This window comes from Colossoma macropomum, unplaced genomic scaffold (genome assembly GCF_904425465.1).
Source record: "Colossoma macropomum unplaced genomic scaffold, Colossoma_macropomum, whole genome shotgun sequence".
NCBI lineage: Eukaryota > Metazoa > Chordata > Actinopteri > Characiformes > Serrasalmidae > Colossoma > Colossoma macropomum.
In genome coordinates this window covers 512,307-584,395 of record NW_023494810.1, presented here as the reverse complement: position 1 = coordinate 584,395, position 72,089 = coordinate 512,307, and the positions used below count along the sequence as shown (strand labels likewise).

The 72,089-nt window shown below is 39.3% G+C and overlaps 2 protein-coding genes across 2 annotated transcripts; one reads left to right on the top strand and one right to left on the bottom strand.

Annotated features, from left to right (window-relative positions):
• Positions 1–21,467: 21,467 nt before the first annotated feature.
• Positions 21,468–43,158, top strand: lactbl1b (lactamase, beta-like 1b). The gene is made up of 6 exons (XM_036559928.1): positions 21,468–21,588; positions 27,780–27,886; positions 33,667–33,824; positions 38,363–38,610; positions 39,988–40,093; positions 42,180–43,158. Exons 1-6 carry the CDS (start codon positions 21,483–21,485, stop codon positions 43,156–43,158), a joined length of 1,704 nt encoding a protein of 567 aa, XP_036415821.1. The 5' UTR covers positions 21,468–21,482.
• A 15,225-nt stretch (positions 43,159–58,383) lies between these two features.
• nmur3 (neuromedin U receptor 3) lies at positions 58,384–67,876 on the bottom strand. Its single transcript, XM_036559777.1, has 2 exons — positions 67,015–67,876; positions 58,384–58,778 (listed from the first exon to the last, which is right to left on the bottom strand). The coding sequence occupies exons 1-2, from the start codon at positions 67,874–67,876 to the stop codon at positions 58,384–58,386; spliced, it is 1,257 nt and encodes a 418-aa protein (XP_036415670.1).
• Between the last annotated feature and the right edge of the window lie 4,213 nt (positions 67,877–72,089).

Here is a 72,089-nt window from a genome sequence, read left to right as displayed (position 1 = left end):
TCTGGTTTTTAAAGAAATCTGCTGGGAAGTTTTTCCACATCTTTAAAATTCAGTCTTTGAAGCTGGTTGCATTTTCTGGTTTTTACACTCCAAGTAATCAAACACATTCAGTGATACTGAGGTTTGGACTCGGTTTGGTCAGTCCATTGTTTTGAGACCACCAGCAACTTCTCTGTTTGATTTGCTATTCAGACCCATAGCGCTGAGTCGTCTTCTCACAATGGAAGGATGGACAGAAACACCTGTGGATGTTTTCAGATCTGAAGCAGCTTGATTTTCTCCTCTCTCTCAGAGACAGAAGCTTTAAGTGAAACTGATGATGGTCTAACAGGTCTTGCACTGTTAGGAGGCTTATTTTCTCTTTTTCTTTAATCATAATTCGACCAGTTTTGGAAACTCCTGCTTTATTAGTGTATTATCTTATATCTAATCTGTTTAAAAAATATCTGCTGATCAATCAATAACTTAATGGCTATTTTGAATGTTAATGAAATAAATGAAGTCTAGTGTTTGACTTTTGCATGTTACTGTACATTAATGCATTAACTTTTTATTTTAGTCCATCATGAAACTACCACAATGCAAAGATCAGGCATTTCAAGTGGTGTAAAATAAACAACAAATAAAAAAAAATAAAAGTTTTGACATAAGTTGCAATATAGTAATTCAAATTCCTATTTGCTTTGGATTAATGCTGTTAAGAAGACGCACAGTATCAACGTACTGTACCTTGAGAGTGAACACATGGAAGACACACCGTTTTTCATTGAAAAGCAGCTTTTATGATATATAATTCTGTTACCTACCAACCTCTGCTCTTTCCAAAACCATTCCTAGCTGTTTCTACGGCAACACAAATGGAGGCATCCATAATTGCACAACACCTGCACATCTGAAAGCTTTGATGCTAATGCGTAATTTTCATTTTGGAACTGTGGAGCGGTGGGGCTGCGCTCTCTGGACTGATGGAGCTCCATCCAATACCTTTGGGATAAGTTAGAGTGGAGTCCAGCACTAAGTGACCTCACTAATGCTTTAGTGGCTGAATGCAATCACATCCTCACAGCAATGTTCCAACATCCCCCTATTAATACCCTTAATTTCAGAAGAAACGATAGATGACCACTGAGGATTTTCAGTCGGGGGGTTGTGAGAGCCATTCCAGGAGCTTTGGTTTAAATTCTTTAGGTAGTTTCTTTGAACATGGTGGATTTTGTAGAACATTCTAGATCTTTGTCCTGTTGTAAAATCCAGCCTCTTTGATTGTGTCACATTTGTTTCCAGAATTTTCAGAAATGTAGTGAAATCCATGCTTCTATCTACTCGTGCAGTGTTTCCTGTTGCCATTGGCTGCAACACAACCCCAAAGCATAATAAATCCACCCTATGCTTTACGCTTGGCAAGGTGTTCTTTTCATCAAATGCTGTTCCTTTTTTTCCTGTGGTTATTGCGTCGAAAGAGTTACAAATATGCCACAATTATTTATTTATTTATTTTTTTTTTTATTTTTACCCAATTTTCTCCCCAATTTAGTCGTCTCCCATTCCACCCGCTAGTTAGGACTCCCCCAATCACACGATACTATCAACACTAGGGGGGTGAAGGCAGCACAGGCTTCCTCCGAGACCTGTGAAGCACCATCTCATCTTTTCGAGCTGCCGCTCACGCAACATCACTGGACAGCCGAACGCGTTCGGAGGAAAGCGCCAACCGCCAGATCTGTTACGTCAGCTAACAGACGCCTGCGCTGACTAGCATCGCGCCGAGTGATAGGGGAGACGGGGGGCCAACCTACCCACCCAGAGAGAGCGAGGCCAGTTGTGCTCTCTTGGACTCTCTTGGGCTGTAGCATCACCAGGGATCGAACTCGGGATCTCCTAATAATAGGGCCAACGCTTAGACGGTTGCGCCACTCGGGAGCCATATTTCTGTATTTTTTTTAATTAATATGATTATTTAAGTTAATCAAATGTATATAGTAACTGTGTGTAGGGTGCATTAACATTTGCAGTTTAAATAATTTGCTTAACAAGTTGTGAAAACTTCTACTTTTCAACAAAACCTTCACAAATCAACAAAACATTGGTCAGAGGTGCCCAAACTGCATCCAACTGTATATTGACTACATTTAAGATAGTTTCACTTGCCAAGATATCTTTAAGAAATGATATATATCAAAATAGCTCAGGCGTTTGTGTTCATACCTCTCTGTCCTGTTTCTAGACTGCAGTAGTGAATCACACTGACAGACTGTGGTGCCATTAAACCAGCTCACTTTAACAAGCGGCAGCTGTTTGAAGCAACAGTGGTCATGAAATAACAGCGACGTTTTAGCAAAGCAGTTTGCTGATGTGATACAGCAGGAGCACATTTATCTCTTGAGTTCCGGTGAAGCAGCAGGTGCTTCCATGATTATTTATAATGTTACATTTTGGAGAAGAATTCATACATATTGATTTACTGCTGGAGTGGAGCAGAATCACACGACCTCATGGGTGCGAATTAAAGTGCAGATACATGTAAATGAATGGGGTAAAAGTGCATCGTGACGCATCATTCTGAATGAAGCAATTCACCCAGATCCATTTTAAAATGATAGAATTGCTCATAATCAATGATAATGTGGCATCAGAGCACGGCTGTGTTCTGTTTAGTTAGTAATAATAGGACAGCCTGTTCATAAATGTTAATTTAGGTTACCTTAGTTCTGCTGCATTTTTCACTAGGTTTATTTTCTGTGGACTTTTATTCTGAAGGGCAGGGCTAGAAACTGCCAGGGCTGCATGTTGTCGTAGTAAGCTAGAGAGAGAGCTAGAGCAGTAGGAGCCGTGAGCTATAATAATATTGAAGGTACCACTTTAGAATAAGACTAAGCTAACTTTAAACCATTCATAAATGATTTATAAGGGTTATAAAGCATTTATGAATGGTTTAAAATCAGCTTGTTAATGGTTATTAATTAGGCCATAAACACCTTAAAAATCATTAATAAGCAGTTATAACACACAAATAAAAAGGGCCTAATAGTGGACCTGCATTCATTTATATACACTTAAAAATGATGGTTCTTCAAGGGTTCTTTAGTAAAGCAAATGGTTCTATATAGAACCATGAACACTCACAGAACCCTTTGCATGATTAAAGTGTTCTTTGCTCTGTGAAATAGTTCTTCAGATTGATAGAGAATGTGCTGGCTCTACATAGAACCTTTTTGAAAAGGGTTCTACAATGCACCAAAATAGGTTCTTCTATTGTTATGATGTCAGGTTTGTTACAGTAGAAGAACCCTTTTTTTGGTGCTATTGTAACTCTTTTCAAAAAGGTTCTTTTCTCCATCAGTCTGAAGAACCATTTCATGACGCAAAGAACCCTTTAATCATGCAAAGGGTTCGTCAAGTGTTCAAGGTTATGTATAGAACCATTTTCTTTACTGAAGAACCCTTGAAGAACCATCTTTTTTTAAGTGTGCAGTTAAACCGCAGTTCTTGTTGGCTGCTTATCTTTGTCTTCTCTATCAGTCAGCATTAAAACTGTCAGCTTCCTCAGATATAACAGCTCTCGTTTTTCTCTTTTATTAATGTGTTATAACTGTTGACTGATGACTTTTAATGTGTTTATGACCTGATTAATAACCGTTAATAAACTCATTTTAAACCATTAATGAACCACTTATGAGGGTAGTCTCTCATTAGTTAGTAGTTAAAATGTGATTTGTTTATGACATCACACCATTTCATAATTCACATCATTCATAACATTTGTATGCCTATAACATGATTAACAGTTCACAAGTTCACAGTATTTGCATATCTCAATCCAAAGCTTCTGTATCTTTGCTGGCTTTTCACCTCAGTGAAGTCCAGAAACCCTTTGCTGAAATGTAAATGTGATGAGTTGTTTGTCTATTTCAGGGTGCTGGGAGTGACCATGGGGAAGACGGGCAGTAAAACAGTCCTGAGGGAATCCTCTCTGGATGGAGTCCAGTCACAAGTAAGGCTTTAACAACACTGATATCTCCCCAATACAAAACAGCACTACAAAATAAAAGTTTAGGAGTGTAGGAGCACGGGTTACAGCCTAAGGTGGGGCAGTGCTCTGGCCTTTTGCAGACCCTAAGCAGGGTTTTTTGGGGGCCCCTGTTCTTGATAACTGATCTACTGTAAAATTAAAGCCTACCTAATAACAATGACTGCTACAAGCTGTCCAATTTATGTAAATTTATAGCTGGCTAATTGTGTATTACTGATGACTGGATGCTCATTCATTACAATTAAAATTACAGATAACCTTCTCAGCATTCTGGATCCGGGGCTCTGCCTCACGGCTCAGTGTTCCCTGTTTAAACAGCTTTGGACTTACTTTTAAGCTTGGTTCGGTGTAACTTTGGTGGCAGTGGAGACAGTGTTGCTTTTTCCGGTCATAAGTACTTTACTTTTTATATATTTTGTTAGTATAGTTTCTCCTCCTCCTGTTTCACATTAACAAAAAACTCACCTTTACCTTTAGCTTCTTCTCATCATCTTCCCTTTTTTCTGTTTTCCAGCTTCAGATGCAGATTTTGTTGAGATATGATTAACTAGTCGCCCTTCTTTTTCCTCACTTGAGCATCTAGTGGTAAAATAATAATACAGAAGTTGTTGGGGGGTCTCCTGGTGGCTGCGAGGCCCTAAGCAGCTACTTATGTTGCTTATTAGGTAGAGACAGCGCTGCACTTAGGGCCTGTCTGGTCATGCCATGTTATCCAGGAAAATTCAAGTTAACTTTAATCTCATACAATCATGCAGAGTTTCAAAGCTGTGCCCAAGTTAGTTTTTGAGCCATTCATTTTTCCCATCAAGCTCTAAATTACATCCTAAACATTGACTTTTGCTGCTTTTAGAATGGCTGAACTGAGCTGAAACATTACTTGGGTGTAAATACAACACTAAGGATAAAATTTCTCTGTGGTGTCTACTAGTTTCTAAAGTTTATGTTAAAATATAATACTTTTTAATAACAACAACATAATTCAACAATAGCTTATTTGCAGGTTCATCAAAAATTAACTAATGTGTGCTGTTCTACTTTGTGGTTTAAAACAAATCTCATTAGTTTCTATTTAAGCTGGCAAACGTGTCTGGTTGAAACAACATGCAATTGTATTAAATCATGAGCAGAAATGTTCAGGTTGTTCCTACAATAAAGAAAAAAATATTTTTCCTCAATATTTTTAGAACTATTTAGCTAAAAAACAAACAAAATCTGGTTAGGCTGTGCTCTTCTCCAATCATTTCTTGCTGAATTTTTCCACTCGAAGGAGAATGTTAAACTCTTTTTGACACCTAGACTACAAAAAGCAAAGATTAGCATGTGATGACAAAAAATTATGGCAGGTGGGCATATTTAAATTTCTTATTCTCAACTACAAAACTTACACCTAGTAGTTACTGGGGCTGCACAATATATCATTTGTTAATCTGTATGGCGATATTGACCTCACTGCTGTCACAGAAGGCTGTAAAACGCAGACGAGCCTCTAACCAATCACAATGATCCTTACTCTGTGCTGAGAGCATCCTGACCAATCACAGTTCCAGATTTGTGTTTCTGTGAGTGTGAAGACGTTCATGAGATTAATCAAAAGTTCGTTTATTTTGATCAGGATAACGCGGGCCTCATTAACCACATTCATTTAATAATTCACCAATATTTAAAATACAATACAAAACAACACAATATAAAATGTATGGCACGGCATGTCGCAAATGCAATATGTAGCAGTATAATTTTAACAACAACAACACCATTTATTTGTATATCGCTTTTTACAACCAGTGTCGTCTCAAAGCAGCTTTACAGAAAAGCAGTTTATGGAAGGATCATAAGAATGAAAAAGAAAATAAAACAGAAAATAGAAGACAATAAAAAATGAGTCCATGTATAGACGTTAGGAACTGAATCTGGGTCCAAGCCCCCCATGAGCGAGTCAGAGGCGACAGTGGCGAGGAAAAACTCCCAAGTAGTAAGAGTAAGAAACCTCGAGAGGAGCCCAGACTCAAGGGAGGAACCCATCCTGCTCTGGTCGAGCCCAGATGAAGAGAGAATGACAGAGTAATGAGATTTTATGACAAGATACAACAAAGAAGCTTAGAGCTTAGAACATCTTTAATAAATTCTGATTCGGATTAATCCAGGAGGACGTAATGTAAAGTACTGGTCTTCTGGCCTTACTCGAACCCTGCTACATGGCACTGACATAACCATGACATAAGCGTTTAAAGGAAGATGTAATGTGCTGTCATGAGTTGTCATTACAGATAATGTCCAGTAATATAACAGGGTCGTGTTACCATTATCGTTAACTGTAATGACATATGTCATTGTTTTGATGCCATGATGGCTAACAAGAGTAGATTTAACAAAATATATCTGTGATGTTATGTGACATAATATTTTCATGACAGCAAACATCATGACACCTGTCATGACAATTACTGGTGATGGAAACATCAACAAAATATGTCATTACAATTCATGAAAGCATGTGACATCTTCCGTAACAGAGTTCAAGTGTTACTGTATTTTGTCTTTATCACGTAGCCATATAAGTTACTGAATAATAGAGTGGTTTATACAGTAAGTCTATAGTTTATAGAGGCTAATAAAGTGACAGTCAAGGACAGTTTAATAGAGCTCTTGTAAATATAGACGTACAGTGTGTTTGAGCTCTCCAGTGGAAGCTCCTCTGCGTTTAGAGGGGTTGTGTTTATTTTAAGATCCACCATCATGAAGGCCTTTCCCTCAAGCAATCCACTGTGCTGACTATAGATCTATATGCTTGGTCATATCGGTCAGCATATGTAGTGTGAGTATATTGAATATATTAGTTTTGTTACGACCCACTGATGATGCGGCGTGTTTGTACCAGCTGGGTTTGAGCCCAGCACAGCGGGTTATGCAAGGGGGGGGATCAAGTCTCTGCTTGATCTCATCCTCGGATATCATTAGTCTTACGTGTACCAAAACGTATTAGCATGCAATGCATGATCGCACGCCAACAGAGACAAATTCAACCACGTCATCTGAGACCGAATAATCCACACAAGATAAAGAGTTTAAAGAGCCGCAAACATAAAAGAGGGAGGATTTCATAACCTCCAGTGAATGAAAGAGGGGAGAATTGCTGTTAATAATACTGACCATGTGATGTTTTTACAATGGACACCCCCTCCTGCATACTCTTTTTCTGACAGGGAGCCTAATAGGCTTTCCATTATTGATTAATGTTGTCTTTAATAGCCAATGGCCTAGTTATAGTTAACAGATGTTTTTAATAGATATGTCTTATTTTTAAGTCTTATACTTTAGCAGTGCAGACTGTGTAGATATGTTTATGAATATGACCACAAATTAGAAAATATGTCCAAAGAAAAGCAAGTATCTGGGTCATTCTACAGAAATTTTTGTGTCCCTAGCGTTTACAGATATATTACACTTAAAAAACATGTTAGGGTTACAATTTATTTAGATTTTAAAATAAAACAATGTTATTTTAACACCTTCTTGGTCCATCAATTTTAGCAATATTGGTTTATAAATCAATTATCTAGAATTCCAAGCACCACAGAAGAGCTCGTCCCCACAGTCGTGTGTAAAGGCTGAGGCCATATTTTGAAGAAAAAACACATTTTTCTGCAATTTTAACTGCAATAATCTATACATGACTATGGAATATATGAATTAAATGACATAAAGAAAACAAATGGCAAATATATATTATAAAATATATAATGAAAGTTGTCCCCAGGAGTCGTGTCACCGGTGTTACTGTGTAACAAAAAATCTCTTATTTTGAAATAAAAGTCACACTGATGACATCACTCAACTTCCTTTCACCTGTTTTCTGAGGATCTATGAATAAAAGCACATGGTGAGTCCACTGAGTCTTTCAGTTATCAGAGATTTTCTCATTTAGCTCATGATTTCATATGAAGCTTTTAGCTGAAGTCACTGGTGTGACCGACTTTATTCTGAGGTAACTGTGAAAGAATAGAACACAAATGGATTAAATTCCATATTTTAGTGGATATTCCATGATTGACAACATGTGGTTTGATGTTCTGTAGCAGTTATTCTGTAAAATGCATTGTTCATTAAAATGTCTCTGGTGTTCCTTTATTATGTGGAACACCAATGAGGATCAGTAACACCAGTGACACATATAGATAGATATAAGTGGACGTTTCTGCAGAATGACCCATCTCTAAAATGGCAGCTTTATGGGAGAAGGAATGTAGGCTAATGTAGACTTCATTCCAAGCACTTTTGAAGCATTTCTATTGGTCCATTCATCACAAAATTTTCACAAATGTAAAAGACTGTGCTCAAATAATGTGTAAAAAAAAATTGGAAACAATTTTCTGGACAGATGATATGCAGTCCAACTACATAGTTTTGCCCGACTTTTTTAGACTTCATCACTGAACAAATCATTGAACTATGCTACACTGTTTTTCTGAACCTCTTTATCAGCCATGTGCACAGACCCTAACCCCAGAGGGGGCCTGAGCCTGCGCCCTTTCACCTTAAAACTGCACACACGCACTCCGGCATGTACAATAAGTGTTTCTGATCTGTCTGTCACCATGATTCAAGATCTGCTTCATGAGGTGAGGTTCAGTCTTGCCCCTGGAATGGAGCTTATGGGTCAGTTTGGGTTCTGCTACAGCTTCTTAGCTCTCAGGCGCCCCCTCTGGTGCAGTTCCAGCTGCCTATGAAGATTTTGCCCCCTAATTTTTGAACATAAGAGAAGATGGCAATCCTCTTAGAAGTTATAGGCCTATATATAACCATATTAGACCTTGATGGTAATAAAGCTCCATGTTTTATGCTGGTTAGCATAGTGCTATGAACAACCAAACTTGCTTAGTCAATCTTTTCCATTATTGTAAAAACATGGGATTTGCCCTGTGGTGGAGCTCTTGAACGGCTCACTGGCTTCAGTAACGTATACGTTTAATTTACATTCATGATGCCTTTTTTGGCTTTTGAGCCCCTGCCCTCCAAAATCTCTGTGCACGGGCCTGTTCTCCATTGGGACTGACCACAATGCTGTGATATAGCTCCAATACCAAGTGGGTAATCAGGAGAGTCGGGGGGATCCCTGGTGGGCCGGTAGTGTTTTTGGGTTTTGAGTTACTCTGAGCTAATGTGAAATATTACTCCTATATGCACAAAAATTCCTCAGACAACGGAATTGCTTTATGGTTTTATGCCTGTACTTTAGAGTGTGAACAAAATAAAAAGCTGAAGTGAAATTAGTTTATTAGCGCAAGTAACTGGTGTAGGTAAAAGTAGAACCCACCAGTTTATTCCCACAAGTTCAGGTTTCTTGACAGATTGATTACACACTTGGGCACAAAAGCATTCAGATATATTTATATTTTCATTTATTCCCATGTTTCTATCCTGTTAGGATGTTGTCAGTATTTGATAAATAAAGATTGTTTACACTTTGTAGGAAGTCCATAAGCTACACAATGCATCACAGCATAGGAATAAGGTGGATTGGTAGTTTGCTTTGAGATCCCACCTCTTTAAAAATACCACCAATCATCACAAGCCAAGCTTCCAAGAGCATTGAGGTTGTTTTCACCCGCAAAAATCCCTCTCTGATAGCCCCATCCCAGTTAATCCCAGAGTCCAACACAAACTGATTTTTGCTCCACTACATCAGTTTGTATTTGCCCTTAAATCCTTGTAAACATAGTTTCAAATGTTTAAAATTGTGTTTTAATGGTAAAGATATACTATGGAATTAGTGTTTACCACTCTTATATTCAAGAAATATGCATAAATTAACCCTTTAAATTATTTTTCTATAATCTAAGAATAGCTCAGCCAGTTTGCTTTGAAGTCCCTTTAGTTAAGGAATAATAAGCCTTAATAAGTAATAAGACTGGGATTTTAAGAGGTTAATACAGTTCACTATTAGATACATGCTTAAAAACTCACTGCTGCCTGAGCGGAGCTGAGTGTGTCAGATCACATAATGACTGACAGTGCGGTCTCACCGGGAACGACCTGGTTGGCGCCAACGGCAGTGCTGGGCAGCGATGCCAGAGATGACATACACACTGCCAATGACGCTAGAGATGACACAGTCCCTCTCCGGAAAAACAGACCTCTTCACTCTTCTCCACTGGCCTCTGAAAGCTGAGTAAAAGTGCTAAATGGGGAACAAGACGGTCATTTTAGAGATCTAATGGCACTTTGCTGCTAATGTTCAAGAACTCAAGCTTTCATCTCGTGACAGGCAGCTCACGGACTTATTGTGTCCTATATTTGAGTTTTCAGCGCTGCCAACATTTACGCTTCTGTAAGAGTGAGATTTCGGCAGGCTGGGCTGGTTCAGGGGTGAGTGGGGTGGGTGGGGTTTGGAGAGGTTCATGAGGAGGACAGTGGATGAGAGGTTCGGGTTTTGGTCCAGAATGCTTGATTTCTTTAAAAACACAGCCATTTTTAAATGTCTGTATACACAGGCACTGAAATTTCAGCTCAGATATTACAAGTTGGTTTCTTTTGACATGCTCAAATCTGATCTGCGCTACATCAATTTAATGCAAAAACAATAATTTTATTATATTTTAATATGGCCCTGTGATGGACCGGCGACCTGTACGGGGTGTTTCCTGCCTTCTGCCCAATGACTGCTGGGATAGGCTCTAGCTCGCCCCGCGACCCAGAAGGATAAGCAGCTTAGAAAATGTGTGTGTGTGTGTGTGTGTGTGTGTGTGTTTTAATATGTACAATATAATTTAACATTTAATACGAATACAAAAAATAGATTTGTGCTTCACTTACCCATAAAATAATAGTCTGTCACATTAAGTGACTTGATGAAGAGTGTCAACGTTTAAGCCTTCAGAGGCTGGTAAAGTCTGCTTTTGTTCAGCGCAGATAATTTATTATTAGGGTCATTCTACTTTTCTACGTCCACTTTTCTGTCTCTCCATAGGAGTCACTGGTGTTACTGATCCTCATTGGTGTTCCACATAATAAAGGAACACCAGAGACATTTTAATGAACAATGCATTTTACAGAATGGCTGCTACAGAGCATCAAACCACATGTTGTCAATCATGGAAAATCCACTAAAATATGGAATTTAATCCATTTGTATTCTAATTTTTCACAGTTACCTCAGAATAAAGTCGGTCACACCAGTGACTTCAGCTAAAAGCTTCATATGAAATCATGAGCTGAATGAGAAAATCTCTGATAACTGAAAGACACAGTGGACTCACCATGTGCTTTTCTTCATAGATCCTCAGAAAACAGGTGAAAGGAAGTCGAGTGATGTCATCAGTGTGACTTTTATTTCAAAATAAGAGATTGTTTTGTTACGCAGTAACACCAGTGACACGACTCCTGGGGACAACTTTCATTATATATTTTATAATATTTATTTGGCATTTGTTTTCTTTATGTCATTTAATTCATATATTCCATAGTCATGTATAGATTATTGCAGTTAAAATTGCAGAAAATGTGCCTCAGCCTTCACACATGACTGTGAGAACGAGCTCTTCTGTGGTGCTTGGAATTCTAGATAATTGATTTATAAACTAATATTGCTAAATTGATGGATCAAGAAGGTGTCATTGTTAAAATAACTTATTGTTTTATTTGAAAATTTAAAAAAAGTTTTATTTAAAAGTTTTTTTTAAGAGTAATATATCTGCAAATGCTAGGGACACAAAAATGGACATTTCTGTAGAATGACCCATTAGCTCTCTGCTGAACTGGTCAACTTATTCTAATAAGGGCAAAATACAGGCCTGGATTTCGAAGAGTATAAAATATAAACCAGTTGGAAAGAGTTAGTTAACAGTTATCAGTGGTGCAGCCACTCCTGACCCCAGTGTTGGGTGCAACTCTGTCAAATTCATCAGACTTTATAGGCCTGGATTTCAGGGTGCTTGTAGGTGGAAATCATGCTTTAAGTACTGCTTATCGTTTACCTTGTAAGTTAGACAGAACTGTGTTAATTTTGCTACATAAACTGTGTAAAAGCTGCTCTTGTTATTGATCATGTTTGGTTTACTGACCAACTTTGTTGTTTCCCTTTTTCATTTTGTTCCATTTGTTCCAGGTGTTTAGTGAAAGTTTTCCCTGTGCACTGCGTTCAGTTCACGCACCACATGAGTTAGTTGGTTCCCTGTTGCGATGGAAACCAGTCCCACCCACACTGATCTACAACACACTCGGGCCGGCAATGGCTACTAGCTAGCATGATCTCTTTCTCTTGTATTCAAGTACCAGTCCAGAGTGTTTTTAATCAGTGAAATCTAAGCAGTGGCAGGAAACTTTATGACTGTTCAGAATCATCTGCAGGTCTTTTGGTGAAAATACATGGGAAATGTGGGGTGTGGTGTGAGAGGGTGAGATTAGACTGAACTGAGTGAGTTTTATGGCCAACGCAAGACAGTTGGCAGCCCTGCATTGTCTCTGTAATCTATAGCTAGTATAACTAACTGCTGGTCCTGAAACAGAGGTTGCATAAGCTTCTGTTATGGGTCAGCACTGTCATATTTGTGGACATTGTAGAGAAATATAGAGCATCATGGGGTAACACTGATGAGGGGGTAGCTAATGTAACCAAGCTAACCTATCATTTTATCCCTAAAGTTAACGTGGACCGCTAGCTATTGCGTGCTTGTAAATGAAGTTAATCACTTACAATAGGATGCTGAAACAGGTGGCTAATGCAAGCAGGAAGCAGTGTCTATCTACGCTACAAACACTGGTGTCATAAACTTTAACAACAAGCACTAAGAACACATTTAGAAAAGCTTGACCCCTTAAGATCACAGACATATTACATACTAAGGCTTGTTATTCCAAACCTACAGGGACTTCAATGCAAACTGGTTGAGCTATTCTTAGGTTAAAGAATTGTGTAATAAAACTTCGGGCCTGCCGGTGGGCCCTGGAAAGGGAAGGGGTTAAATAACTGACTCTGAATTTTGGCTGGGACTGGGAACAGCAGGACAGCACAGGAGTGAGAGGAACACAAGTAGCTGATGTTGACATATTGCTAACTCTGATTGGTGCTTTTTTAGTCTCAAATTAAGTGAAACTCAAATATTAAAAAAAAAAAAAAGAAAAAAAAATCTCCCAACAGAAAAGTGTCAGGCTTGGACAGAATTCGGACGCTTGCAGACCACACTTAAGTAAAATGCGTTTATTAACAAAAGGAGGATCCAAAATTAAGGTCAGCCAGTCCAAGGTCAACAGCCAAAACATAAAACGGTAACCAAGAGGGAGGTCCAAAAAAACAATGTCCAAAATCCAGAAATGAGGTCAAACCAGAAAATACAACCATACTGAAAGGGCAGAGCAAAAAGGCAAGATCAAAAGACAAACAAGGCAATGGTCAAACACGGTGAGGCAAACAGCCAAATGGAAGGCTTGGTTAGGCTCTGAGAACAAAGACAACACTTTGCAAAGAAGCTAAGCTAAAGCCTGGGGTTCTGGGTAATGGAGTCCGGAGGCAGAGACAGCAGGAACAGACCACTGTAGTCGTGTGGTCATTTTGTAGTCGGCGCCGAGCTCTTATGCCCATATTAGGAACTCCGGGTCTAAGCTCCATTTCTCTATGGCCAGAATGAATAGGGATTTCGAAAAATCACCTCTAGCGCCCCCTGTGTTAAATAAAACTGCACAGAACCCGATACGTTCTGTCCTGTGTACATTCTTCTCTCGAATATCACTGGATCCTTTAACGAGGTTGTTAAAGTGTTGAAACATGAATATTGCTACATGTGAGCTAAAGCTACTGCGCTCTGAATTCACGTCATTAGACTGGCACTCCCTTATTTAGGTTATCACCCCCTGGTAAACTGATTTCGGCTCTCAGAATATCCTCATTATTATTTTAATGCTGGGAACATTTTTCTCAGGACATTCGCCAGCTTTTTGTTCAACTTTTTCCATTCCACCTTAAGTGGTGCCGCAGTCACGTTCTGAACTGCTGCACCATTTAAGGTGGAACGGGAAAATTTGAACAAGCAGCCGGAGAAAAAGAAGCTGAGTTCAGCTTCATGGAGGGTTGAAAGGCCTGATATGAGGAGGTTTCTCTATTTCCGCTTAACAGCTGAGAGACATTAACTTAACTTTCTCAGAACCGACAGGTCAGTATTTTGTTTCGTTTGCTAATGTTTGTGATAGCTAGTCACAGCTGCTGCACCATTTAAGGTGGAATGGCAACATTCAAACAAGAATCTGCGAAAAAAGAAGCCAAATTCAGCCTCATAGTTTTAATGCTGGTAGTATTTTTGATAAGGAGTTTTAGCCTCAAAATATCCCACCCAGAGGTTTTATTTACGGGTTTACCTGTAATTTTGCGCTACAGTAGAACATTTCAATAAGGTAGCACAGCTGATCAGAGCAGCGCCACAGCCCGCCTTAGTTTAGTGTAGCTTAGTGACATCAGATTGATGCGCAGTAGCTTTAGCTCGCATGCAGCAATATTAGTATTGTAGCTCTTTAACGACCTCGTAATTGAGAGGATCCAGAGGATCCATTTGGGAGAAAAATGTTCACAGGACCAAACGTATCGGGTTCTGAACATTATCTACCACAGGGGGCGATAGAGGCGATTTTTCAAAAACTCTATTCATTCTGGCCTTAGAGATAAGGAGCTCAGACCCGGAGTTCCTAATATGGGCATAACGAGGACCACAGAATGATGCACGACTACAGTGGTCTATGGAGGGAAGAGACCATAGATAGTTACGGGAAATTCATGAATGAGTAAATGAGTAGAAAGGGGCTGAAGCTTGGCAGTAGAGTCCTATGGGACGACTTTTCACTGGCTTCCATGAACACAATCACACATACTGTACTGTCCATAGAAGCAGCTCGCACCAAAGAAACAAACAGAGCCAGGCTGCAGTGATACAGAGTCCATATTTCACACTTTGTAATGAATAATGGACTGAAAAGTTATGAGCAATACACACACGATGTTGGTCATTTGAGTGTTGTGTTATGATGAAATTTTATGGGGAACTCGTGTAGTTCTAAAGCTGAAACTGCCACTGTTGTATTCAAAGTTTTTGATAGCACTTTTTATGCTTGTAGGTATATTTCGGTTTTTCCATGCCCAAATCAAAAGGCAAATTATTCAGTAACTTCATGAAATAACTAATTTTTCTTTTTTGTAAAAGTTCCCCTCAAATTAGCAGAAAATGTGTTTTATGATACACATATTGCTATATGCTTACAATTTACTGCTGAAAGCCAAAAATCTTAGTTCAAATCTGAGTTCAGCTTCTTTTATTATAAGGGTTTAAAATGACATCACCCATCTATTTGACTGGAAAGAAGACAGTTACAGCTCTCATACGACCCCCACCTTTAGAATGTAGCTTATGAAATATGAAAGTTATGAAGAATATGATGAAGTGCATTTTGGAACCACCGGTGGTTCCACAGAGTTAAAGAGGTTAAATGTAGCACTAGTGGAAACCTCAGGAAAATGAAATATGCTGATTCATATCGTGTTGTGAAACGTCTTCAAGTATAATGGTGTATTTCTTCTCATATCGCTGAACGCTGGGTTACTACTGTAAACATCGAGGCTAAAGTAGCAACCGTTTTGTAGAAAATGCTAAAGCTTCAGCCTTGCGGATCTGAAAGACACCAAACATAAAAGGGTGCATTTTTATGGCGTATACACTTAAACCTTTGGACTCCATCACTTATTAAATTCATGTAAAATGTGTTACTTCAAAAATTATATATTTTTTTTAGTTTGTTGATTCAAAGTGTGTTATTTGAAATGTAACATTACAAAAAGTAGAAAAAGAAAAACACTTTGAATTGTTTTGTCTGGAATGATAAGCATACGTCACGTTTTGTACATATGGACCACTGCTCGATAATCAGTACCCGACGCTCCTGCGAAAGCCATTATAAAGAACAACATAATGAAATGAAAAAGCACATCCAGTTTGCCTTGCAGGGTCATTATCCCAGCACAATATTAGCACCTTTGTGTGTTTGCAGGGGTGGATTCCTCTATTTCCTCTGTCAGACACCCAGGGCATCCCACCGTTAATCCTTACAAACCGCATGGTTGGCTTCTCTTGGCCTCCTACACTGTTGGTCCAATTACAGCAAGCTCTAATGAGCCACCCACAGGCTCAAACACAGCCTTATAACAAATGGTTGCATGAATGGAGGGCCTGCTGTGGCACACTGCACCCAATTAGGAGCACTTAGCACCATTAGGCTTATGTAGTATGTAGGATTTAGAAACTGAGGGATCTCCATGGAGAGCATGACTGGAATGACTGGACTCTCTTGTGTACCTGAACAGTCACACTGGGAGACGCATTGCTCCAGTAACCCCATGACCTCCGTATCCTCACTGTCCTCCCCCAACTCATCCATTTTTTAAAGATACCGTACTGTGTTAAAGTCAGAGACCACCCTTCATGTAATTGGCTTCCAGTCAAAATGGCATTTAAATATGAGTTATTCATTTTTCAGCATCTGCATTTTATATATATATATATATATATATAATATATATATATATATATATATATATATATATATATATATATATATATATATATATATATATATATATGAAATCTTCTCGCGATCCAAGTAGCCAAACACATTAAACAATGTTGAGGTCTGGACTTTGGAGTGGTCAACTTTGTTTGATTTTCAAATATTCCTCTTTTTTGTCTATTTCCTTTTCTCAGTAACAGCTTCTTGACAGCTACACATCCTTTCAGACCCACAGCGCTGAGTTGTCTTCTCAAAGTGGAAGGATGGACCGAAACACTAAGAATAGGTCAACCAGTTTGCATTGAAGTCCCTGTAGTCGCTGAATCATTCTCAGCACTGCAGTAACACTGACGTGGTGGTGCTGTGTTAGTGTGTGTTGTGCTGGTACGAGTGGATCAGACATAGCAGTGCTGCTGGAGTTTTTAAACACTGTGTCCACTCACTGTCCACTCTATTAGACACTCTTACATTGTCAGTCCACCTTGTAGATGTAAAGTCAGAGACGATAGCTCATCTGCTGCTGCACAGTTTTTGTTGGTCATTCTCTAGTCCTTCATCAGTGGTCACAGGACGCTGCCCACAGGACGCTGGTGGCTGGATATTTTTGGTTGGTGGACTATTCTCAGTCCAGCAGCGACACTGAGGTGTTTAAAAACTCCAGCAGCACTGCTGTGTCTGATCCACTTGTACCAGCACAACACACACTAACACACCACCACCATGACAGTGTTACTGCAGTGCTGAGAATGACCCACCACCCATATAGTACCTGCTCTGTGAGGGTCCATGGGGGTCCTGACCACTGAAGAACAGGGTAAAAGGGGGCTAACAAAGTATCAGAGAAACAGATGGACTACAGTCTGTAACTGTAGAACTACAAAGTGCACCTATATAGTAAGTGGAGCTGATAAAATGGACAATAAGCGTAGAAACAAGGAGGTGGTCAGAACGTTATGCCTGATCGGTGTGTGTCCATATGAGTTTGAGCAGGTTAACACAGATGCTATGAGGCTAATGTAGCTAACAAATAATAGATGCTAACACCACATTCATGTCTAAAGCATCAACACTTCCCTCAAACTGGTTTGAGTTGTTCAGTAATCTTAAACAGACTTGCTTATATAGTTTCTGACACTGTATGACCCTCTGTTGTCTATATGAATGGACAAAAGTACAGATAAAATCCATACTTCAAGACAGCTGCTACTGTTTTTAGCTATATACTATAACTTTTGGTCATTTAGTGTAGCTAACAGTATGTTATACAGCAGGGGTGTCCAATCTTATCCACAGAGCCGGTGTGACTGCGGGTTTTCATTCCAACAAGATCAGTTGTTTGAACGCTGAGCACCTGATTAAACAAGTGGAATCAGTTGAGCTCCAGCTTGTAGCCACACCGGCCCTTTGTGGATAAGACTGGACACTCCTGTTATACAGTGTCAGTAACCACATAAGCAAGTCTATTTGAGATTATTTAACAACTTGACTGAGGTTGAGGTTATTACAAAACTTATTGTTAAGCTTCCATTACCGGTTAGCTACATTAGCCTCACGGCTACAGTCCAAAACTAAAGAAGGAACCCTCAGACACCAGTAAAGTCTTTGCTGAAATACGGGATGAGGGAAAAACTGTCTGGCCAAACCACTGTTTTATGGGTTAAGTGACATAAGAATGTCCACTGCTTTCTATGAAGTGGGAAATGCCCTGAACTCAACATTGTGATTCAGTCCAGGACTGCGAAGACTCTGGCTTTATGTAATCCTCCCTCACTCATCTCCCTGGCATCTCCCCTCGTCAGCAGTCAGTTCAGAGCGAGGGATCTCCTTGGGTTACGTGATAAAGCCTGGCATGACTTGTCAGCCGTCCTCTTTGTCCACAAAGCCATGAGAAAACAGCTCCTGGGCTCAGAACGTTCAGCTCTTCCCCTCCAGTAGCCACCACAGTGTGGCATAGCAGGAGCTCCCATAGCAGCAAACCAGCCTGAAGTGAATTGATTTGCAGGGATTAGGTGAGACCCCTGCTCCGATGGGTTTTAGCGGAGTAAATCTTGGGATTATGATGTCAGGCAGTCCGCCGTGGTGGGAGAGGAAATTGAATTGCTGGTGCAGCCTCGCTGGCCGGGATTACGGCATGACCAGTGCGTAGAGATGGTGGGACTCAACAGTGTTTGTGGCCGGTCGTCCTAGGTTGGGATAAGCCAACATGACGCTCAGCACTTTCGGACAAGTAGGATCCCCAAACATGGAGAGTCGGCATATTATCTGATTTGTACAAGCGACTCAGGAGGGAATATACATGTTTTCATGTGGTGAGTATCTACCCTCTTAACAACAAAGGTGCCAAGAAGGATGCCATAGAAGAACCACTTTTGGTTCCCTGAAGAACCTTCCAGCGGATGCTTCACATGATCTACAGGTCCTGTACTAATCAAAGACATTTCCTAAACCCAAACAACTCAGGAACCTTTATTTGTAAGAGAGCAGGCATGCATGTTGTTGTTGCGCAAGGATTTTGTGAGCATTTCCAGTCAGTTTAGTCTTTATTCCCACCCTTCCCCCAACCCCAATCCATTTCACATAAGTGTGCTGGTTCCACTGTGGTGGTTCTGGACTTATTTTCAAGCATCAGTATTATCTAGACAAACAATTCCATTAAAGTGCACTCTCAGAAAACAGGTACGGTCACTGGGGTGGTACCCTCACCTCACACCACGTCTTCAGTAGCTTTAATTAGGGAACATATTTTCACCATATTTCTTTGCAGTTATATGTTTAAGTTACACTGACTCCATGGACCCCTGACTGCAGGCTGTTTATGTTTCTGCTTTAAAACATTAGTTCATATAAAAGGTACAAACATGCCCCTTTCCTCTGGGCAAGTGAATGTAGTGTACATCTAAAACTCATTAAAGCGCATAATTGCACTTGAAGATCATTGTTGTACCTTTGAGGGGACATTAACATTGTTAGTATCTTGATGAACAAAAATTCGCCTGTACAGAACCCTTTCTCCTGACAGTGTAGATGCAGCCGGTCCATTTTGGAAAATGGGAATTATGTTAAAAATCAAGATGCCAAAAAAGAACATTTCAGTGCGTGGATTTTCAAAGAGCCCTGTTTGTAATGAAATGTGTGAACAGTAAATAGTATACGTATGTATTATATTAGTATATAATGTACAGATTATGTACCAATTGAAGATTTATCCCAGAACAGAACATCCAGACCATGAACCATTTAGGAAACCTTCTTTTGAAGTGTAGTTTGAGTGTAGAGTGGTGAGGAAGATTCTCTGTCACAACACATGGTGCACCAGCCATTTTCACCGTGTTGTTAATTCCTCTGGATCTAATCCAGACCTCACTGTGGAAGTTATAGTGGCCGGAAATTTGAACTACCTTGTTTTCTGTTTAATGTCACTGTGCTAATTACAATTTGAACATAAACACACTTTGAAATTCAGGTCAGGTGACAGATCCTCTGGTTCCTTTTCTTTGAATCTTTTTTATTTAACCACAAAACATTATTATTGCATATTAGCCTCAAGAGTTATAATGACAAGATTACGGTCACGTCCAGAGCTGGAGTGGGACTTGTTTTCAGACTAAGAGTTATGTGATGCAGACAAGTCTGTATGTTTACATACAATAATTCACTCTTTCATTTCTAAATGCTAATAGATAACTTTTCACTGACTGCTAACTTGGCAGAGAAAGGTCAGTGAACAGCAGTTAACCACTAATTGTGTTTAATTAGGTTTGTTCACAGCTTTTTTCCTAAATTCTACTCTCATTTATTTACTGCAATGCAATGAACAAAATTATGAAATTATGTTAAATGTGACATAATTATGACAGTTAATATGCTACAAACCAGTGGTGAAGCATGATTATTAGAGCTAGGGCTTCATTTCAGGCCATAAATGTCAAAACTCCCAAAAACCTTACCTTTCTGTCAGCACCCCAAATAGGATTCCTAATATTATGTTAGCGCTAAGCTAACGCTGATGCACATTTTTTTGGACCACTTTAGATTTAAAACACTGTAAACGTCTAAAAGATGTTCTATATGTTTTATCAGAAGCATAAAACAGATATAAACATACATTTTACCTTCTACATTGCAGTTTCACAGTGAGTTTCTTTTGGGAGACTTAAACTTAACCGTGAAATAAGAGTATGACAACAGTACCTGCAGAATTTAAGTACAAGCATGATTAATCTTTTAAATAAAAAAGTTAAAAATTATAGCCACAGGTTTTCTTAGTTCCCAGACATCATTCGTCCTTCTTTGAAGGCCTAGAAGGTCCTGAGGGTTCCTCAAACTAATGCTAGCAAAGCTCCTGCAAGTATTTCTCCTTGCGCATCTGCTTGGATACATATGATATTGTGAATCATTTCACTGCATCTTCCTCAGGTGCTTATTTTTTGTCTTCTGGGCACTGTTTTCTCCTCTTTTTGCCAGTGCTGTCTGCCTTCGTATGATTCATGTATGAAAATTGTTACACTGGAAAACTGATTTAACCTCTAAATTCTTACAAATTGGTTGTAACGTTACAGTTTGTCTGTGCTTTCTTCTGTTTTCTTGTGTTCTTTATGTAGTCAACTTAAATACTCGACTCTCACTGTTACCCATTCTGGCACTAGTCAAATCCAGGCTAAACTTGATTAACGATCCACAGGGATTTTGAATATGATGACAACAAGCAAGTCTGGCATCAGGACCTAATCCCTCAATTAAGCTTTAAACGATTTGAAATGAATTGTATGTAATGTGAAATTTCTTTATTTGGATATTTGAAATGACCGAATGTTTTCTATCCGCTTTGCATGTATAATTGCTAATTTAGTGTGTTTGTTTGTTTCAGCCTAGTCCAGCAGCTGCCATAGAAAGCCTTACCAAGAGCAGCAGGATGAAGGTGAAGTGGACTCATCTGGGCCTGGTCTTCTTCCTAATGCTGTCCATCATCATGACCGGCTGCTTTCTCTGGCAGTATCACCTACCAAAGCTAATGCCAGGTAAGGCTAAAACCAATCTGAGCTGTGAACAGCCTGACCAGTTTCAGTCCAGATGAGCTTCTGTGAGTGATAATAAAGATATTTAATGAAAGTTGTTTTGGTCAAATTATCCTCCTCAGTCCCAAGACTGGACACTTCAAAAACATAACAGTGTTTTGTTATGAAACATGTTCTGTTCTGCATATTAAATAACATAACATATATACTAAATAACACACACATATACACATATATATATATATATATATATATATATATATATATATATATATAGCACATTTACTATCACCACTGTAACAAGACACAAAGCAAGCACTGAACCTTTTCTGTGTTCACTGCATTCAGAGGCATGCAAAACATTATGAACTCTTGGAGCTCACTGGATTGTTACATAACTAATAAAATATTAAATCATTTCCATAACACTTTTCATATCACAATAATAAACAAAGAACTTTTAAAAGTATATACCTTGATTTACTATACTCAAAATTAACAAAATCACTGAAACAATCAAGGTCACTGATGAAAATAAGCCAGAATACATTACTTATATTACATTTTATGCAATATTGCACATATTAAATTATATACTTTCTTTATTAGCCCACTGTCAGACAGAAATAACATTTCTGCAGTGTTCAGGGTTTTATTGAAGTCTGTTATGTCAATGATAACAAATATGTTCATTCTTCAACATCTTGCTGATTTCATGTGCCTAATTTCAATGTCCAGTATAATGGCCAGTGAAATCTATTGAAATCACAAAAAAACTTTATTATTCCCAAATTAATTTTAATAGAATTAATAGAACATCATCTACTGTCACTCCTAATGTAAAGCAACCCAGCTGCACAGATGCTCACGGACGTTATTAAATGAAGAGACTTTACTGTTTGAAATGTGATCCAAGCTCATAGTCAAAAACATGTACAGGTCAGATCTAAAACGGTCCAAAAAGAGGAAAAACAACCAGGCAACCAAGATCAAAACAGCAAAGACAAAAATCAGAGTCAAAGGTCCAAAAACACAGTTCAGATCCACTAAAGGCAAAATCACTCAGTAGCTCAAAGAAATGAAGGAATACCTCGCAAATTGCTAAGCTAAAAGCCCAGACCTATAAACTAACTGACAAGCAAAATAGGCGTAACAGATTAGCATTCAGGTGAGGAAGAGCATCGATTGGTTGTTTTTAGCTGATCAGCAGTCACGTGATCACCAAGAGAGTTCTGGGAAGTGTAGTTCTCAGATCCAGAGGAATGCCTGACACCTAAATACACACATGATTCTACTTTCAACAAAGTTAACAAAAATCTTGATTTTGACTAATCAAAACATAATTTACTACTTTCAGTCCAAATGTTCAGATTACTGGACATTAAAATTTATCTACAAATTTGTGCATATAGAAATAAATATCTACTATTTCCTTTTTTTACTTTTCACAAGAGGGACATTCTAGGAGGACAGTAAACATTTCTGAAATAAATACAAAATCATTCAAAAATTGTTTCATTTAGTCAACGGCCAAATTTAAGAAAACATTCTACTAAATGATCACCCAGGTTCTGTACAGCATCCTGTAAAAACACCAAAGTGAGTGTGGAGAAATACCTGTTTCTGTAGAGCTAGAATGCCTGGGGCGAAATGTCCAGTATAATGGAGGTTCGGAGTGAGGAGGTTAATGCAGTTCAACCACACTGTGTGCAGCCCTAATGCCAGGCAAGGCCGGCAGCCCTAGAGGCATCTCCTGAATCACAATCTGCAAGTCTCTTACTCTTTCAGCTCCCACGCTGTTTTCTGTCTAACGCTCCAGAATCCATCGAGTGTCAGTCTTCATGCGCAGTAAGTGAGATGGTCAGGGACTAAACCCAAATTACAGTGATCACAAAAACCCATCTCAGAGCTTTCGTAGCCTTTTCACGCTCTAGTCCACTGCATGAGGAGGACTTTGAGGGTGATTTTTGAACAGCTGGGGTTGTAACAGTATGTATACCTTCTGACACAGCGTTACACTACATGTTGGAACATTGCTGTGAGGATTTCTTTGTATTCAGCCACAAGACCATTAGCAAGGTCAAGTCAATTGTAGTTGAATTTGGTTATTAGCTCTAGACAAAATTAAAACTCTACTAAAAACCCTACTGGTTCAACACAGTGAGACTTTTACTGTAAAAAACCTTCAATCTGAAGGACAGAGTTGAATCGCTACATGCAGTAAATGCAGTGTTTGAGGGACCAAAGCCTGATAAAACGATTCAATATAGCACCAAAAAGGGTTTTTATGTTGTTGTGAAGTCAAGCTTGTAACAATAGAAGAGCCATTTTTGGAGCTACTTAGAACGCATTTCCAAAAGGTTCTATATAAAACCATTTACCACACATTCTCCAACAATCTGAAGAACATTTCACCACCCAAAAACTTTCAGCGCATAAGGTTCTTCAGAGAACTATTGTCTTTAAAACAGAACCCTTGAAGAACCATCTTTTTTCAGAGTGTGCACGGGAATTGTAGCCAGTTATGTAATTCACCAACTCTTCTCACTACATGCCGAGTGGAATATCAAACATTTCCCACAGCAAAGGCTCAGCTGTACAAACTGAGAAGCACATTCAGGCGTAGTGTTTATGGTAGTTGTAGTCCATCGGGTAGTTGAAACACTATAGAACAAATGTTCGTTAGTTTGGGGTTCTAATTTCAGTGGTAAAGCTAGACATGAATTGGGATTTTACTGTTCATCTGCAAAAAAAAACGTAAGCACAAAGATATCTTTGGCTGAAGCATTGCCTGCTGTGTTTATTTAGAATTAACTGATTAAGTTAAAACCCACATTTTAACACTGAGAATTACCTTTAGATAATAAATGATTTCACAAATCTGTGACAGCATCCATACACAAAATCATGCTGGTGTGGGTTCATACATGCATTTCATCTCTGTAATGATGGGCGTAAAAGCTACTTGAGTGCTAATAGGGCCCCCTTGTGGAGAATCGGAATTATTGTGCAGAAAATTAATTCCATATATCTCATAAAATTAACAATAAAATACAAACATTTGACTTGCTGCTTCATTTGTCCCACTTGCAAGAATGAATACCTTTTAGAAGTACTATTGGGGAATTGATAGCACCAGAATACACAGTGGGAAAAAGACAAACCAGTGGAGGCAGTGTTGGGAATCTCTGGGTCTGGACATTCATGTGGACGTCAATTTGACACGTACCAAATATTGTTGCAGACCAGGTATTCTCCTCCGTGGCAGTGGTATTCCCTGATGGCAGTGGTCTCTTTCAGCAGGATAACGTGCCCTGCCACACTGCACGCATTATTCAGGAATGTTTAAGGAATGTTTAAGGAACTTTACGCCACCTTGCAACTTACAGGACTTTGAGGATCTGGTGCTAATGTCTCGGTGTCAGACTCGATAAAGCACCTTCAGAGGTCTTGCCGACACTAAGCATTTGGCATGGTGACCTTAGTCTAATGTGTGTCTGCTCCAGAGTGTCCCGTTCTATTGGCAATGCTCTTCTAAAGAGATTATACAAGCTGTGTGTGTGCAGTTAAACTCCTGTGTCAATGGATTTACCTTAAAGTGGCTGAATTCACTAATTAAAAATTGCACACCAGTGTTTTGACGTACAATTATCCCCAAATAAATAAGAAAATGTTGAGAATCTGCACTGAAGTTCATTGCTGTTGCTCTTTCTGTTTAAATGAAAAGGTGTAGCAGTGGCTGTTTGAGTCACTGGCAGATCCTATTAAGTTCTCTTAGTGGGTGACGACTGGATTAGAACATTTAAAGGCACTTGAGTACCTTTATTCAGAGGTAAGGATTGGAGGAGTTATATATGTGCACAGTGAAGAGTAACCTGAGGCTGCCGGCCTACTTTAGAAAGGCGATATATGTGGCTTAATGACATCACTTCCTGTACATGCCCATTTGAACAGGTCCACTTACCACATAGGTGCACTGTGTATTTCTACAAACACAGATTGCAGTCCATCTATTGAACTGTAACTGTTAGCCCTATCTTCCCTCGTCATGAATGGTCAGGACTAGAGCTTGAAATATTTGGGAGAGCATGACGAGACCCAATTGCTCATGTTAGGTTTCAACATTTGTACAAAGGTACGAATTTCAGGCTTGGGTTCTCACAGCCCACTTACCAACAGATTGTGATTTGGATTTAGAGTTTGCTTTTGTTCATCCGTTCTTTATTTTTCACAACATTCACGACCTTAAATCATTTTTCACCCACTGAGCTATAAGACCATGTGAGTCCATGTGAGAAAGCAGGGCATAAACTTTGAATCAACTGGGGTAAAACAGTTTAGTGCAGCCAAAAACGTTGAATTTGTCGGGTCAAAAAATGCTTTGTGTGAACAATTCATGATGACTGGAAAAATAGAAATGCTCCAAAACTGCTTGGAATAAAATCTCTTCACATTAACGTACATTAAAAGTTAAGAATGTTTTCATGTTCTGGAGCAGCTACACAGAAGCCTAAATTCAGTCTAAATTCAGGCTTTAAAGCCCCCCAGTGGAATCCAGTATCTTCGGGATGAGTTGGAGTGGCGTTTGTGATCTAGAAGTAATGATCCAGCATCAGTAGCTGACCTCACTAATGCTCCCGTAGCTGATTGCATTTAGATCCAACAGCTATGCTGTTTGCTATCCGGTGTGGTCCAGAGGAGGATGGGTTCCCCTTTTGAGTCTTGGTTCCTCTCAGTGTTTCTTCCTCTTGCTCTTAGGGAGTTTTTCCTGCCACTGTTGCCTTTGGTGACTAAACTTTGACTTGACTTGACTTGACTATTGTAAAATCTCCCAAGAGAAGTAGAAGCTGTTACTGCAGTAATGGAGGAACAACCTCCCGATTAATACCCTTCATTTCAGAAGAACGCTGAATGAGCAAGTGTCTACAATATATAGGGTTGGCTTCCCAGACCGGGATTAGGTCTAGTCTTGGACTACATTTTCCTTTATATTGAAAATCTCCATTCAGAATGCTGTCTAGGCTTAAACCGTGTCCATGAAATCTGCCAATAGCGTAGTAACATGGTAATTTAGTGAGATATTAAACGAGACTGTAAAATGCCCCGTGTTACATTAGCACTGCAACTAGAACTTGGGACAAACCCTGACTGTGTCACTCTTTTGGCATGAACAGTAATAGTGAATGGATTGAGGAGAGCTAGAAAATGAGGTAAGAGGAAGAGACTTTGGGGACATTGCAGAGCAAAATGGTCAGATGTCTCCACAACATACAGTTGTAGCAAAGGTTTGGGTGCCCTTAGTCACATTTTGTTGATTTTTAACCTGATTTACTATTATGTTACCTTCATGAACGCTGCACAGACAAACTCACAAGACATGTGTTGGTTTACTGGTGGTTTTGGATGGTAAATAAAATGGCTATATTTTTATAATATATACAATACAAGATTTATTTATCAAAATTCAGAGGGATGTAGATTTAATAACCGATTTCACAGCTTTACAAATGTAATATCTTCTGATACTGGTGGTCATCCAGATCCCTTTGTCCTGCACAGACAGCCTTCCTCTTTGAATTTTTTGCGCCATGCCTAAATCTGCTTTCCAGTTTTTCTGGAGTTTCCAGAATTTTCTGGAAAATGTGTGCTGCACTCTTGTTTGACCGTGTTCGAGCATATTCTAACACACAAAATGCCTCTTAATTTCTAGTGAACGCCGTTCTTCACCCTGAAGAAAACATTAAAAATTAAACTTGGTTAGTTTTTACACATTTTGGTAAAATTTGAGATCATTTGAGGGAAAATTGGCTGCTGTTAGACTACGGAATGATGTTTTTTGGGACACCCTGCATATATGTATGAAGAAAAGAAATATATTTGCATTTTTCTTCAAACATGGCACATAAGCCTAAGCTGAGGCTGGTACCAGTTTCGTACAGAACACACAGTCAGGACGTGTTTTATTTGTACCTGAAACTGGCACATAAGGCTTCATCCGTCTGGCCCGAGATGTTTTGCTGGGATAATTGGGTACGTTGTGTTCTGACCTCACTGGGATGCACTCTTCTGCTCGTTTAGTGCTCCTCCACCCCAAAGACAAATTAATGTATTATTCTCGCAGAAACACAATGACAAACACGTGCACCTGTTTTATGTTTGTTTGATTTCTTTTCTTTATTTTCTCTTCTTTTTAGACGAAGTTTTGGGGAAAAACTCCAGATCCGAGAAGATGTGTCCTCGTTTTCCTGAGCCCACTCCACTGGAGCATCCCATCCCTTACCTGAAGGAGGCGCTGGAGAAAGTAAGGCATTCCCTGCATTCAAAACAACCAAAAACACTTAACTCACTCTCAAGCACACCTCAGGACGTCCTACACCGCTGAACTCTAACAATTCAAATGCCAGTAAGGCTGCGCTGCAGACGCTTCCCTCAAACAGTGCTTCAAACTCTGCTCTTTGACACCTCTTTTTCATGCCGTTCCCTCTTTAACATCTATTTTCCGTACTTTTCAATGCTCTGAAGCAAGAGCTTAGCGTTCCTCGCATTTTAAATGTCCATTGATATTCAAAATGTACCTGATCCTCGCACGAGCTGCTTGGAAACCCTGAACGTTCTCCTGGCCTCAGTGTAATTTGTATGCCTATCAAATACAACATTTGACGAGCAGGTGCTTTATATTCCAGGTGCTTGACATTCTGACTAATATTCATATGCCTTGAGCTAAAGGCGCTCTTTCCAATGCATGTCAGACACACAGAAGTGTTAAATATCAAGGTGTTACTGTGGGGAGAGAAGAGTCTCATCTGTTGAATTTATTACTATAGTAAGATTTATGATATAAGATTTACGGAGTTCGCAGACGACTGCTTGTCCACCGTTTCTTCTGAAATCAAGGGTGTTAATAGGGGAGTAACAGTCCGCAGTAACGGCCTCTATTCTTCTGGGAAGGCTTCTTGGAACATTGCTGTAATGATTTGATTGCATTCAGCCACACGAGCATTAGTGAGGTCAGCTATTGATGTTAGAGGATTAGTTCTGGATCACAAACTCTGACTCGTCATGGAGCTCCAGCTAATAAAGTTAGACACCACTGTCTTTGCTTTCTCTCCTGTGGAGTAAACACTCTCTATATTTTCAGTGCTGACCCCCAGAGTAAGACTCTCTCCACCGCTTACTGTCAGTTGTCCTCTGTAATATTTTAAGTGTATTTGGGGGGCACAAAGTAATGTGGGGTAAAATGTTACATGGATACTTTATGAAATAATTCAGATTCAAGCAGAAGGTGCTTTTAGTCATCTTGTATTCCTATAACATCATCATCTACCTTAGCCAGGTTAAAGCACAGCCGCCACATGGAGGGGTTAGTTTTAACACACAGCTACATCTAAGACTGGCTTTACATGGTGAAACTTTCAAGCAACTTTAATTGCTTGAAGCCTACATGAAACTAAATCGCACATGAGCTGCATGGTAAAGCCTCCTGCAACTCACTCAAAACTCAGCTGCAACAGCTGCAGGCATTTCATGAAACAGCAAGTCAAAACACTAATAATGCATCACATGATCACAACAAAACACAGACGTTCAAACTATTGATTTCACCAAATCAGTTCACAAGAAAATAAACATTATTATTATTTCAATTTACCCAGCATAAGAGCCCCAACATAATTAATAAGGGAATCCATATCCCCTCATAAAAATTCAAAACGGTCCATTTTTTGGAAGATTCAACAACATGTCTTAATCTTATACGGCACTCTGAAAGTGGGTACTCTACATACCAGCTCAGTTTTGACCCTTTGACTCAGTATTGTTATGTGTTGTCAATATAATCCAAAATGTACACAAAACACTTTTGGAGTATCTTTTTAAAAAATTACATGTGAACCACCTCATGGACCTGACTTATAACACACTCACTCACTCACTCATTCACATTTAGCAGGCTTTAGATTCTCCAAAAGGGGGCGCCATTAGCACTTAAATGACTTTTGGTGCTTCATGACACTGTGTTCTTGTTTTCTATGGATCCACTTAACCAGGAAAAAAAAACATCAAACCCACTAACTGAAATGTAGGTCCTCGGGACCCCAGAGAATGCAGTACCACTGCTCCATAGCTTAGTGCTGAATGGGATTCATCCTGGGTGGAATAACCCGGCTGACGCTTGGCATCGGGCATGGTGACCTTAGGTTCATGTGCAGCTGATCCAGAGTGTCCCATTCTATTGACAAAGTTCTTCAATGCAGATTTTACTGGGTGCAAGTGAACATCTATGTCAGCAGTAGGTGCACCTTAAAGTAGCTTAATTTGTTATATTTGAGTTTATTTAGCTTCAACACTCAGCTTTAGCGTCTTGTACCTTGTCGCTTTTGACTATTAGCATACTAGACCTACATATCTAGACCTGGTCTGTTCAAGAGGTACCGATGTCTGAATGCTCATCTTTTCCTACCAAATTTATGTGCTCATCCTTGGCTGGTGAGACTGTGCAGATTCAAGGATTAAACTCGGGATCATATGAGGATCTTTCTCACTACCTTTCCTCCATGTATCTCAGGAAGGATTCTCTTCCAGCCACTGTTCTTAGTCAGAAATATCCTTATAATAAAGTTTAATAATACTCACTCACCCTCTTGCAAAAATGATCTTGGCATCTGAGGGCAAAGCATGACTTAATCCCTCTCAACAGTCTGTTGTATCCAGGCTTGAGAATCTGCATCCTGCATATTGAGGTCATTACTCCACTGTTACGGTTCCACCTAATGACACCCCAAATAAAGATTTGACAGTTTTCTTTTCCAAACTATTGTAAAAGGCACATATATTTTTTTGGACCAAAGTGAAATGGGTGAAATCTTTGAGTGCCAGCATCACAACAAGGGGGTTGAGATTCAATGCCTTGAAAAAACATTTAACCCCCTATAAAAGTCATTAGCACTAGCACAGATTGCTCCAGACAGGATTTTTAAAAGTCAAAATTCATTCTTTTTAGATGTTTAAAAAACATTAAAACCTAAAAAAATGATGCATAAGTATTCAACCCCTTCAGGCTACTACTTTGCCCATTTTCACCCATTGTTCCTGGCAGATTTGCTCCAGGTTGCTCTGGATGATTGAACTGCAGTTTTTGCTTGTGGACTGCAACTTTCAGATAGTGCCACAGATCGAATGAAGATCTGGACTTTGGCTTGACCATTGTAGAACATTCACCTTTTTGTTCAACCATTCCTTCTGTGCTTTGGCCTTGACCTCGGGATCAGTGTCCTGCTTAAAGGTGAAGTTTCTCCCAAGCTTTATTTTTTGTTTTTTTTTTAGCAGAAAAGATAGTGTTCTAATAATTCACAGGTAGAGGCCAAGTGTAAGCGAACTGTGTCTTCACTAGGGCAATCTCTTTCATCTGTGTGAAGTTGGAGCTGGGGTTGAAAACTTACGCAAACAGCATTTTCTTAATTTTATAAAACCTACATCATTAATTAACGTTCATTAACTTTGAGATTCAGTCATTTAAAATAAAATATGACAGTACAAAATATCAATGCGTCATTTGTAACCCAGATGAATCTGATGACTTCTAAGGTGGTGTGAATACTTTTGCAAGACCCTACATGTGGTCTTTGGCGTTATTTCCCTGGGAGGGCTTTGAACATTTGTTCTTTCATGAAAAGTGGCAACAACTAAACAGATCTGAACAGTTTTAACATGGTAAGTAGTTGCAAACTAGTATAGCAAACATGCTGGTTTATTAAAAGGACTTGGAAAAGTTAGGTGTCCTGAAACTTTTGATGAGCATCGTGTACAGTCAGCACAGTATGTTCTCTCAGAGAAACAGCAGGGAAGATGAGAAAGGTGACCCCTGCATCAGTCATACAGACCCAGAGCCTTTACCACCTGTTTGGAAATGGGATTTCATTGGGAACTCTGGCTTCTTCAGAGCATCATGTTCAGAGCTTTTGTTCTGTTCTGTTACATAGTTACAGAACGTGCTGTTTAAGAACCGGTTCTTTACAGATTATTAGATTTACAGATGACTTGACCAAGCCTATAAGCAAAACATTGTCAATTTTTGTCAGCTTTCCTTTGTTAAAATATGGGAAATAAATCCTGAAAATGTGGAACTGCGAGTGTAAATTTTATCTCCTTTTTGTTTTTTTTGGTAACACTTTCTATGAATGTCGCATTTGTAAGCATCTATAAGCACATTTATAACATGTTATAATGTATTCATAAGGCATTATAAACATGGTTATAAATATTTATAAAAAAGAATTACACTGAATTACACTTTATAGCCATGTTTATTATACATTATGAATTGTTAATATAATGCATTATAAATAGTGTTAATAACATGTTATAATGTCAGTGCCAAAGAAGTCAGTCCCAGCTTGGAGAGTGCAAAGTAAAGACAAATACCAAGCTAACGGTGGTGAACATTACCTTTCCCACATTGAGTAAAACACTGATGGCAGCTCTAGTTTAAACTCTGACATTTGAAGCCTGTAATGAGCTTTACTGTGAATGTTTTAGTGTTTCAGTAAATCCTTCAGTAAATACTTCAACTTGAAGCCTCACTCTGAACACTGGAGGAGGCTTTAGTACAGTACGCTTCACTTTACTTAGAGCGGACAAATACGACTTATGAGCTCTTATAATTTGTTATGATCAGTACTTATAATGTATTATGTTAACAATTCATAATGCATAATAAACATGGCTATAACATATAATGCATTTTTATAAATATTTATAGCTATGTTTATAATGTTATAATGCATTCATTATAGACATGTTATGAATGTGTTTATAGATGCCTACAAAGGTGACATTCATAAGTTACTGCAACAAAAAATCAATTATATATTTTTCTAACACATTTTAAGACAGCGCTGAACCCCAGAACTTACTGACTCACACATACAAATCATTCTTTACATGTTCAACAATACACGTTGTGCATTATAGCAACCTTGCAGAGGTTTGCTAACCCTCCACATAGCTTTAAAATAGAGTTGCACCAGAAATTTAATTTATTCATTTAATTATTTATTTATTACTTTTTAAGCCAGGACCTCACCTGGTCCCTCCAAACCAACACTATCGTAAGATCTGCCCGTCAGCGTCTCTTCTTTCTGCGCAGACTCAGGAAGTTTGGTCTGCCTCCTCAGATCCTCACCAACTTCTACAGATGCACCATAGAGAGCATCCTCACAGGCTGCATCACTGTCTGGTACAGCAGCTGCACTGCCTGTGACCGCAAGGCCCTTAAAGGAGTGGTGAGGACAGCAGAAGCCATCATAGGCAACAGACTACCAGCCTTAGAGGATGTCTACCAGTCCCGCTGTCTCAGGAAGACCAAAAAGATCCGGTCAGACAGCAGCCATCCAGCACACAGCCTGTTCACCATCCTGCCATCAGGCAGGAGATTTCGTAGCATACAGGCCAGAACAACCCGGCTAATGAACAGTTTCTACCCACAGGCTCTCAGGCTTCTGAACAAGCTGTGAAGCTGTGGGTCCTTCACTAAATACCATCTCACTCAGTCTTTTTGTCAGTATTATTATTATTATTATTATTATTATTATTATATCATTTCATCTCTGCTATGGACAATAACACTTTAACACTAAGCCACTTTAAGAACAATAACAGTCACTTAGTCACTTTAAAATGTATATTGTCTGTATATTTGTGTACATTTCTCTATATTTGTGTATATTTTTATCTGTATTTTCTCTATATTTTGTGTATATTTAATATATTTCAGTTAGTTTTTCTTGTAATTTTATTTTTACTTATTTACTTTCTGTAGAGTGATTAGCTGAGCCTCACCACAAGCATTTCAATGCATAAATGTCCTGGCATGTTGTGCAAATGACAAATAAACTTGAAACTTGAACTTGACTTTGTCCCTATTGGATAAAAAAGTCATTGAAGAGGAGTTTCTGAACCCCAAAGCTTATCCACATGCATGTGAATCATGTGAAGCTTTATCCACTGATTTATTCATTCCGTCTTTTTTCACCGATTTCCATCCAACTCTTAACAGTTCTGCCATGTTTTTGTCCCTTTTTTCAGGTGGACGCTTTGCTCCGACAGAGCGCCAACCCCACCGGCCTCCCAGCGATGTCAGCCATTGTTATTTACAACGACACTGTGCTGTGGACGGGAAACTTCGGCAAGAGGAACGGGAGCGACCCCAATTCAGCGCCTCCAAACGAGTACACCATCTACAGGTGAGGTACAAAACTGTTAGCATAACTATTAGCATAATTACTATAAGTACTATTGTTGTGTAAATAATGTCTCGGTCGGAATTCATACAGCATAGAGAACTCAGTGGAGGCGCGCTGGGCCGAACGCTAAGGGCTCTTATTGCTAAGCCTGAATTAGCATGTATGCCACTGTTTGGCAGACTGCTCATCCACATGGGGCCTCAGTCACGGCAAACCGAGAACATTTTCTCAACATCCCATTAAGAACCTCTCTAGTTTTCTGAGACTAACTGACAGGTGGGCCTCGCTCCACACCAGACTGATCATTTGTGTCTCTTTTTCAATGGAGTTGTGCACAGAAGATAACATTTGTGAGCCAATTACAAGCTCCAGACGGTTCATCTTCTCAGAGGCTAAAATTGCTCCATTTACATTTTATTGTCCAGCACAGACTGGAATCTGGAATAAGGGCAGCTACAAAACACAGCAGACCAACTGATCTTTGGAGAAAATCAGTGAATAAAGAAACCGAAAGAACGTCTGATATGATTAGCATGTGTGTGTTGAATCAAGTGAGTAAGTTCTGAGGTTTAGAATCTAATAATGTGTTTTCTGCTTGGATTAATAAAAAAATTGAATAAAAAGTTTTTTTGGAGCCCCAAATGAGGCTGAATCTTAATGAAAGAAGATGATACACTTATTTGAATTCCAGGCTATGAATGCTAATTACTGTGGGTAATTACTTCTATTATCCGGTGCATTGTTGGGTGTGAAATGAGTACATGAAGCGAACATAAGTGAATGAGGTTAATTTTGCATTTTGTTTGTTCAAAGGTACACATTTCTAAAAAAAACCTTTCCTCTCACGATTATGTGAGTTTGTTGGACTCATGCAAATGTTTGCCTATTGCTTTGTAATTTGAAAGAGCTTTTAATTGTAATTGCTGTAATAATTCATGAATAATCCTCAAAAGGGCTCTTCAATGTAGACTGAAAAATGTTTTTGTTATTTCAACAACAACAACAACTTCCTCTTTACAGCCTAATGTGCAAAACAATACACCTCAACTGTCGCATCCCAGCTGAAAAAAAACAGCACAGGCCACCATGCATTCCATGCTGGTCTAAGCTGGTCTAGACTGGTCATCCAGCATGGTCATACCAGCATCCAAACACAACCTATGCTGTTTTTGCTTGTGACCAGGCTAACAACTTCCATTGCTGCTGACCAGCATACAGCAACCAAAACATAAAATAGGCTGATTATGCTGGTGACCAGCCAGGGAGGTTCTAGCAGGGATAATATCACAGCCATCACTGCTAGGAAAACCAGCATAGACCACCAGAGCTGTTCACCAACAAAACCAGCGTTTCGCTGCTGTCGGAAGAAAATCTCGTATTTCCAAAATGGCAACTTTACAGGAGAAGGAAAAAACATACTTTACTTTTAATGTAAGTCAATGGAACCAGAGTTTTTTCCAAGTCATTCTGGGTCGTTTCTTTTAGTCCACTCATCATGAAATTTACATACAATGTAAAGACAAACAGGCATTTTCAAACCATGCCAAAAACTGAAAAACAACAAAAATGGAGTTGGGAGGTTTTCCTTCAACAGCAGAGATATGTTGAGTTCTGATGCATGACCACGCAGGCTGACCTGCTAAACCAGCACCAAACCAGTGTAGACCAGCATAACTAGGCTTAGACCAGCACTGAAATCAAGCTTATCTGTGCTGTTAATTTTTCAGCAGGGATTTTTGACAAGAGCACAACCACCATTATAACTTTTAATGCTGAACATGCTACTCAGCACAGTTTCCTTTTTCTGACGTCAGCCGTGTGGCGCAAGTACGTAATGAATCATTAACGTGCAGCGTTAGTTTCTGCACCTCAATAACTGTTCAATATTCTTCCAGCCTCATAGCAGCTTCCAGTAACATGAGCACTGCGCTTGTCCTTTGAGGTGATTAGCAAAGGTCAGCAGGGTAGACTGTGTAATGATCCAGTGTTGAATACAGATGAAACTGCTGTTGGATCTGTGACATCAGAATAAAAACTTTATTCTCCTTCTTTTCTGGAGGTTAATCCATATTTAGCTTTGCTGATGCTGCCTGACCTTTGCGGGCATCTTTGTAACGTTACTGATGCTTCCTAGTGTCAACATTCGCTCCCTTCTTAGTAGCCGTATGGAGGTTTGCTCACACTCAGCTTCAACAGTTCACTCTGTACATTGCAGCAACCCTGCAGAGGTTTGCTAGCTTCGACGCATAGATATACATACCTAGATGCCGTGTTGGGTCCAGCCAGGCATGTCAACGGCGCCACCATTTTGGGGCGGTCAACATCGCTGCTGGACTGCATTCAGTACCATTACAGAGCAGGAGTTTAATAAATTACACTATTTTGAGAATAATACACTCAGAAAGTGGGATAGGATTATATAACGGAGGGAACGCAGCGATCCACACTCATGTCTGTGTGATGTTTGTGTAGATGTGGTTGTGTGGTTGGTGAGGCACAGAGAACCTGTTGATGTGATTGTTTTTCCTCTGGTTTTATATTAAGATTATTTCATTTAATAGTCTGTTCAGGATCTTAACAGTATCAGTAGTTATCAGTAGTTATTTATTTACAGTGATGGTTGAAGCTTTGTAGCTGGGTAAGTTATTTCATTCCTTAATCTGTGTAGATATTCATAATAGATTAATGTTAGCAGCTTCTTACACGAAGCTGAAGTTGGCTTCTGATTCACCAGCATCTTGTTTAAATTTTCCTGTTCCACCTTAAATGGTGCAGCTTCAGGCACAAGAAAGTGACTGCCACACCATTTAAGGTGGAACGGGAAAACTCGAACAAGAAGCTGGCGAATAGGAAGCTGACTTCAGCTCCGTCCTTCTTACTGTGTTTTGGGGGTTTATTTTATCTTTATATGTATTAAGATTAGAAGTGATTCACACATTGATGGATTTGCTGATGTGTCTGATTGTGTTTCTCGCGCTAAACTCTGTTTTTAGTGTCAGGTCCAGACTGAATACTTTCCTGCTGGTCCGGACAGCTACCGAGAGCAGATCCGTGCAGCCTGGATTAATCTGTGTCTGGGGATTATAACTAAACAAATGTGGTGAAAATCGGTTGAGTAATAAGGAAGTTGAGGCTGATTTAATCCTGAGACTCTTCGTCTCTCAATACAAGTGAATCTGTTCACAAGTGGATCTTGACCTCTCCAACATGGCGGACACGCAGACACATCGCCTCAGATAGAGAACAACAGACAACACAGCATCCAGGAATGTAGATCTATGGCTTCAACAGTTCACTTTGTATGCTGTGGCAACCTTAAGGAGGTTTAATGTTCTTTACAGCTTCAACAAGTCGCCTTCATACTGTAACAGCCTTGCAGAGGGTGGCTGATGCTCCTCATAGCTTCAACGATTCACTTTCCCTGTTGAAGAAACAGCATTCCATGCTGATCTAAGCTAGTCTATGCCAGTTTATTCTGGTTGATCTGGTCACCTAATATGGTCATGCTGGTTGACCAGAATACCAGCTTCTGAAACACTACAAATGCTGGTTTTGCTGGTGATCAGCATGAAAACAACTATCACTGCTGACCAGCATCCATAACACAGCATATGCTGGTGACTAGCCATGCTGATTTTATAGTAAGGTCATACATTGTAGCAACCTTGCAGAGGTTTGCTAATGCTATTCATAGCTTCACCTATTCTGTAGTAACCCTACAGGTGTTCCATGAAGCTCTTCATAGCTTCTTGGCGAGGTTTTTTAGGTTGCATTGGCTTTTTCTTCTCTAGAGTGAAGACCACGGACACACCAGCCTGAAGTTCATACTACGCAAGGGTTGTTTTAAAAGTCAAAGGAGTGAGGCTGTACCTTCAAGTCACTGCCTGTCACTCATTCGCACCCTTTGTCAGCACTTTCAGCATGTCAGCTATTTTTTATCAGCCTGCCGTTTAACTCACTTTGTTGAGCCTGTCAACCCTGATAGCTCTGATGTTGCTCAAAGCTAAATGGCCTCCCAAACAAAGTGCACTGTGTGTCTGAGACTGATCAAACTGCTAAACAGGTGAGATAAGCAAACCACCTGGTCACATTCTCATGCTGTAGCATCGTGGGGCTCACCATTGTTAGAACATGTCAGGAAAATTATGTGGAGCAGAAGGACTAAAGGTTTAAAAGGGTTTTAATGATTCTACCTCTGAGGGAGTGGAACACGTCAAAGAGAGGTTCCAGATATGTCAATCTCCACCACTGGCATGTTCAGTTATAATGTCACACTGGACTCTGGTGGAACAAAGTAGAAGTTGGTGTTATGATAACTGCCCAGCATACAGTCCGTCTATGAAAACTGTACAAAACAGCCTGTTAAAAATACATTATGGTTATGATGCACATTTACATGTGACAGCCCATTCAACCTGCAGCAGTTTAGCAGCTTATATCAGGAGAAAAACAGCAGAGTGTAGAATATGGGCAATGAAGAGTTCAGACTGCACATCTCTACAGAGAAATTCTGACTCTTTGCCTTATGATCTGTGTAGGATTGCTAGCCTGTCCAAGATTTTCCCCACTCTGATGCTCTATCGTCTGTGGGAGGATGGTAAAGTGGCCTCATTGGATGATCCGTTGGAAAAATACGTGGAGAATTTCACCATCAAAAACCCGCTGGGCAAGAGCAAAGACTCAGAGCTGAAGTATGTCACCGATGGCCTGATCTTTCTGGACAGTGGTGAGGTCCAGATCCGCTCATCCTCCGTCACTCTGAGGAGAATGGCCAGCCAGCTCTCCGGTAAGTCCTATAATTCATATCTTAGCCACTTTCTAGGTCTCTATCTGATATTTACGTTTGTGACACATCCGTTCACATTCACCCCCCGAGAAAGCTGTGAAAACACAATTTATGTCAGAGCAGAAGCTCAAAGTGTCTCTGCATCTGATAATTCAGCAGAAATAGCAGGGTGTTTATGTGTAGGAGAGAATGGCTGTAATAGGTTGGTAGATCAAAGTTTATAGATGAGTATGCATCACAGAATTCTTAACAAAAAAGTAATATATAGAAAAATTAGCGAGATATGTTTTAATTTTGTAATTTATTGACTGCATATCATTTACATCAGAACAGAAACCTTAAAGATGGAATATAAGGAAAAACATTTAATACAACAATTACTTCAAAGTCATTTTTGGACCATTTCTACTGGTTCATTTATCATGAAACCATCACCCTGAAACCACCAGAGTAACTGCTGTTTTCCAATTATGCAAAAGATATACGATACAAGGTTCTTGCGCGACAGCAACAATGTGCTCTAAGGCCATTTTATTGGAAACCTCTGCCTTGTAGCTAAAACTTTAGACTGTAGCCCATCTGCTGATGTACAATTTGTGCTAGCCATCATCTACCTCTTGATAAGTGGTCGGTTTCTTGGATGAATACTTTTGGGTGCTGGACAAACTTATTAGTGGCACTGACACATAACTGACATGTATAAAACACATCTGAGCCTGATACACTGCTGTGCTGAGAATGGCCCACCACCCAAACATCTGGACAATGGTGGTCCTATGGGGGTCAATTTCCATTGATAGATGAAAAACAGGGCTGATAAGCTGCGCAGTGACAGATGGGATACTGTCAGTAAATGTAAACCTCAAAAGTGCATCTTTGTGGTAGGTGTACCTGATAAAATGGCATTGCCATTAGACAACCTGACTCTGGAGGCAAAACACTTGGCAATTTGTCAGACTTGATCATTGTTTGTGTGTTTTAATCTGTCAGAATTTTGCATGAGCAGTCTCATTAAAATATCCCAAAACAAATTATTCAATAATGGGTTTAGGATTATCCAAGTGGCAGTAAATCATCATTGTCTTAATCCATTACTGTCCATTTTCAGTAGCTGATGGAGGGCATTCAGAGTTCGTTAAAGCCCACTGTGACAGCCCACTGACCTTCTGCAGATTGCAGCTTCCATCATTATAATCAAAAGTCATTATAATCCGAACGTTCCTTTTCTCCAAGCCATAATAAGCAACATCTCATACAAAGAAATCACTGTATTTTACCTTTGACACACTGTACCAGCTCTATAATCCACAATTCCTACTCCAGTTAAATTATGAGAATTCATATTTTCTATTTCTGGCAACACTGTGACCCCTGCAGGTTTGCCTAGACGACTTCGGGCCACTAACCTGCTGTGGAAAGGCAAGACTCAAGCTGCGATCAATCTTCTACAGGATGACGTGCTGGTTGCAGATCCAGGAACCAAGTATGTCTTAAAGTACAGTGAATAAACTGCATGTAGATGATTCAATTTATATATTTATTTTACAATCACTGTAATACCAGTATAAATAATTAGCATAAAATTCCAATCTAAGGTCTATAGCACTGAGAAGTTTAAGTTCCACTATGCCAGATGGAACTGGCCAGCTGACTGTGTGAGATGAATGGCTTATGTTAAGTGAGAAAAAGAAATGGGATTCCTATGGGACCCCTACCGAAAAGGAGCTGAACGCAGACCACCTGCGCGTAAATATCTATTAACCTTTAGACGTCGAGGGCACATTTAATAAAAGAGGCGCAAATTAGCGACAGTCTACAGACACTTTGAGCTGGTGGGGGTGGCCAAGAGCTTCCAGGCAAATGAACTCAGGTGCTACTTCGCAATTAACTTTATAATTATATGAGCAGCACAATGTAAACCCCTGTGTGGTTCATGGGCTTTTTCCAGAAATGCATATTTTCACCATATAGAAGAAAAACTACTCTGGTTCTGGTTTAATCAGGTTGAAATGATGAATTATTTTCTCCAGATTTTTCAAAAAAAGGTATTGCTTTTCAAAAAAATGTGATTATTTGACATTATACAACAGTTAGTTCCGGCCACGTAAGCTGATTGGTTGGACTGTTTTTACTTCTTACTTTGCCACAAACAGAAAACGGATACTTTTAAGATCACATTTGACCGACAGCCGATTTGGTCAGACTCTGAAGATGAGACGACACTAAACTCCCAAACTGTCAGTTGGTCTGTGTGGAGCTGGAGAACGAACTGCCGGCTGTGCAGCGAGTGGGCGGAGCTCGTTACTCTGATGTAGCAACAAGCTGCTCGTTAAGGAACTATAATTTGGTGAAGGAACTGCGAACATTAAAACGTATTAAACGCCGCGTTCACGGCCCAGTTTATTAATTTATTACTTTATTTATTTAACTGCTGTATAAAAGCAATACTCGAGGAGTGTGATCACCAATAACATGTTATTTTGCGATAATACACTCCCTCTCAGGTACTATTGCTTAAATAACTCATTATTTAAAAAAAAGAAAATGACAATTTTGACATAATAGTTCAGAAATTTGAGAAAAGTAATTATGTTTTTAAGTAATTAATATATATCATTTAATAATTATTTTATTCTCATTGGGAACATATTGAGTTCTGTAGCGAGCACATTTGGAAAACGAATGATATTTGTTAATTGCACTGAACGCATTCGGGTCATTTTAGAGGAAATATAGGGTTTTAAACTTACGGTGAGGGTTATCTTATCTACCTGCATCAAAGGCTGTGATGTTTCTGCTACAGAAGCCAAAGTGCACAAACAGTAGCTTTTACAGATCAGGGACTGCAGAGCCAAAGGAGTTTAAAGTATTTTGTCAGTGTCAAAAAACACTCATTTTTGGTGTTCTGCATCATTTGTGGACAGTAACTGTCCTTTACATTCTGTTAAACTTTTAGGGTGAATGGACCAATAGAAATGGTCCAAAATTACTGGAAAAAAATCTAATTACATTAACGTGCTTTAAAAATAAAGGTTTTTTTTCCCCTCTCTTGAACAGTTACCATGTTGGAGATCCTTAGCTTTGTTTTGGACAGGAGTGATTTGCTATCAGTCTCAGTAAAGCAGAATAGGTAGTTGATTGTAATGATTACCTCACAGGATTTTGTGGTTTGAGAGGAAAAACCTGTGACTGCATAAACACATAAGAGCAGTAATAAACCCTTTGACCTCATTATAGATGCGAGTAAGGTTAATGAAGGCGGAAAACATTAGTAAATCTTATTATTAGTTATTATTAGTTATTATTGTCATTTTGCAATGCTACCTGATTATAATTACATACACACACATTCAGTTCAATTTATGGCAACATTGTTTTTCTTTCAGCAAAACATGAATTACAAATTCAAATCACAGATTCAAAGAACATTTTTCCTCTTTCACCAACACAAATGTGGTAGATTAAAGGCTGGTGTGTCTTGAGCAACAAAGGAGGGTTAATATAATTTATCTATGGCTTCCAAAAACACAAAGCTGATGTTTCCTCTCAAACCTCTTTTGTTTCCAAAGATGTCACTACAGCAACTTGGCTTTCTCCTTGTTGGCTCATGTCCTGGCGGAGAGAGTGGCGCGAGTGAACTACCAGCGCTGGATTTCCGACAACATCCTGGACCGGCTGGGGATGGAGGACACTGGCTTCGACATCACCCCCAGCGTTCAGGGTCAGATGGCCGTCGGCGTTTACGTCAGCGGGCAGCCCGCACCGCTTTACGACCTTGGCTGGTATCGCCCCTCGGGTCAGATGTTCTCCACAGCAGCTGACCTGGCCAAGCTGGCCATGACACTTCTAGGAGCTTATCACCGGAAGCTACTGGAACCAGACACGCTGAAGATAATGCTAACTCCTCTGTTCCGCTGCGATAAGGACTATTTTGCGAACCGCACAGGAACACCGTGGGAGGTCAACGAGCAGCTTGGCTACGAGATGGTCCGCAAAGACGGCGACCTGGACGGCTATTCTGCCACCTTCTCCTTGGTTCCCCGCCTCAAACTCGGCTTGGTCGTCTTAATGGCTGGAAGCAGACCTCAAAACCAGGACATAGTGGCCAAGGCTTATTCGTACATTATTCCGGCCATGGAGAAAGCCTTCAGAGATGCCAAACGGGTTCTTGTCCCTCCACCAAATCCTACACCATACGTGGGGTTCTACACATACGGCAACATCACCTTCTATGAGATCAAAGCAGGACCGGGTGGAGTCCTCATCATGCAGCAGTTTGGCCCTCAAATCGAAGACCTTATTCCTGAAAGATATCGGACCATAAAGCTGAACTACCTGGTGGATCGAGTCTTCAGGGTTGTGTTCGAGAAAGAATACCCCTGTGTCTTACACGTCGGCTCCGCCTCCGTCTCCTTAGAAGCCCAGGATGGGCAGCTGTTCAATTTCTATGTGTTTGACAAAAGAGGGATTTCTCCTGGTTTTGACGCTCCAGGTCTGAACACTTACAACGTGGTCCGAATAGCTCGAAGACCCACGTTTTCTAACTGAGGTCTCGTAAAGTGGACACTGTGCAGCAAACGAGCTTAAAAGAACTGAAACACTACAATTACACCGCAAAACATTTCCTGGCAAGTGACAGAACCTTAAATATAAGCCATGTAGCCAACATTTCCCATTATGAGACTGTTACAAGATTATCCAACCTATTTCTAGACATTTGTACTGTTTTAATTCATATACATTTATTTTAGAATTAATTGTGTTGCTTGACACAACTTTCCTAGTTTCAAGAAATAATGCTGAAAGAAAAAAATGCATCTGCTGGTGCATTAAAATAAGTTTGCATGGAGGTAAAAATAGAAAAAGGTTGAATAAGCTTACAATTTTGACAACAATCTCGTAATAAGAAATATGATATGTTGTCTATATGTATGTTGCTTTCATTTGTCTTGATATTTCATGCAGTGATACATTATGTGTCACAAAGCTTCTCATCATCTCCTCTGAAACTGAGGGTTTCAACATGGAGTTTATCCCCTCTTCGCTGCAGTTACAGCCTCTAATCTCCAGGTAAGGCTTTACACTAGATGTTGGAACATTGCTGTGAGGATTTGATTGCATTCAGTCACAAGAGTAGTGAGGTCAGGTATTGGATACTTAGCTCTGGATCATGAGCGCCACTCCAACACATCCCAAAGGTACCGGATTGGACTTTGTACCCCTCTTGACCTTCTTTTACACCATATTTCTCCATGTTCTCATGTGTAAATATGACCCTTTTGTACATTAATCAAATTTTATACACATTTTACAGAAAGTGTTGTTTGCCTGTTATTGTTTAAGCTCTCCATTTTATTGTTGTGTGTATTGATGAGCTCCACATTAACGCTCACTGTTAATCTCTAAAGGGTTTAGACTTAGTAAATATGAAACTGATATGCCAAAATAAACAAATCTACAAAACTCAAATCCTCCATGAGCTGAATTTAGTAGAGCACTAAGCTGTGCAGTCTTGGCCAAAGCAAAAGCTGCTGCAACTGTTTTTGAGATCATGTTGAAAATAATCAGAGATTTATCCAGTTTATCCAGTTTGGCTGCAATTTAGTGTTTTGGAAATGTCTGGTTTTAATAAACGTGCTGACATTTCTGTACAGAACCAAATTACGGTTAATAATATGACACAGTAATGTGTGTGTGTTTTAAGTCTAAACAATAAAAAACAGTTTAACTGAAAGTGTAAACTGAAGTACTATCATAAGTAACATATGTAAAGTATTAATGTTTAAAAGCCACTTTTTTTACAATTTACAATTTCACAATATGCAATTTTACAATTCTTCATACCCCTCTTTGCTAAAACACAGCTTTTATGCCTAAAATGATTTACAACTACAAAAACACTGCAAAGGCATCTCAAAACAAACTCATACCATCAAAATATCAATATTTGTGATAGAAAAATACATCAATCACAGATCACCTCAGAAACGCTAACAACTAAACGCTAAGAATAAGCATTAAGGTAGATCCACTATTTACGTGTATGTATGAAATAGCTAAGAGCAAGTCGCTCTATCATTTAGTTTTGCATTGCAATTACTTATTCTATGTCCAATAACTCATTACAATGGAAATAAAATGCAAAACAAACTGTATATTTTTATTGTACAGAAAATAAATAAATAAAAACAAACAAAAGAAATTAATACTTCACATAATGCAGCAAAAAGAAATGACATAGATGTCACAGTAAATGTTTAGGCTACTTGGTCTGCTTCATTTGCCCACATGTCCTCTCTTGCTTAAGTGTCCCAAAGCTAAAACTCTTTGGGTGCATTAGAAATGGTATATTACTGTATTGTACACAGCAAACTGCACTACTGTATACAGCCTGCTACACTTCATCAGCAGTATACAGTACAGTCTCCAGTATACAACAGAATCCATGTGCCGTATTACAGGACAGGGGGCGTGACTGGACAGCCAACAACTTGGGCTGAGCCAATAAGATCCATCTCAACACCCACCCCGTTTTCTTCAGCCCTCCAATCACTGCTTACCAACCCCCGCTTTTCGGCTCTTTTCAGGTCAGATCTTTAGCAACACGTGTGTGTATTTCAGTAATGAAACATGCCCTCCGAGTTTTCTCCCCAAAGCCAACCATAAACTTTAAAAATGTCAGCTTTGGAACCTGTGAGTTAAACCTGAGTGGTTTTCAGAGACGCCTGTGTTCTCCTGTGTTTGTTAAAAGGTCATTTCATTTTCAGTCCATTCGTAGTTGGTAATATGAGCTAGTTTGACTGAATAATAAACAGTGTGACTCACCGAGAGAGTCTTAAAAGCCAATGCTGAGTGGATCATTTGGCTGAGACCAACTTTAGTAAGTTACGGTTTTAACCATGTTATCAATGCAGTAAGTGAACTTTATGAAATAGATAAAGTAAACAAACCCAGTTCAGGACCAGCAGAGAAACTGATGGGGCTTCAGTGTAGCTCAGAGCGCAGCAGCAGATCAAAATATTTCCTGTCATTTTATTTACGTGTGTTTATAAACTGAATGTGCGGCTATTGAATTATTAGAAATTCTCTTGTATTTTGGGATGCAACACAGAAAAAGCTGCATACCGGAATTTTTGGCCAGAGCAACGTCATCCAGCTGTTACTGGCATCCTGAAGAAATCTGGGCCACATACTACATTCTGCTTACTACTTTTGGTTGCAATCAGTAATGTAAACATAGCCTTTGTGTTTCGACTTTTTAAATATTTTTATTTAAATCAAAATTAAACTCATCCATCCATCATCTAAACCGCTTATCCTTCTGGGTCGTGGTGGGGTGCTGGAGCCTATCCCAGCTGTCATTGGGCGGAAGGCAGGATACACCCTGGCCAGGTCGCCAGTCCATCGCAGGGCAGACAGACATACACATTCACACCTAGGGGCAATTTAGCATATCCAATTAGCTTAACTGCATGTTTTTGGACTGTGGGAGGAAACCGGAGTACCCGGAGGAAACCCACGCAGACACGGGGAGAACAGGCAAACTCCACACAGAAATGACCCTGGTCACCCAGTCGGGAATCGAACCCAGGCCATTCTTACTGTGAGGCAACAGCGCTACCCACTGCGCCACCGTGCTGCCCAAAATTAAACTCATAATAAAAATAAATCTTTCAACTTAACACTAAAAGACATCAAAAAGATCAATAAAAAAACTTAAATTAAGTATTATTTTCACAAGCTAAAATAAAATAATTAGGGTTTGAGACAGACACATCCCACTAGAAAGTACCCTATAAATAATGATTTTGTATATATTTAGCTTATTACTATTTCAATGCCAGGGCAGCACGGTGGCGCAGTGGGTAGTGCTGTTGCCTCACAGCAACAGTGTCCTGGGTTCGATTCCCAGCTGGGTGACCAGGGTCATTTCTGTGTGGAGTTTGCCTGTTCTCCCCGTGTCTGCGTGGGTTTCCTGTCTGTCTGCCCTGCGATGGACTGGCGATCTGTCCAGGGTGTATCCTGCCTTCCGCCCAATGACGCGACCCAGAAGGATAAGCAGTTTAGATGATGTATGTATTTCAATGCCTTGTGTTTAAATAGATCATAACATAATCCTTGTAAATATCTGAATACTTAATTGTTTTTTAAATAGTAATATTTACCATGTGACTGCAGTTTAAACTATTTCATATTTGTAACTACAAAACATGTGCACTCTTGTGTTTTCACAAACATATGTGCATTCATCCTACTGGTGTGGGTTTCCTCCCTTTCAATGATGCACACAAAAGTGACTTGAGCACTGATAGCGCCCCCTTGGAGAATCTGCTAGACATAGCTTTACAGTGACCTGCGTATGACCTGTTTATCATTTAAAACTGCAAACTAATTACTAAGCTGCTTTATCGAGTGTAATTTAAATGTTTTTATAATTAAGTAACTGACAAATCACGTAAACCTTGACAGCCGTAAACTGTATATAAGACTCGTCATCAAACATGCTTTAATGTATTTATTATATACTGTACATGTGTGAGTGAAAACTGAGTTTGTATATCTGCCACTGGTTTGTATCATAAACGTACAGTTGAATGCTGTGACTGTAAAATTAGTGATTGTCCTTATTATGAAATCATACTGTTTCAATATTCAGTTCACTTTTGAACTTTGCTCAAAAAATAAACTGTAAATATTTTTCATACACTCCGAATGTGGTCCAGGTGTTTTGAGTTTGTGTATCACTCCTTTAGGTAAAATGCATGGTGGGATTATTTTACATATATACAATCATTTGCAAAGATTTGGGCACTGTGATGTCAGTGGACACATCACCAAAACTGTTTAACCTCTTAAACTCCTTGAGACCACCGGTGGTTCTAAAACGCACTTCATCATATTCTTTATAACGTTCATATTTCATAAGCTACGTTCTAAAGGTGGGGGTCGTATGAGAGCTGGAACTGTCTTCTTTCCAGTCAAATAGATGGGTGATGTAATTTTAAACCCTTATAATAAAAGAAGCTGAACTCAGTTTTTTTTCTACTGAAAGTCGACCCATTTTTCACAAATCTGGGCTATAAACTATAAACAGATGGCGTCTCTTCAGTGATCTGCTCTGTAAACATTATTTTTATAAAATAATACAAAGAGCGTCTAAGATTTTTGGCTTTCAGCAGTAAATTGTAAGCATATAGCAATATGTGTATCATAAAACACATGTTCTGTTAATTTGAGGGGAACGTTTACAAAAAATAAATAAACAAATAAAATAAAAATGTACATTTATTTCATGCAGTTACTGAATAATTTGCCTTATGATTTGGTCATGGAAATTCAGATGGACAAACCAAAATATACCCTGGTCAACAAGAGGTTTAGACATTACACCTTATGAGAGAGAGATGATGCAAAAGATTAATAACTGTGTACACACTTACCTTGGTTTGGTGGAAATGGTGGCACAAGGGCTACTGACTTCTTATAGGAGCTGGATGACTCACAGCTGTCCTGGTGAGGGGGAACAGAGCCGGAGTAAACCTGTAGATAGAAAAGAAAGAGTCAATTAACCCGTTGAAGAAAAAAAGAAAGAGTTAATTAACCCGTTAAAGAAAAAAAGAAAGAGTTAATTAACCCGTAAGAGAAAAAAAGAAAGAGTTAATTAACCCTGCGGACAAAACCATAGGTGACTTCTAGACGTCATCGAGCTGTGATGTCAGCATCAGTGAGTAATTCGGCTCAGAAATCATAATATTATTGCTCTGCTTTTTGGCCCTCATCCACCCCCCTATCCATTTCTGAAAAGGTATTTGAGGTGCTTGTTTTCAAGATCTCTACAGGCAAAAAATTAAACAATTTTGCAGGTGCTAGCTAAATTTATCATCAAAAATGACCTAAATTTATAAGGATATCAAATTTCTGTTGGCATTTACATGTCAAAAAATGGCATATCTGAGTAGCTCAGGGTCTCAAAATAACAGCATATGGCTTGTGTGACTGTTATATGTAAATACTTTATAACTGTAATTGTAATTGACCCAAAATACCCCAGAAAATCCCCAAAATTACAGGGTTTTAAGAGTTAAAGCAAAAGCTAATTGTGAATGTGAATGTGCTCACCGGTATTGAAGTGAGAGCTGGCCATGTTAATATTGTTGACTTTGCATATGCGCAGGTTATTGGTTGGTGGTAAGCCAGTGGTTTACACAGTGGTGAGGCAGTCACGCGCAGTTGCAGTCAGTGATGTATTTACAACTTCCAGAAAGCCAAGAGTGACGTTTTTCTAACAAAATTGGTCCCAGAAACATGAAATCAAAACTTGATTGGTGTAACAACGGAGGTGAGGAGGCGGGACGCCAGCCCAGAAACAGCACAATAAAACCATAATGACACAAAACCAAACAAGATCAAAGAAAACAAGTGACAGAGGAACACGCACAGTGCAAGACAAAGAGACCGAACAGACACAGGGGTATAAATACGCTGAGGGGAAACAAGAAACACCTGAGACTAATGAGGGGGTGGAGCTACAGGCAGGTGCAGCAGATAACAAGGGGGCAGGACCAGGGAGGAGACACAGAACAACACAAAGGCACATGGCTACCACAGAGGGGGAGAAACACCCTCTGGAACAGAGAGGAAACTGTGACAATTTGTTGGTTTGTCAGTTTCTAATTATGTTGGTTATTCTAACATTAGGACTTCAGTTCAGCTCCTGACAATGGAAAATGGTAATATTAAAATATTTTAACGTTTGGTAGATGTGAATATTTTAAAAGTTGGGGTCAAAAAAAGACAAAAAAAAACACCAATTGTTTTTATTACTACAGAGCCCCTAAGGGGCCGTGTAATGACATTGCGTTCCCTCGCAAAATATATGTTCGTCAGACTGCAAGCAAATGTAGGACCAGAGGTGCCCGATGACACTGCCTACATTAGAGCATAGCTAACGTTAAAGGCTGTTTTCCCAGCTTCACCAGTCTGTGCTGAGTTTAATTGAGTCATATTGGTTCTCTGCAGTCTCTGAAAATATGGCTTTTACTGAACGAGGAAACTCGATCACTCAGACTTGCTTATGTGGTTCCTGACATAATTTTAGCTATACAAATGAACAAACAACAAACATCTAGGCTTATCAATTATGTTTTGCTTACTAATTGTGTAAATATGATCTTCTGCAGAACTATTCCCTCAATGTTTGAGTATAATAAGCTGATTCTGCTCCTCATTCAGGCCTCTGTCTGAAAACTGGAAGCTGTGATGGACATATTTCCTCAATCATACCTGAAAAGACATGCAAAATCACAGGCACATATCAGACAAGCTGCAGAGAGAAACTGTATCTAATAAAACAGATCAATGATCTTTTGCTGCTGTGATTAGATGCACAATAAACTCTGAATTCAAATCAGAACAGATTTGTGTTGTCAGTGCATGCAGTGTGTGGCTGTTGTGTTGGGCTGGCTGACACTTTTTTTAGCTCAGCGTCGCGTCTCAGCCTAGCAGGGCCTTCAGTCACAGCTGAACGGAGGTGAAAAGGTGGGAAATTGAAAAGCGATTGGCTGTGAGAATTCGGGATGTGTGTTAAAAGGGCACAAACTCAAAACAAAAGGACAAGAAAACTGAAAGAAAGAGGTTTTCAGTTCAAAGGTTTGATTCAGTTGGAAACTGTTTGAATAGGAGCATAAATCTCTGACCTCAATGCACCAACCAGCCACTTCATTAGTCCATTTTATCAGCTCCACTTACTATATAGGAGCACTTTGTAGTTCTAGTTACAGACTGTAGTCCATCTGTTTCTCTGATACTTTGTTAGCCCCCTTTTACCCTGTTCTTCAGTGGTCAGGACCCCCATGGACCCTCACAGTGCAGGTACTATTTGGGTGGTGGATCATTCTCAGCACTGCAGTAACACTGACGTGGTGGTGGTGTGTTAGTGTGTGTTGTGCTGGTACGAGCGGATCAGACACAGCAGTGCTGCTGGAGTTTTTAAACACTGAGTCCACTCACTGTCCACTCTATTAGACACTCCTACCTTGTCGGTCCACCTTGTAGATGTAGAGATGTTAGCTCATCTGCTGCTGCACAGTTTGTGCTGGTCAGTCCTTCATCAGTGGTCATACACTGTAAAAGATCTCATCAGATCTACTTTAAAAAATGACTTCATGTAGTAAGAAGTAACTGAACCAGTTTTATTCAACTCAAAAATGACACTGATTGAAAGGATCATTCATTCAATGTTTTTATTTAGGCTGAATAAAACTGATTAATTTACTTGTTACCACATGAAGTCGTTTTTTTAGGTTGATCTGATGAGACATTGTTTACAGTGCAGGACACCGTCTATATGACACTGTTGGCTGGATGTCAAAACACAAATTATGTTACATACATGCTGTAAAACAAGCTCACAGTCCTGTGTTCTGAAATGACACTGTATGACAGTAAGTCTACTATTAACCTTCAACACTGTTACACACCAGTTCCAGCAGCTCAAACTGTGGGCCACCACTGCCAAAGCAGCTCTACCACCACGTCTGACGAAGCTTGCCATTCCGTGTAGGTTATTTTGATAAAGTTGCCAGACCTCTGAAGGCAGTATTTATTTAAACGCTGCATTAGGCGAGTCGTTACTCAGCAACTGATTGATTATTGTAAACAAAATGTGCTTTTATCACAAATAAAAACAGCACGGGTGGAATCCTTCTCAACCAATCAGGCTCTGTCCATCATAAATTATGGTAATAGATTCTAACAGTTCAAAATTGAACTTGTATCTATCTGTCTGTCTATCTGTCTATCTATCTATCTATCTATCTATCTATCTATCTACGTATCTATGTATCTGTCTGTCTATCTATCTATCTGTCTATCTATCTATCTATCTATCTATCTATCTATCTATCTACGTATCTACATATCTATGTATCTGTCTGTCTATCTATCTATCTGTCTGTCTATATATCCATCTATCTATCTGTCTGTCTGTCTATCAATCTATCTATCTATCTATCTATCTATCTATCTATCTATCTATCTATCTATCTATCTATCTGTCTGTCTATCTATCTGTCTATATATCCATCTATCTATCTGTCTGTCTGTCTATCTATCTTTCTATCTATCTATCTATCTATGTATCTATCCATCTGTCTGTCTATCTATCTGTCTATCTATCTATCTACCTACGTATCTACATATCTATGTATCTATCTATCTATCTATCTATCTATCTATCTATCTATCTATCTATCCATCTCTCCATCTACCCACGTATCTACATATCTATGTATCTGTCTATCTATCTGTTAGTCTATGTCTGTCTATCTATCTACGTATCTATCTATCTGTCTATCTATCTATCTATCCATCTATCTTTCTATCTACCTACGTATCTACATATCTATGTATCTGTCTATCTATCTATCTGTCTATCTATCTATCTATCTATCTATCTATCTATCTATCTATCTGTCTGTCTGTCTGTCTATCCATCTACCCACGTATCTACGTATCTATCTATCTGTCTATCTATGTCTGTCTGTCTATCTATCTACGTATCTATCTATCTATCCATCTACATATCTATGTAGCTGTCTATCTGTCTGTCTATCTATGTATCTATCTGTCTATATATGTCTGTCTGTCTGTCTGTCTGTCTGTCTATGTGTGTGCATGTTTGAGAGTCTCTCTCAGTAACTCTTATACTCACAGCTCCTTCAGCTTTAGTTAATCACACTTTAGCATGACATTTCAAACAAAGTATGAAATTCCCAGTTTCAGCGGTGAAACCAGTGTGATGTGACCCTTGAGAATTTCTCCAAGAGCTCATGAATGAAACTGTAAAACTCAGGTAGAGATAAGAGCAGTCTGAGGAGTTTGATAGGACCATTATCTTCTCTTTATCTTCTCCATTTGGCTCTTTTTTTCTATACATCTTTATTAATTACCGACAGCTGTTAACACTCCATTCAGCTTTCATGGAGAAGAATAAAAGCCACAGGTCTCCTCTCTCTCTCCCACTGCTGTCCCTTTCATGTTCTTCGAATGGGAAACAAAATTAGGACTATCTTTTGCTACCAAGGTAACTAATGTCCATCAGAGACACCATCAAAGAAAGCAATTCAGTCTCTTCTGCAGTGCACTCAGGTTTTTTATCAGAACTGGTGAAATGAGCACATCCTTTATTACAAGTATTATCTTACAGTGTAGCAGAAAAATATGTCCATGTAAATTAGGGGTTGTCAACAAGTCTTTGTATCAAACCCACTCTGTTCACAACATTATTACCATATCAATGAGAACACTCTGCCGAACTGAGCGATGAAAACACAGTAAGAATGAAAAGGTCACAGTAAATACTGCAATAAAAACGGGAATAATGGCACTCGACACTTCCGCTGGATGTAAAAGGCAAAGACAGTTGTGCTTTCATGCAATTAATGAAATAATCCAAAGGTAATTCCCTTATGAAGTCCTTTTCCCTCAGATCGTTTTAAGTGACTTCATTAGGCACCAATGTCTCCATTTACAATAATCATACAGCAACTAATAAAACAATAGTGCTTGTTATACAATCTCTGGCCACTTTATTAGAGGCTCCTCCCTTGTAGCTCCACCTCGCTGGTGTACAGTTAGAGACTGTAGCCCATTGGTTGATGCATCATTCTCTATCCCTTCATCAGTGGTCACTTTCTGACCACAAAACCACTCTTGGCTGGATATTTTGGGGTAATGGACCACTCTCAAATGGCGGCGACGCTGACATCCCACACACACTACCATGCCACCGTCATGCCAGCGTCACTGCTGGGCTGAGAATGATCCACGACCCAAACACTATCTGGTCAACAGGGGTTCTGTGGACAAAAACTGACCAGTGATAATTGGGGGTAGAGGGTGACTGGCAAATTGTGCATCAACAGGTGGACGAAAGTCTATATAGTCTATATAGTATAGTTTATAAAGTGGCCAGTAAGTGGAAACACAAGATAAGGGTTTCTAATAGGGATGTCCCGATTCGATCTGGAAAAAGATCTAAAAAAAGCCCAATCCACCTCTGATCCCTTGGTTTTTTCTGCCCTGTCATAGGGTCAACATAAACAGACATTGTCCAGGACCTGTGGCGGTGAGGTGCGTTTTCAGATGTTAACAAGCTGTGCAAACGTCTGTTCTGTTCTACTTTTAAGTAAAAGATAAAAACTTGTAATATCTGCAGTATTTAGTTTTGATTTTTGTCAATGTACAAAATACACTCCTGCCACGTTTTTCACTCGCAAGTCACACCTGAATGAAAACAAAAATGTTTCATAAACATTCTGCTTTCCCGTTCGAGTCATACGAGGGGTAGAAAATTAAACGATGAAAATAGGATGGATAAAAATGCATGCGAGTTAAAAACAGGATCAATAATGTGCTTTTAAACTGAATTTATGATTGAATAACTGTTAATTTAATCAAACCAACTGCTATTTAATTAAAACAGAGCTGACTTTACTAAGTACAAACCATGTTTTATTATCCAACCCTAAGCGTGTTTGTATGAGGGTGAACATTTTTAAAGAAAGTTGATGAAAAATAAAGTTTTTATCTGCTGAGTATGTTTTGATGTCTTGCAGCATCATTTTTAGCGCTTCTCATTTATTGTTTAACATGAGGAGTTTTTGTTTCCCTCTCACCTCAACATGGTCAGAAATCCTGTCTGTCACCTATCAACGAGTTCCACTGCTGCTGTCTGCACATGCTTAGTGGTGCTTACCTTTAACTTTTAATGGGTTATTTCTGCCGTATGTAGTTAAAATGGTTTACTAGGGTACAAAATCAATGTGCTACACGTGGGGTTCTCATCACAACTCTGACAGAACGCGGGCTGAACTTTCTGACTGACATGTAGACGTGAGGCGGAAGTATCACAAATTGTGGTAAAATATATGAAAAATTAAAATGAAATTAAAAAAAAAACTAATGTTAACAATGAATCCAAGAGCCAGGTGACAAAAATGGACCGTTTTCAATGATAAATGCTACAAGATGCCCAAACATGCTCAACACATAAATCATTTTGATCAAATCATTTGAAAAAACACCACTGTAGTTTTACGTTTTCATGCATGTTCATCATCTTTTTGTCTTTTATCTTTTTATTGAAGAATATCTGTTGTTTCCACCTTCATACAAAACCATCTCGGTGATGGATGATAAAGATGGTTCATGTTTTATCAGTTAAACATTGTTTTAATTAAAAACAAAACAGTTGATGTCATCAAATCAAATAACTTTTCACTGACCATATCATTGCATATCATCAATGCAGTATGACACTGTTGTATATCGTCGCTGTCCAAAGAAAAACATGTATCTCCAAAACAGTAACTTTACAGGAGAAGGAAAAGACGCTCTTCAGTTTTGATGTAAGTCAATGGGAAGAGATTTTCTTTCTAATCAATTTTGCTCTATTTTTATTGGTCTATTTATCACAACATTTTCACACAACATAAAAAATGGCTGCCGTGCTAAAATGATGTAGAAAAGTGAAAATGGCAAAAATTGGCATATATGTTTTTCATTGGACAGCGACAATATTCATGACACCATGCTACGGTCCGACCAATATATTGGTTGGCTGATAATATCGGTCGATACAGACAATCTGCAGTCTTACCTGTAACTGTAAAAATGTTGCTGATAATTTATCAATAATTAGCAACTTTGGGTTGTGCTGTCATTGATTAAACAGCTCTGCCTACAGCGCTACAATATTTATATGATTGAATTCTGTGAGTTTCCACTCTTTATTTGAGTTCAAGAAAAATGACCATTAAGAACTGTCAGTCATATTTCACAATTCAGAGTTGATAAATGAGCTTATCAGTCAGTAACGAAATGTTTAAGCAATACTAAAGACATATAAATCAATATTTAAATCAGAAATATGAAATTATTTTGGTGAATGTTATCACCTATTAGAGTTTTCAGTGCCATGAAAACTGGATCATGTCAGTCACAAAATTTTTGTATCAAGTTCTGACCACGCACATCAAAGATTAAGAGATTTTTCTGGTAGCCAAAACATCCAACAGGTCGGTCGAATTAGATCATAAGTCAAAATTAGACACATTATAAAACGTTCTTTACAAAAACAAAGTCCAGAGTTCCATATTATGTGTATGAAATGTGTTTTTTGTAGACTTATATTTTGTATTATTTATAAAAAATTCCAAGATTGGATCAGTATCAGCCCAGACTCAGCAATTAAGCACGTAGATCGGACATCCCTTTTTTCTAATAAAGTGGTCAATGGGCACATACACTTAACAACAATCATCACAGGCATAGGACTGGACACAGCCAGGCTGAATGCGAATGACCCTAAATGCCCATCAGCTGTGAGCACGCTGGGAGGCACTTTATTAAATGGGTTCCCTTTTATTTACAGGCACTAAAAAAGAGGGTTTTTTTTCTGAAAGAAGGAATTTTTTCTCTCTGTGCTGGATAAGAGGGACAAGTGCTCTCAAAAACCATGTGTGAACACTTTTTTTTGTGTTAACACTTTTTTTTTGTAACACATTTTGTATCAGGAAACAAGAATCACAGCATAGATCTGGCACAGACTGTGTAATCTGAACCCACTGTAGTGTTAAGAACTGGATCTGAATTGAATCTACAGGCTTGTTGTAAATAAGACACAAAAAGTAACACAAACATATTATAACTATATAAAAAAGGAATACGGCAGTGTTTTTCAACCTAATCTCGATCTACTGCCTCTGCAGCACATCACTGATTACACAGAGAGTAGCTTTGATACATTTCCCTAAACTTACAGGAGCGAGAAAATCTGCTGACTGTAATGACACTTCTGATAAAAGCCAATGAGCAGATGCTGAATTCTGTGAATACACATTTAAAACACGTGGCTGTATAATGGAAATTCTAAACTAAAACCATTACACTCAGTATAACAACACAGTTTAAAATGCATGAGAGGATCTCTTACCAAAGCTGGTCTAATGAAATTTAATCCACCACTGGACAAACAGAGTAAGGGTTTTCATCAGACGACACCTTTTTAAATGTGAGGTGTGCCGCATCTTGTGCTAAAAGAAAAGTGGGTGATTAATGCCTTTGATTGAGAAGTAGGTAAACACAAGGCAGCAGTCTGGGAGAACACAAAAGACTGAGACAAGCGCTAAACTTCAAAGCTGAGATATGGACCAGTCTACTGAACTGTATTCCCACAGGAACACTATTAAAAACCCTGATGTATTCAGACCTTAGATATTTAAAGGACTATGCTAAAATCTATTTAAACTCGAGTCGATTCCACGCAATGAACTCCATTCCAAAACCCACAGCATGGAGAAGGACATACTGCTTACATAAAGAATACAATATTATTTATTTTTGACCATAGCAAGAAATTTGAATAGCAAACACTACTTAATTAACTTGACTAATTAAGGCAGGCCTGGCTGCACCTGATTCTCCTCTGTCTCCTTCAGTCGGGTAGATGTTTTGGCACTGGCACCGTTATTTGCTGGTAAGACAATTTTTTTTGTTACAGCTTTTTTATTTTACTTTGTTTTTTCACTTCGTCTGAAGTAGAATACGACTGAACAGTCGATGTATGTGCTGGGGAAGAGTGTATTTTTATACAAACTGTCTAGACCAGCTGTGCCCAGCCCTTGTCCTGGAGATCTACCTCCCTGCAGAGTATAGCTCCAACCGTAATCTATCACACCTGACCCAGGTTATCAAGGCCTTCAGGGGAATGTGGCTATATGAGCCAGGTGTGTTGGATCTGAAGTCTCCAGGGTGGTAGATCTCCAGGACCAGTATTGACCAGCCCTGGTCTAGACAGTAACAGCAGAATGTCTCACTCTCTTGAAATTCACTGTGTGGAATCAAAGCCAAAGCTTTGGAATGGACTCAAAATCCTCAAATGCCTGGAATTAAATAAGTAACGCTTTTTGGGATCGACTCCCAGACACAGATGGCAGTTTTAAACGTGGCACTACTGCTGCGTTGTGTCAAAAGCTCATGATGTGCATCATACATCATGAACATTTTTTATAGTATCATGATTTTATATATTGTGATAACACCCAATCCCTAACTCCAGCCTCACCTCTACTCCACCCATCGTGGGGCAGTCGTGGGCTGGAGGTTAGGGAACCAGCCTTGTGACCGGAAGGTCGCTGGTTTGATTCCCTGAGCCGACAGTACGTGACTGAAGTGCCCTTGAGCAAGACACCTAACCCGCAACTGCTCCCCGGGTGCTGTGGATAGGGCTGCCCACCACTCCGGGCAAGTGTGCTCACTGCCCCCTAGTGTGTGTGTGTGTTCACTAGTGTGTATGTGGTGTTTCACTGCACGGATGGGTTAAATGCGGAGGAGTAATTTCCCTGTTGTGGGATAATAAGGGTCACTTCATCATTGAAAGAACAGCGTAAACATACTAACAGCTTAATTCACAAGTATATTTGACTGAAGAATTCAGTAAAGTGTTTTACAAAATTTGAAAATCCTACAACCGCCCAGTGGTTTCTATTGTAAGTGTATTTTGACTCAACATGTTTTCTTTTCTTTTCTAAGTGCAGGGAAACTTGTTTAAATCAGTCCCTGTGAAAAATCAAAGGCGCGCTTTGTGGCAGATAAACGCTGCAGTATTCCTTTAACTGCACAAGTTAAACGGATATGTTTAAAAATAGCACATTACGTGTTGCTTTTGGCACATCTGATTTGAGAGCGTCACAACACCATGCACTGTGTGAGTCACATAAAAGTGGTCTCGAGCTCCTGCTCCCATTTTCTGCTGAAGATAACAGATGGATGGGGGCCTGCCGCAGCGGCCTGTATGTTGGATGTGATAGCCGCAGGTCCTTTAGGGAAGGAGGCCCGTTTGCAGGACGGCGGAGAGCTGTTCCTTGAAGTGTTTCCATCCACCCGACTGCACATCAGCTCAAAGAAGCGCTCGCGGAAGCGGCTGGACAGTAAGTTGTAGATAATGGGGTTGACCGCGGAGCTCAGGTAGAACAGCACGCCAGACAGGAGGTGGACGTACTCAAATACATTGTGCATGTGGTCGGTCCACTGCGTGATGAAGCTCCACAAGAGCCGGTCAATGTGGAACGGCGCCCAGCAGATAGCAAAGACCAGAACCACTACAGCTGCAAGAAACAATGGAGGAGAAGAAAAAGAGGATTGTTTATATTACATTTATGTTTTTGGCATTGAGCTAACAAGCTAAAGCACCAGAAACAGGAGTCAGTGGTCAAGTGAAAATAAGTGAACACAGATAATAAACAACAAATTTTAGTGCACAATTCCTTTTTTTTTTTTTGGCATAAAGAATTTTTGAGAATAGTCCACCAACCAAAAATACCCAGCCAACAGCGTCCTGTGGGCAGCGTCCTGTGACCACTGATGAAGGACTAGAGGATGACCAACACAAACTGTGCAGCAGCAGATGAGCTATCGTCTCTGACTTTACATCTACAAGGTGGACCGACAAGGTAGGAGTGTCTAATTGAGTGGACAGTGAGTGGACACAGTGTTTAAAAACTCCAGCAGCACTGCTGTGTCTGATCTACTTGTACCAGCACAACACACACTAACACACCACCACCACGTCAGTGTTACTGCAGTGCTGAGAATGACCCACCACCCAAATAATAAGGTATACACTTGGGAATTCATTCATCCCTCACTGATGGAAATCCAGAACACTACCCCATTAAAGCAGCCCTAAATCACGATGCTCCCACCACCATGCTTCACTGTTCAGATAATGTTTTCATGATGGTATGCAGTGCCCTTTTTAAGCCATATGTGGTGCTATTTTCTTCCTAAATCAATCAACCTTAGTTTAATCCGTCTATAAAACATTTCTCCAGAGCGTTTTGGAGTGTCCAAGGTGCCCTAAGGCAAACTTCAGGCGTGCCACAGTAGCGCGGCTTCCTCCGTGGTGTCCTGCCATGAACATCATGCCTGGTCAATGTTTTTTCATATGGAAGACTCATGAACAAAAATGCTGACCACATTCAATGATTATTTCAGGCCTTTAGCTGTTTTTACTTCACTGGGCATTCTGCATTGTGCTTTTGGACTGATCTTAGCTGGGCAGCCACTTCTAGAGAGATTAGACAGAGTACCTCATCTTCACTTCTAGACGGTTTGTCTAACTGTCGGCTGATGCACACCTGACCTCTTTGAGATAACCACAAAACCCTTTTCAGATGGTTCAGATGGTGAGACATGGTTCACATCAGCAGATGCTTCTTGTGAACAGCAAACTCAAACGTGGTTTTTATAAGTCGAGGTAGCTCTGACCCACACTGCCGGCCTCGTTTCATTGACTGGACCGCTACCTCCTGACTCCAATTAGCTTCTGTTGAACTCATTAGCTTATAGCCCAGGGGTTCACATACTTTTCCAATCTACAATATGAATATTTAAAAGATGTATTCAATATGGAAAAGAACACTATGTTATTTTTTTGTGTTATTAGTTCAACAGAGTGTTTATTCTTTATTGTTACTTAGATCAGGCCATATTTGAAGATGACGTTATACATAAATGAAGGTGATTCCAAAGGGTTCACATACTTTTTCTTGTCACTGTAATCCTGAGTTTGCACCAGCCACACATTTGATTATAGGGTTTCATTAAGAAGCATTCGCTTTATAGGGGTGTTTTCACCACTGCACATTCAGAAACATGAGTCAACAGAACTTATAGTATCTGAATATCCTGAACTACCTGTATTATATATTTACATTATAATAACCACCATTCGCAAATGAGCTGAATCAGGTGTGTTTAATGAAGCAGTGTGCTAAAGTCCGCACTGTTTTGGCTTGCGAGGACTGGAGCCTGACACATGCTCTAAAGCATTACATTACATAGTTATAACAGAGATGTTTTACTCTGTTGCACAACATGGGGAAAGATGAGATGAGGACAGGGAGGAAGGGAGAGAACGTGATGACTAACACACTGCCCTACAAAGAGCAGTAACTGTACCAGGTAAGCAGCCTAAGTGTTCTGTTGTCCAGCAAAAACTTTTGTAGGTATATAAATTATACTGCAAACATATCATCGCTGTTCAAAGAAAACCATGTATCTCCATTTTTCTCAATTTTTCTTTTTCTCCACTTCATTTCAACACACCTGCTGTCCGTTGTGTGGAATTGTCATGATGATTGGACCAATAGAAATGCTTTAAAGTCACTTTGAATAAAACCTCTTTACATTAACTTACATTGAAAGTTAAGAGTGTTTTGCCTTCTCCTGTAAAGTCACTATTTTGGAGATACCTTTTTTCTTTGCACAGCGACGATATGTTAGTCAACATTAGTATCGCTTATGTATAACATCCCTATGCAGGTTATGGAGTTAATACTGTTTGTTATTGTTTACAGGCTATGATTGGTCTAAATCGGTCTCTTTAATGAGACACGCAGTCTTTTAGTGTTCTAGAAGTACAGGCGACACCCACGACACACTCAGAGAAGTGTGGCCTGATATCATTTATCACAAAAACAATATCAAAAGTCATACAGCCCACCTATAAATGAGCAAAGGTTGGCATGTTTCAATGTCTTCTTGCTCTAATACTGTGAAGTCTAAGTCTAAAGAGGAGCATCTCTAACACTGCTCTTCTGAGCTGCCTTACACTCAGACCTTCAGCAGTGCGACTGAGCGAATGCTGTGAAACGTTTCTCACGACACCTAGTTCTACATGGGGAGGCAGGGTCATGTAATTTTTACCAGATTTTTTGGTGATTTGAGTCTCATCTGAATGTGCCATAGCCAATTTTATGAGGTGTTTTCCCGTGTCAGAAAAGATTCTGGCTCCTTTCACCTTCTATGAAATGAGCAGTGGAGTGTTATATTAATCCCATGTCAGTACAAATGGCATCATATTCTGTGGAAAAGGAGTTTCTTAAGTAAGAAGGCACTCGAAGAAGTGTTCACTTGTGATCTCTGTGGCTCAAATCAAGCAGATATGTACTGTCCTAGCTTAAATGTACAACCCTGAACATAAAACAACGTTTAATTTTACGCAGTGATGATTGTTGGCTGTGAATTCTCAAGCTAATGACACTGCAAATGACAAAGTGCACTTACTTAAGACAGCAAGATAGATGGTTAGGGCAATTCAATTCATTTCAATTCAATTCAATGCTACTGTCATTATGCATATACACTGCTGTATGGAGAAAACCTCCTATCGCCAAAATGGTAACTTTACAGGAGAAGGAAAAAACATACGTTACTTTTAATGTAAGTCAATGGAACCAGAGTTTTTACTGTAAGTAATTTTGGGCCGTTTCTTTTGGTCCATTCACCCTGAAATTTATACAATGTAAAGAACGCCAGACATTTTCGACCTATGTCGAAAACTGAAAAACGAGAAAAATGGAGATACAAATGATAATGAAACACACTCAGGCTATATCTGGTGCATAAACATTAAGACAGGAACATAAGTACACATGGACTAAATGGATGACAGACAATATGTATATACAAGATAAGTACAAAAAACAATAAATAGATAATACAATAAAAACATTAGACAATAAATACAGAATAAACTGGTAAACTGGTGCACAGACAGTGTGTGTAAGTATGTGCAAAATATGTGTGGCAATTTTCAGATGTAGTGTTCAGTAAAGATGGTGTGCATGTTAGTTTAAGTGTTCAGGCCGAGTATATATGAAGTCTGTCAGCAGTTCAGAACAACATTAAAGTACAGAGTGTATATAGTATTTGTAATAATGATCTGGTGCGGTTGTAACCAGTTTAACGGCTCGAGGGTAGAAACTGTTCTTGAACCTGGTGGTTCTGGTTTGAAACGGAATAACAGCTAAATTAAATGTTTTAACATGCTTTCTGCTGTTCAGTGTGTAAACAGAGTAGCCCCTTTAACGGTTTTCATTTAACCCATGCAGATTAGTTATTAACATTATATACATCCTGTGGTAAACTGGTTTTACCTCACCTCTCTGTGGAAAACTAGTCCTGTCAGAATAGTGCTTTAGCCTAATATGAGGACTCTTACATTTAATAGACACAGTCATACACGAAAGTGTGAGTAGTCGAAGTCAAATGTCATGTTTTATTGAAAACGTTACACATCCTCTACAGAGAACACACTTAAATATTGCAATTTTCTGCAAATTTTAGTGCACAGTTTCTATCTGTTTGCATAGTTTACCATAAGATATAAAATGTGCCATAACTTTTGAACAGGACATGTTTTTTTACTATTCCAAATTTAGCAAATAAACAGTAATTGAGCATTAAAATGCACAGGAATGTGTCCTCTATAGAGGATGTATGAACGTCTGTTCTCTTAGAAAGCAAACAAAACATGTCATTTGACCAGGAGTGACCAAAGCGCCTGCATACGGCTGTTTATTAAAGTTCAATCTGCATGACCCGGCTCTGAGGGAAAATCAATGTAGCACTTTGAAAGGAGCGGAAATCATCGCCATTTCATTTTGTTTGCTCCATGGTATGGCATATGATTCATAGGTCAATACGGGGGCAGTGGGAGGCCAGCATATTATAATTAAGTACATATGTCAATGAAAACACAGTAAAGTACTTTGTACAGCTTATCCTACATAGAGCAATAGTGTTTGAAGCTGTTCTAGCCTTTGTGATTTGACATACATGTTTTTTCCAATATTTTTAATCAGTGTTATATTATGAATCTATTTATTTATGATGTTTACCTTGCATGTTGCATGTAAATTGCATGTACCATTCAATAAGCAATGATACTGTTTTCATAAATAATAGCACACAGCCATTATTAAGAGGAAAATAAGACTTCAAAGGGTTTCAGAGTGATTCATTTTAGTGGGGTAGATCTACTAACATTTGTGCTGTCATGAACCGCCTTTTTAAAACACATTTAAAAAGTGACATTATTTACTACATCATGGTCTGCTAGCACCCATAATAAGATCAACGAGGTGGCCGCTGCTATTTTGTGCCTTTGCTCATTGTCTATGCATTTATATGAGTTTCACATTGAAAGCACAACATACTGGGAGAAGATGATTACAATGAACGAGCTACTCCAATTTACAGAGGATGATCCAGATGATCAGGCAAGCTATTTAGCACTTGTGAAGAGCTTGTCTTATTTTTAGCACTACCATTGTTTTCGCTCAACAAAAACATTATTTTTTTCCCTTGTTTCTGGCAGCACTATGTAAAATCTGGCTTATGTTTAACCTCTCAAAATTCTGAACTATTATAATGGATATAATGACCCATTTTCTCAATATAATGACTAATCAGTAAATACTGAGGGGTAATAACTGATTATTTTAACTTGCTACTTCAAAATCTTGAGAAAACGGATCAATATTTTGACATAAACCACTTTTTTGACTTGCTAAGTCATAATATTAAGATAACAAGTCATTATTTTCAGATAAAATATCAAATGTCCATTTAAAAAAAAGAAAAAAGAACACACTGCTGCCAGAATCAGTTTCTCCTACCTGGAGAAACTGAATGAATACAAAAAGAATGTGACCAATGGTTTGTCATGGTTTATGTGGTGATAATCATATGTTAATTACAAAGTGGCACCTGGGTTCATTTGTATAAAAGTTCTGGTAACACTGTCACCTTTGTAAGCATCTATAAACACATTCATAACATGTTTATAATGCATTCATAATGCATTATAAACATGGCTATAAATATTTATAAAAATGCATTACACGTTATAGCCATGTTTATTATGCATTATGAATTGTTAACATAATACATTATAAGTACTGTTCATAACTAAATTATAAGAGCTCATAAGTCGTATTTGTCCACTCTAAGTAAAGTGAAGCGTACTGTACTAAAGCCTCCTCCAGTGTTCAGAGTGAGGCTTCAAGTTGAAGTATTTACTGAAGGATTTACTGAAACACTAAAACATTCACAGTAAAGCACATTACAGGCTTCAAATGTCAGAGTTTAAACTAGAGCTGCCATCAGTGTTTTACTCAATGTGGGAAAGGTAATGTTCACCACCGTTAGCTTGGTATTTGTCTTTACTTTACGCTCTCCAAGCTGGGACTGACTTCTTTGGCACTGACATTATAACATGTTATTAACACTATTTATAATGCATTATGTTAACAATTCATAATGTATAATAAACATGGCTATAAAGTGTAATTCATTTTTATAAATGTTTATAACAATGTTTATGAATGCATTATAACATGTGTTTATAGATGCTTACAAATGTGACATTCATAGAAAGTGTTACCAAAGTTCTTAGTAGATAAATTTGTCTCTCCCACCAAACTGCCTCTTTTATTTCCCCCAGTGTGTTTATGTGTAAAAAAAAATCATATTTATGCCTCTGAACAAATTCTTGCATCTGCAAAAACATTTTCACAAAGAGGAAAAAAATTCTAAACTTTGTTTTACATTAACTTAAATTAAGTCATTTTGGTCAGTTTTTATGACTGCACTGTGTTGATTTTCTCCCAAAATACAAATTCAGATTGTGTAAAAATATAAAAATGCACAGCTTTGACCTGAGAGCAACAATAAAATCAATATGTATCCTCAGACTTATACTCTGTTTTCCTTGTTCTACTAAAAGCTGAACAAACAGGAACAAAAACTGGACATTATCCTTCAAAACGTAATGATGTGCATTCATTTTAATTGGATTCCTTCACATCATCACCATCGTTAGGATGTCTACATCCTCTAATATGATAATATGAAATTCCTCAGAAACTATTGGAACCATAAAAACCTGGCAGAAGGAGACAAGGCAGAAAGAGACAAGACCAACCACTGTTGGAGCAGTTTGTGAAAGACGTGAGAAATCAAACGGCTTGTCACTGACGCATCAATCGTGATTGTGAATTATGCCGCTCACTGTTAGCTAATTACTGTGATAGTAACTACTAACCGATTTTAATCAGGGGATTTAATGAGGGGAGTCTCTTTTTGGCATCTTGTCAAGCAGAGAGTCTGTTGATGCATCTGTGGACATCTTAACGAGCAAATTAAAGATTAAACTGATAGGCCAGCTCATCAGGCTGGATCACAAATGCTAACTCTAATACACCAGCATGCACTAAGACACCATTCATGTCCCCAAATAAAAAGTGCCCTTTTGATGAGCTCTAAATGCTTTAAGTGCTGCTGTGCTAAACATGAACAACTTTAAAGTGTCTTTGGAGGACAAACACCGCTTGACTGTGTTGGTAAATTTATAAAACAACTTTGTTTCTCATGTCCGAACTTTTTTTTGCCTGTTAGTTTACGTCACATGACAGCAACAGAAGGTTTGCCAAGTTCCAAATACTCTGTAAGGTGTGAGACTGTAAGGTAATTAATTGTTATGCACACCAATAAAGATGTCATTAAAAATCTATATAATAAAAGCAGAGTTGTTTGATAGCAAGATTACATGCTTTGAGACTTATAAGTTTATTGAAACTGACAAAGCCTCTCGATATTTAAGTAAGTATTATATATGTTTGGTTAGCTAACTGCTATCATCTCACAGTGTTTATACATGGGTAGGCTTTTGAAGTAAGTCATCGTCCTGTTTTGGTCGTTTTTGTCATACGCTAAGGAGAGAAACAAGGTTAGTTGTCTATCACATCCACCAGCCTCAGTGCTATACCTTGGCAAATGCTAATGGTGTTTGCATGATTGGCCAAAATCCAACCTGAGTTCACCAACACACCACCACAGTTTCTGTAGTCACTCCCAGCTGAACAAATTACCTCCATAATCCATTTTTTCACATTAATTTCTACTCCTGCCAGAAAATAAAAGCTTAAAAAAGACTGGGGTTGTTCACGTTGCCAGGGTTACTGTCATCTTGTGATCTGAAACACACAGTCCTGATCAAGCAGAGGAGAGGAAAGGATGAATGTGTAGTGAATTTCCGTTTGTGCATAATAATAATAATAATGATTATAATAATAATAATAATAATAATAATTGGAAAAAAATCATGCATGGAAATCTGAAAAATGTCATTTTGAAACACTTCAGCTAAAGTATGTGCACACCACTGCTCTAGCATAAATGCTAATTCTACCTTTAATTCTGCTAAATGTGTTAAAAATGCTCTGACATGGTTCAATTTTAGGAAAGAGATTCTTTATAATTAGAATGCATTTTTAATCCCACGTCGGTTCTTTCGCTTTCAGCCTGTGGCCTCCTGTAAACTCTAACTCGAACATTTAAATGAAGCAACTGAAAGTGAGGAAATGAGCTGGGAGTGAAACGGTGGTCATACTGTAAAACCTGACGTTCCTGAAAATGTCTAAACCTACAGTTTATATATCCTTAGTCAGTATATTAGTAAGCGTAGCTGTTGAAAACTGTGTCACTGCGACTCACCCAGCATCTTGGTGACCTGTCTCCTGCGCCCAGTCTCCACTTGGATCCTCCAGCTGGTGTTCTCGCTGCAGTTCTTGCCCAGTTTCGTGCCCTGCTGCCTCTGCTCCCTGCCCAGCCTCAGCCCAATCACCAGGTACAGCCCACTGATCACAGTCATGGGTACAAAGTAGAAAAGCACAGTGGTCACTTGGATCACCAGGTTGTAGATCCACTGGGGTTTGAGAAGGTTGCAGGTGGCCGATTCCAGCACCTTCTCGGGCAGGTAATAGTAGTGAAGGCCATGGAGGGAAGTGTTTGGAATGGCGCAAACCAAAGAGACGACCCAAACGCCTCCGATGACCCTCTGGGCATGCTTGTTGGTGATGGCGTAGCGGGTCTTGAGCGGATGGACCACGGCTATGTAGCGTTCAATGCTCAGAACCGTGACATTGAGGACCGATGCGAAGCAAACTGTCTCAAACAAGAAGATCTTGAAGTAGCAAACGCTTTCTCCAAACGGGAACGGGTAGTTCTGCCACAGATCGTAGATTTCCAGAGGCATCCCAAACAGCAGCACTAGCAAGTCAGATATGGCCAAGCTAAAGAGGTACAAGTTGGTGGGAGTCCGCATTTTCCTGTGCTTGGTGATCACAGTACATGTTAGAAGGTTCCCCATCACCCCGGTGATGAAGATAAGGATGTAGGTGAGAGTTACAGGGAGGAAGAATGGGGATCTTCTCGGCCCGAGAAGTCTGAAGAGGATATCATCCAGAGTCTGGGGCTGGCAGTACCCGCTCCCATTGCCAGTGTGGTTCAACGTGATGTTGCAAAGAGCAAAGCCAAATTCTGTTCCATTCAATTCGCAAAAGCAGTTCAAGGACATTGTGGGGCGGGAAATCCACAGGTTCCAGTCCAGAAGATTCTCAAGAGGACTGTTAAACTGCAGTTTCTGTTAAGTTTTAGACCTCATGTTTGCTATAATGGAGACCTGTGGAAAAAAGAAGCATTTCTTCTAAAATGATGTGCATGTAGAATCATTCAGAAATGACCAGAAAGTCCTATCACGACTGATTATGTCATTAATCATGTAATTTACTGGTTTTACTGAATGAGCAGAGTTTTTAAAATAAGTTAAAGCAATAAAAATGCACTTAAGTGAACAACAATAAACAATGCACATCCTTCTGAAGATGCCATTTTATTGGAAATAGAAATAGGAACATTTTCTGAAAGGCTATATAAACAAAATTAAAATAAATGCATGTAAAAGGGCCCTCATACAAAATGACAATGTAATCTAAGAAGCCTTAGACTGTGTTACATCATTCTGATACTGCAGGATTTAAATAAAAACATACCTAAATAAATAAATACAGCATATTGTATTGTGTCGCATTGGATCATATTGTACTATGGCCAATAGTACTATGGCTTTTCATCGTAGCTAAATGACAATTTAAAAGCACTTAAGCAGACATACATTGTTCCCAAATAAAACATTTAGTATATGTTAAAGTATGATTAAAGTGCAGACATTACTAGTATGTACTTTTCATACTAAGCACACTTTCACTACGCCTGAATACATTTTCTTTCACAAAGGAGCTCATGGCTAGTTTGTTATCAGGGCACAGCTTTTGTTTAATGTTCATATGCTGCAAAGAAACCATACGTATATAAACCACAACGCCACTCTAAAATCTCAAATATTGTACTTATATAATGCTGAATGCTCTAATTAAATACAAATGGAAACAATTTCATATTACTATCAATATGCTGATACAGAGCTCATTTTCACATATTGCTTATTTAAGCTTTATCAAAAATGTACTGAATTGAGATACCAGTATATTGCCGTCGCACATCCTGATCATAATAAATATACATAGTGTGTTTTATAATGAATAGACCAACAGAAATGGACCAAAATCACTTGGAATACATTGACTTCCTTTACCCTTCCTTTACCATGTTGGAGATAAAAGGGTTTCATCTACACAGTGATGATATGGTCCATCTAAAGGCACCATTAATAGCTATATATTGTCACTCTGTATCACACAGGGTCACTCTATACCACCCCGGTATACAACTGCGTAAAACACTGACCAGAGAGACCACCAGTGGATCCATGAAAGCTCAACTGGATGGCAGTATGTGATTGAGCTCTGATTGGGCCCATGTTTCATTCAGACGACAGCAGGCAGCATGAAGTATAAAGCAGTGGAAACCTTCTGAAATCAAGCCACCAGATCCTCTGCACTGGATCTTGCAGTGATGTCATTTATGAGCTTTTCTGCAGCTACAGAAAGCTAGAGGGGATATGTGTCTCCTTTCCCTTATATCCCCTGCCAGGAAAAGCAGGACAGTACATATAAACTCATAGCGTCTTGGGTCTTTTAAATTCTGTCACTTTGTATAGTCTTTGCTATTATATATGCATAACTTGGCTTTTTTGTTGCTTTTATAACTCTGCAGTTTATTCTGGGATTAATAACATTTTTGTTTATGTATGTATGTGTATATGCATGTGTAGGGCTGGGCGATAAAACGATAACGACAAGTATCGCGATATAACTTTTCCTCGATAGAGCGATAAGGTTCGATAAATGTTCGATATAATACACCTTTCTCACACTTCCACGTTTTAGTGAAAGCCCTGGTGGCGTTTTCTACTGCAAGGAAAGCGACACTACTCTGCTGTCGCCAGGAGAGGGCGCACTTCCGAATTTTTCGACTTGATTTGAGAGGGAGGGGGCCACGAGTAAAAAAAGGGTCGCCAAATATACTTTGGCAACGGCTGAAACGTGGAGTTATACAGTCCCTGTTTGAGTGGAGCGACCGGCGATCTGTTCTCCTGTGACCGAGTGTGAGTGACGAGGTCAGTGGCGTAACTGTACTGTCCTACGGTGAACTCACCTCTTTCCGTGCATCCTAACAACTTCAGCGGTGTTAAATCAGGTCTGCAGCGCCGTGTTACAGCGCCAAACCGTCATATTTTAGTATTAGTGCATTCTCGAGCAGCGAAAGTGAAAGAAAGAAGTGGTTCATGTTCGAAAGTAAACTGAGGAAGCTGTGAGGCGTTGGAGAGCGGGAGAGCGCTATCTCTCCAGGCTAGCTGTTTTTAGCTGCTGGCTAACTTGAAGCAGCGCTCCGGCACAACACGGTGAACTGATGATACTGTAGATCAAATAAGACACAAAATCACCGCTTTCAGTTTAAACATGCCTAAAAGGAGGACTCTGTGACTGGTGTGAGAGATTCACACTGCAGATAATGCTTTTACACAGCGAGCGTCAGATATACTGCGGTTCACCCCTTAAACTACTGCGATAGCATAGAGAAACCCAGTCGTCTAGCTGGTGTCTGAATACTGTGATCTGCTCTGACATGGATGTGGTGGGAGTGACCGCAGTGACCTACCGAACCGAGCTGACGTTGTTGAGAAACTAAAGAGTTTAGCACTGTTGTTGGCCACTTGTTTAGCGTTTGTAGCGGGGTAGCCGAGCGCTCGTCACCAGACAGCTAAAATAATCTGTTTTCTTTCTTAAATCATGACTATTACAAAAATTGCAGCTGTGCTTTTCCAGCTGATAAAAACAGCTCAGAAACTTTCTCCCACTGTCCCAAGACAGATTAGTGAAATGTTCCACTGTGTGCTGAGTGTTTGTGATGATCGGACCATAAGTGATAGTTTAAAACCACAGTTAACCCCCCAGGAGCAAAATCAGCCTTCAAACGTGAAAGAAATCATGATTTGACATTTATCGCGACATGTTTTTGGCCATATCGCCCAGCTCTATGCATGTATGTATGTATGTATTTACAGCTGTATGCATATATTTGCGCTTCCCTGGTCAAATGACATGTTTTGTTGGTTACAGAGGATTTAGAGAATGTAGAGAATGTGTTAACTCATGTTCACATTTGCATACCGCATGTATCTGTCTATCTATCTATCTATCTATCTATCTATCTATATAAAGCCCCCCAACATTGGGCAGTGGAGCAGTGGTGCTGCGGTGATGGAGCTCCATCCAATACCTTTGGGATGAGTTGGGAAGGATTGTGTTAATGATACAGAGTTAATTATTCAACATCAGTGGCTCTTGTTGTTGAATGCAATCATATCCTCACAGCAATGTTCCAGCATCTACTGTAAAGCCTTCCCAGTAGAGTACAGGCTGTTACTGCAGCAGACAGAGAACAAACACTATACCAATCTGTCTGTCTATTTATCTATCTATCCCTGTTGCCTCGGTTCATGGTCACTGAGTTTCTTTGGAGACTGAATTTGATCTATGAAACTTTTTAAAGCCGATGCTGACCCCTCCATAATAAAACTGCACAAATACACCCATCACTGGACTCACAATCATAGCAGACATGCTTCACCCACATCTTCAACCTGCATCGCCTTGGTGATCAGTGCAGTGTTTTCCAATTGTAGCTTCTGATTAAAACCAGTCTGCTGCATCTGCTCCAACACATCTGATTCAACCCATCAGCCCAGTCGCAGCCTTTGATGAGGCTGAAATTGAGACATCAGTGCAGTGATTCACATTCCTAGTTTACGCCTCCTCTGCCCTGCACATTTAGCCGGTTTCTTACTCCAACATCTCTAGTTCAGCCTCATGAATGGCTTGGTGATGATGAGTTGAGACAGTAGCAAAAATTTTAATGTGTCTCAAATGATAAATTATTCCACAACCAGTGTTTTGAAAAACTACTCTAGTGCAGCAGTTTCAGAGAGGAACATTTCCAAAGTCTGAGCTGTGACACTGATCCAGTGAGTCTGAATCTCATATACATGATATTTAACCTCAGACCAAGTATCTCCATCATCAGACTCAGATCATTTAGAAGGACACGTACCTCTTTAACAGGATCCAAACCCACGAACCGCATCCAACCGCACAGAAAACGCTGCCAGAACTTCTGAGTGTCGAGTTAGTGAGGCTTTCAGGCAGCAGCTGGGTAAAGAGCGGTGGAACAGCATGAAGTGATGGAGAGAGAGTGGAGAGTGTGCTCCACTCGCGCATGCGCACACGACGCCGCTTCTTATCTCTCACTCCTGGCCGATGTGCTGAGAC

Coding starts and splice junctions, on each gene's coding strand:
- lactbl1b (XM_036559928.1), top strand. CDS start 21,483: ATGAAGGTGAAGTGGACTCATCTGGGCCTGGTCTTCTTCCTAATGCTG. Junction 38,611..39,987: donor AATGGCCAGCCAGCTCTCCG/GTAAGTCCTATA, acceptor TGACCCCTGCAG/GTTTGCCTAGACGACTTCGG. Junction 40,094..42,179: donor GTTGCAGATCCAGGAACCAA/GTATGTCTTAAA, acceptor TTGTTTCCAAAG/ATGTCACTACAGCAACTTGG.
- nmur3 (XM_036559777.1), bottom strand. CDS start 67,876: ATGTCCTTGAACTGCTTTTGCGAATTGAATGGAACAGAATTTGGCTTT. Junction 58,779..67,014: donor ACAGGTCACCAAGATGCTGG/GTGAGTCGCAGT, acceptor TGTTTCTTGCAG/CTGTAGTGGTTCTGGTCTTT.